At 46.8% G+C, this 72089-nt stretch overlaps 3 protein-coding genes across 3 annotated transcripts; all 3 read left to right on the top strand.

The window, feature by feature from the left end:
* Positions 1–39384: 39384 nt before the first annotated feature.
* Positions 39385–40960, top strand: LOC125556401 (ornithine decarboxylase-like). Its single transcript, XM_048719144.1, has one exon. It carries the CDS (start codon positions 39584–39586, stop codon positions 40814–40816), a length of 1233 nt encoding a protein of 410 aa, XP_048575101.1. The 5' UTR covers positions 39385–39583; the 3' UTR covers positions 40817–40960.
* Positions 40961–46051: 5091 nt separating this feature from the next.
* On the top strand, positions 46052–49000 carry LOC125507206. The gene is made up of 4 exons (XM_048671860.1): positions 46052–46163; positions 46879–47753; positions 47807–47960; positions 48611–49000. The coding sequence occupies exons 1-4, from the start codon at positions 46137–46139 to the stop codon at positions 48998–49000; spliced, it is 1446 nt and encodes a 481-aa protein (XP_048527817.1). The 5' UTR covers positions 46052–46136.
* A 2531-nt stretch (positions 49001–51531) lies between these two features.
* Positions 51532–54300, top strand: LOC125507205. The gene is made up of 4 exons (XM_048671859.1): positions 51532–51604; positions 53123–53463; positions 53564–53707; positions 53820–54300. The coding sequence occupies exons 1-4, from the start codon at positions 51532–51534 to the stop codon at positions 54201–54203; spliced, it is 942 nt and encodes a 313-aa protein (XP_048527816.1). The 3' UTR covers positions 54204–54300.
* The last annotated feature ends 17789 nt before the right edge of the window (positions 54301–72089 follow it).

Genomic DNA, 72089 nt, shown 5'->3' with positions numbered 1-72089 from the left:
TCCATTACAATATGGTTCATTTTGTCAGACACAATGCGAGTTTACAATATGGTATATAAAATGCATCTCCAACGATTCAGTCACCATTACACAAAATATCCCATTTACACAAACCACCAGCTTCATGTTTCCTCATCCTCTTGCCTGTCTTTCCTACATAATGTAAAGAAGTTGTGATTACATTCATAAAGACAATGGCACCATAAAAATTTGTATAAAGCATAGCATTGAGAACAACTATTACTTCATAAGGCAAGCTAGTACCGACACACCTACTAAGAAAGGCACTCCATTCAAGTTTAGGTAACCATGTAAAGGGGCATACTAAGCACTAGTTAAAGTGTCCTTATTTCTAGACACTATATTCATTGATAACAAGAAGGCTTCTGTTAATATCAACAAGTTAAATTATACAAGGAGCTGCCCATTAGATGACTTTACTGTGACCGCATTAAAATTTAGAAAGTAGTTGGCAACATAACGAATAGTTTTAAACTAAAACTGAGAGCGACCTTCTCCGACATTAGCTCATTTTATGGAGCGTAATTGTATTTCTCACCAAATATTAAACATAATGGGCCAAAAATATGTAGGCGTTTACAGAATACTTCAGACTTTATTTACCGCGGTAACTTCTATAGCTCAGACCTCTAAAAGCAGCCAAGCTAGATACTACAATTACACTATACAAAATTTATCCATGTTCTGGTTCTTTTATCATATGATTAATAGATGCATCAAAATACCTGATAATGAGCTAGCAGGTCGACATATCTTCGAGTATGAGAGGTGAACTGTACATAGCCAGGAATTCCCAGGACACCATGTGCTAGAGGTTTTTGAAAATCCATTTCTGCAGCACAAAGCACATTGATCGGTGTTGGCAACGCTCCTGCATACCCTTTAGGTGGATAGGCAAATGCTTGCACACCATGTGTCGATTGAACCCTGCAAACTTCAGAGTGTCAATGGTGTCAAGTAGAAGTAACAAATGCATCTATAATATTCAATTGGTTAGGTACACACTTAAAACTTCAGAAAATCTCCAGAGATAGACTTGTTCTATCTTCTAAGTGGTATCAGGACTGATGCAAAATGTCCAACCAACTGTTCGACATTCAATTGTAACCTACCTTAGTATCTGAAAATGTAATCCGCTGAGCGTAAAATTTCCATCCCAGCATGAAAATTTATTGTTCAAATCAGTAGAGAAGTTATTTGCAACAGAAATGGACCACGAGATAGTAGTATGATTGTACATCAGTCTGATGGTGTATTTCTTTTCTTCATTCTAAGAAAAATACAATCATGCTTGTGCTTTCATCCGCTAATCACAAATGACTAATGAAAGGATGATGTATAGACGAGCGACCAGAAAAGATCTATGTACCTCTTACCTGACTGCGACGCCATTGTGCACGAATAGAAGCAACTTCTTGAAGAATCCTCGGTTCTTCCTCTTGTTCCAGATTCATGTACAACTATTCGGTTGCACCCTCACATGTTAACATGTACGTAGGTTTGATTGCTGAGTTCTCTATCGAATATTCTGCAATGTTATTGCACATAAATGGATGTATTCATTACACTTATTACAAAGAAAAATATAGTATCTCCCAAAGAAAATAATCATGGATTCATGTACAGCAATCATGTTTTCATTACACTTACCATCAAAGCATTAATCATGTATAATGCTGAAATAACAAAATAGGTACTTACCCGGGAAAATCATGTATCCTGGATTTTAGTGGTTCCAGGATAAATACCTATTTTATCACCAATCCTCAAACTTAACAAAGTAAGCAGCCTCACTTATTAATCATGGAGCTGGTCATCTTTAATGGCTAATATCTATTATGCAAAATTTATTTTAGCTAGTCACCTACCACAAAGATAAAACAATAATCAAATCTAGGTCAGAGGTGGAGGCAGGGGGTGCGAGCAGGGGTCAGACACCCCCCATCACCTCGCCCCCTGTGAGTTTTCGTTACCTGGTACTGATATGAACTGTACGTATACATAAAGTGCAAACCTGTTTTTTTAGTGTTTGACACTAATGGCCTAGCATGAATTTTCCAGCCCAAACGCCCAGCGTGAGAAAGCATCGCTTGATGCCCTGATCGCTTGTTGTACGCATCAGAAAAAAAACTACATGCATCCGTGAGATCAGGTAGTCTGTTTCCTATCCCCTACGTCGTCGTCTCCTCTGCCCGCCCGTAGCTGCGGCACAAGGCGGAGGCCACTCCACTCATGTGGAGATTGAATCCATGATGAAGACCATGCCAGCTTGTGTGCTGCACCGGCATCATGCATCACAAGATCAGCTTCAAAGAATCTAGGTACATCACTGGTAAATAATATTTGTGAATTAATACAACTTCGTTGAAGACAGTGGCGGTAAAATTACAATATAGGATTCTAGTTTTACTCCTCGTTTAACGTTTGAAACAGTATGTATGAAGAGAAAGGATACAACAGAAACATATTCGTTTTTTCCCAGCCTAACATATGGTTTTCAAGCCCATTGCTTCTAGTTCAAACGTTACAGAAAATGCAAATCCACCTGACAAGCAACCGTTGTAGATGATAATTCCAACCCCAATCCTGTTGATATGCAACTGGTAGAAATGTAGCTTTTTTATATATTACCAGACATATGTTGCAATACAATCATATCAGTTCTACTTTAGGGACTATATTCTTGTGTTGTGTCTCTCAAACGATTATTATCTTCCTCGCCCCCCTCATGTCTAAATCCTGACTTCGCCCCTGATCAAGGTTCCATCAGTTGCATGCTCAAAGAATAAGATTTGGCATATCATTCATGACAAAATGGCCAGATAAGAAAAAACAAGCAACCTGACATAATCTCAATTACACATCGGAAGTGAGAATAAGCAAAAATAATGCAAGAAACCAGCAAATAGTATAGCAAAACTCAAGATGTGAAAAAAATACTCACCTATCCAAATCCACTTGATGTGATGCAGGTATAAAAATCATCCAGTGGCCTTTTGTTAGTAGTTGAGTAATTGCCTAAATATCCACCAAACCTATGAAAGTTTGTTTGACCCTGCAAAAAATCATTATCCAATTCAGTCTGCTAACAATCACATGATAGTAATCGATGGCTAGGGTTTGAACTTTAGTGCTTCAAAATCATTTTTATTCCATGTATCAAAGCAGCATAGATTTGTTTTGAAAGAGATCAATATGCAGAGAGGTGTGGGCACTGGCCATTGGGGCTATTGAGACACACACACACACACATTTTTTTTCGAAAAGGAGGAATACCCCCGGCCTCTGCATCTGGACGATGCATACGGGCACTTTATTGATTATAACACAAGACCTTACAAATTCGTACAACAGTAAGACCAAAGCCACCATCTTCGCAACCTCTGTCGCTACTCCTATCTAACTGATGAAGGGGCGCTGATGGTCTAGGCCTAATACCAAATAGACCTCGCAGCCAAACCTAACATCTGAGACCTGAGGTCCCAACCAGGACTCCTTCCGGGTATGGGCACCCACCAGTCCGGCGTGCTCTTCAACCAGGCCCCCTGCCGGGTATGAGGTCGCCGCAGCCACGTACCATCAATCCATCTTCAGAGCTGTACTGTTGCATGAACCGTGCCAGGCCTCTCTGCCATCAACGCCACCACGACGCCAGACAGCGCCACCATCCTGCGCTCGTCCATCATCACACGCCCACCGACGATACCCCTACTGCTCCATGCCGCCGAGACTCGCCGTTGTCGATGTACCAGATGCCACGCCGCTCCTCCGACGCGAACACGAAAAACAGGAAACGCCCTCAAGATACAAGGGGCACTCTGCACAACCTGAAAGGCGCCGCGAGCAGCTGCAGAAATCCAGCCGGCAGCCAAAGCCCCCACCTTCATGAGCCCACACCCGAATCCTAGCTCCCCAGGCAACGCCTCCAAGGAGGGGATGACGCCCATGGCGCCACCGCTGCCCAATCCAGACCGGATTTTGGGTTTTCACCCAGGAGAGGACCGGAGGTGACAAGAATAAGGACCACGACACCGCCTTCAGGAAGGATGCGTCGCCCGAAGTCGACGCCGCTGTCAAGCCGAACCAGCCGGCCTAGGGTTTCCCCCGGTCCCAATCTGTACCACCATCCCCAGAAGCACCGGAACCAGCAGCATCCACCGGCCACAAGCGCAAAGGGGAAGGAGCGGGAAGGATGGAGTAGCAGGCCTCCAGATCTGGCGAGGACGAAGGCCCCCGAACTGCCGCCGCCAAGCGCCGACTCCCCACCACCCGAGCGGTCGAGGACGTCGGGCAGAGTCCCCGCGCACACCGTCCAGAGCGCGAATGGCGGCGCCGAACCAGCAGGGGCCGCCGCCCCGTGGATCCAGATCTCCGCGAAGGGACGATGAAGGCCTCGCCGCCACCTTCCTCGGCAGCCGCGCGACGCATCGGCGGCTCCTCTAGTGGCGACGAGGAGGAGAAGAAGGGGGAGGGGGACCACCGGCGGCGGCTAGGGTTAGCCGCCCGTGTCGCCCCTGTTGGAGCGACGCGGGGGCACACACACACACACATAGAGAGAGAGAGAGAACTTACTGATGATGTTGCGCCGTGGATGGCTAAGAGAGATGGGGGCACCAGCCACCGCGCCCCTAGTCTCCAGAAGTTAAGGGAGCAGAGGCCGCACGCCTCGTTCCGAAACACCAGGGTCGAAGGGACCTTGTCCCGCTCAGATCTGCAACCATGGGAGTGGGGAAGAGGGAGCTGCGTATGGGTTGGGGCGGTGGCGCCATAGGAGGGAGGTGAGAGGTGACCTCACCGAGCGCTTGGGCAGGAACAAAAAGTGCCGCCACCGGCAGCTGGGTGAGGACATCGGCGCCGCAGGACCACCTCCAAATGGGAAATCAGCAGCGTTGTGGGGATGGTGATGGAGTGGTGGGAGGAAGAGATGGATGGAGTGGTGGAACCGTCGCCAGATGCGAGCATCGCCGCCGCCGCTCAGATCGGAAGAGAAAGAGATAAGGGAGAGAGGACAGAGATAGCGGTGTTGTGTTTTTTTTCTTGAGCGGATGATGTTTTAGGAGGTGGGCTGTTGTGGCGCGGCATGAAAATTTTGGATGGGCTTCGCGCTAAGTTTCGCAGGCGCGCGCACTGATATTTTGGGTGGCCAGTTGGCGGCCCGCGGTCGGTCAGGAACATTTGCCGACCGATTGTGTGACACGAGTGCAACTATTACCATCCAACGGTTTGACGCTATACATTTCAGCATTCCGGACCGACAGTTGGTTGTTATATGTGAGTAATACCAACCAACGGTCTGATAGAAGTTTTACAAACAAACAGTCGGTTGGCAAAACTGACTTTTCCCAACACACGTCTGTAGGGAATGCAGTGTCGTGGTGTAGTGATGCATTAAAAATAATCAACACCGAATGCAAGCATGAGTAGGATATAATGCACCATGAACATAAATATCGTAGAGGATATGTTGATTTTGTTTCAACTACATGCGTGAACATGTGCCAAGTCAAGCCACTCGAATCGTTCAAAGGAGGATACCACCCTATCATACCACATCACAACCATTTTAATAGCATGTTGGCACGCAAGGTAAACCATTATAAACTCCTAGCTAATTAAGCATGGCATAAGAAACTACAATCTCTAATTGTCATTGCAAACATGTTTCTTTCATAATAGGCTGAATCAGAAACGATGAACCAATCATATTTACGAAAACAAGAGAGGTCGAGTTCATACCAGCTTTTCTCATCTCAATCAGTTCATCATATATCGTCATTATTGCCTTTCACTTGCACAACCGAATAGTGTGGAAAATAATAATAGTGCACGTGCATTGGACTAAGCTGGAATCTGCAAGTATTCAATTCAACAGATAAGACAAGGTAATATGGGCTCTTTGTTAGATCAACAATAATGCATATGAGAGCCACTCAACATTTTCATTATGGTCTTCTCCTCTCGACCCCCAAAAGAAAGAAAGAAAACAAACTATTTACACGGGAAAGCTCTCAACAAGCAAAAGAAGAACGGGAAATCTTTTTTGGTTTTATTTTTAATTACTACTACTACAGGCATGGAAAGTAAACTAGCTAAAAGATACAACTATTTTTTTTAGTTTTTCTTAAGGTTTTTCAAACACACAAGAAGAAAGCTCAAAAGAAAATAAACTAGCATGGATGATACAATGAAAAAGTATGAGCACCGACAACTTGCATGAGTGTGTGAACATGAATATAATATCGGTGAGAGATACGTACTCCCCAAGCTTAGGCTTTTGGCCTAAGTTGGTCTATGCCCATGGATCAAAGTTGTAGCTGGGGCCGTACTGAGATGCAGCGGCAATTTCCTGATGAGCTGCAGCTTGGAGGCGAGCTGCCTCCGCCCTCCTCTCGTACTCGGTCGCCTCCTCCCTAGTTATAACATATCTCTCTTTGGCCTGAGAGTCAAAGAAAGCAAGAGCAGGGAGAGCGACGTGATAGGTGTGTTGTCTGTCGAAGATTAGTCGGTACTGGAGGAACTGATTGTTCCTCTCAACAAACTGATGACGAACCATTGCATTATAATATAAATAAGCAGGAGGCAACTCAATATCACCTCCACGTATGGGTATCTCAAGAAAATCAACTAAACGGGTTGCATAAATTCCACCAAAGAAATCTCCATCAATACTATTATTATGCAACCTACGTGCAACAATGGCCCCCAAGTTATATTTCCTATCTCCTAATACAGCACTCTTGAGAACACTAAGACTAAGATCAGGAACACACATGTGACATGCCTCATCCTTACCATTTATGCATCTACCTATGAAGAGAGCAAAATAATGTATGCAGGAAAATGAATGCTCCCTATGGTAGCTTGCGTGATTTCCCTAGATTCCCCCCACAGTTATACTAGCAAGAAAGTCTTTATATTCAGATTTGCGAGGTTCACTAACATTACCCCACTGTGGGAGTTTACAAGCAGTGTATTAAAATCTTCTAAGTCCATGGTATAAGATTTATCATAAAGATCAAATAGGACAGTTTGAGAATTGCGTGATGATGTAAATTTAAACCTTCTCACAAATGAATCAGTTAAATAGAGGTACTGACGGCACTTATCTGCCACGAAGCTCTCAAGATCACGTTACGCACATATGCTTCAAATTCCTCCTTATCCCTGCCGAACCATGAAGTCCTCTGACGGCCATTCACAAGGCCGCACTTGAGCATCTCTTGGTAGTTCATTGTCCGGCTCGCGTATTGCGGGCCTTGGGCCTTGCTTCCTTGAGGAACCACCTTGGTACATTTTCCTAAACATATTTCTTCCTCTGAAAAATTTCTGAAATTTTTAGTAACTAATAAAAGTGAACCAAACTCAACAAATTGATAGCAACTACTCCTACAAGTGCCTAGAGGCTATATCATGCATTAAAACTACTTTTGACCATATAAATTTGACATGCAAGCTCAAGAACAGGGTCACCTAAGCAGCAAAAATTGCAATGAATAAAGCACTAGAACAAAAACTAATTGGACCATTGGAGGAGTCACATACCAAAGAACAATCCCCCAAAGCAGTTTTGTGAGAGGAGCTTTGAGCAAGGAGATCGAAAATGGCAGCAAGATGAGAGATGAGCAAGAACTCGGGTTTGACCTGGCTAGTGATTTTTTTGGGAGGAAGGAGTGTGTGATGGCTGGAATAAGTGGAGGGGACCCACGTGAGGTCCATGAGGCAGGGGGCGCGCCCTCCACCCTCGTGGGCACGTGGTTGCTCCCCCTGTTGTGTTTTCAATGCCAGATATTCTCAAATATTCTAGAAAAAATCATATTTAATTTTTCAGGGCATTTGGAGAACTTTTATTTTCGGGGTATTTTTTTATTGCATGGATAATTCAGAAAACAGATGTAAAAATACTTTTTTTTTCTTTATTTAATATAAATAGTATAAAGTAAAAAGAGGGTACAGAGAGTTGTGTTTTCTAACTTCATCCATCTCATGCTCATCAAAAGGAATCCACTAACAAGGTTGATCAGGTCTTGTTAACAAACTCATTTCGAATAACATCAAACCGGAGAAATTTCGAATAACACTAGGTTACCTCAACCGGGATATGCACATCCCCAACAATAAGAATATCATATTTCTTCTTGACAGTAGGAAGAGGAAATTCAAAACCTCCAATAGTAATTGTTGAAAAGTTTCCAATAGAATTGATACTGTGGACTTGAGGTTGTTTTCTCAAAAAGTGTACCGTATGCTTATTACCATTAACATAAAAAGTGACATTGCCTTTATTGCAATCAATAACAGCCCCTGCAGTATTCAAAAAGGGTCTTCCAATAATAATAGACATACTATCGTCCTCGGAAATATTAAGAATAATAAAGTCCGTTAGAATAGTAATGTTTGCAACCATAACAGGCACATCCTCACAAATACCGACAGGTATAGCAGTTGATTTATCAGCCATTTGCAAAGATATTTCAGTAGGTGTCAACTTATTCAAATCAAGTCTACGATATAAAGAGAGAGAGGCATAACACTAACACCGGCTCCAAGATCACATAAATCAGTTTTAACATAGATTCTCTTAATGGAGCATGGTATAGTTGGTACTCCGAAATCTCCTAGTTTCTTTGGTATTCCACCCTTAAAAGTATAATTAGCAAGCATGATGGAAATTTCAGCTTCCCGTATCTTTCTTTTATTAGTAACAATATATTTCATGTACTTCGCATAAGGATTCATTTTAAGCATATCTGTCAAACACATACACAAAAGGATATGTCTAATCATTTCAGCAAAGCGCTCAAAATCCTCATCATCCTTTTTCTTGGATGGTTTAGGAGGAAAAGGCATGGGTTTCTGAACCTATGGTTCTCTTTCTTTACCATGCTTCCTAGCAACAAAGTCTCTCTTATTATAACATTGATTCTTTGATTGTGGGTTATCAAGATCAACAGCAGGTTCAATTTCTACATCATTATCATTGCTAGGTTGAGCATCAACATGAACATCATCATTAACATTATCACTAGGTTCATGTTCATTACCAGATTGTGTTTCAGCATCAGAAATAGAAATACCATTGGGATTCTCAGGTATGTCAACAACAGGTTCACTAGAAGCATGCAAAGTCCTATCATTTTTCTTTTTCTTCCTCTTAGAAGGACTAGGTGCATCAACATTAGTTATTTGAGAATCTTGCTCAATTCTCTTAGGATGGCCTTCAGGATACAAAGGTTCCTGAGTCATTTTACCACCTCTAGTCATAACTCTAACAACATTATCATTTTTCTTATTATTTAATTCATTGAGAAAATCATTCTGAGCTTTAAGCACTTGTTCTACTTGAGTGGTAACCGTAGAAGCATGCTTACTAATAAGTTTAAGTTCACCTTTAACACTAGCCATATAATCACTCAAGTGTTCAAGCATATCAACATTGTGTTTCAATTGTCTACCAACATAAGCATTGAAATTTTCTTGTTTAACCATAAAGTCATCAAACTCATCCAAGCATTGGCTAGCAAGCTTAGTAAATGGAATTTCACATTTATCAAATCTATAGAGAGAATTTACCTTTACTACCTGTGTCGGGTTATCAAGACCATGTATTTCTTCAATGGGTGGTAAATTCTTAACATCTTCAGCTTTAATACCTTTTTCTTTCATAGATTTCTTTGCCTCCTGCATATCTTCAGGACTGAGAAATAGAATACCCCTTTTCTTCGGAGTTGTCTTAGGAGTTGGCTCAGGAAGTGCCAATTATTTTCATTTGTCAACATATTATTTAATAGCAATTTAGCTTGATTAACAGTTCTTTCCCTGAAAACACAACCAGCACAACTATCCAGGTGGTCTCTGGAAGCATCAGTTAGTCCATTATAAAAGATATCAAGTATTTCATTCTTCTTGAGAGGATGATCAGGCAAAGAATTAAGTAATCGTAGAAGCCTACCCCAAACTTGTGGGAGACTTTCTTCAAAATTATATATTTCCCTTAAGGCAGCTTGTTTCTTATGAGCGAGGAAATATTTAGCAGAGAAGTAATAAATCATGTCCTGGGGACTATGCACACAACCAGGATCAAGAGAATTAAATCATATTTTAGCATCACCCTTTAATGAGAATAGAAATAACTTAAGGATAAAGTAATAACGAGTTCTCTCATCGTGAGTAAATAGGGTGGCTATATCATTTAATTTAGTAAGATGTGCCACAACAGTTTCAGATTCATAACCATAGAAAGGATCAGATTTAACCAAAGTAATTAACTCAGGATCGACGGAGAAATCATAATCCTTATCAGTAATAAAGATAGGTGAAGTAGTAAAAGCAGGGTCATGTCTCATTCTAGCATTTAAAGACTTTTCTTTAAGCTTAGCTAATAATTTCTTAAGATCGGATCTATCATTGCAAGCAAGAAAGTCTTTAGCAGTTTCTTCATCTATAACATAACCCTCAGAAACAATAGGCAATTCATATCTAGGGGGAGAATCTTCATCATCACTTTCATCAATATTAGCAGTTTCAATAATTTCATTCTCTCTAGCCCTAGCAAGTTGTTCATCAAGAAATTCATCTAGTGGCACAGTAGTATCAAACATAGAAATAGTTTCATCATAAGCATCATGCAAAGCAGAAGTGGCATCATCAATAACATGCGACCTATCGGAATCAATAACATGTGTAGGTGTCGCAAGTTACTCAAAACAGAAGGTGAATCAAGTGTAGAGCTAGATGGCAGTTCCTTACATCCCCTCGTAGTTGAGGGAAAAATCTTGGTTTTTGATCTTTCAAGTTCTTTATAGTGATAAGAAGATATAAATCCCAAGTGACTCAAAGAATAGAGCTATGCTCCCCGATAACGTCGCCAGAAAATAGTCTTGATAACCCACAAGTATAGGGGATCGCAACCGTTTTCGAGGGTAGAGTATTCAACCCAAATTTATTGATTCGACACAAGGGGAGCGAAATAATATTATCAAGTATTAGCAGCTGAGTTGTCAATTCAACCACACCTGGAAACTTAATATCTGCAGCAAAATGTTTAGTAGCAAAGTAATATGATAGTAGTGGTAACCGTAGCAAAAGTAATATTTTTGGTTTTATAGTGATTGTAACAGTAGCAACGGAAAAGTAAATAAGCGAAGAACAATATAGGAAAAGCTCGTAGGCAATGGATCAATGATGGATAATTATGTCGGATGTGATCAATCATGCACCAGTTATAACATAGGGTGACACAGAACTAGCTCCAGTTCATCAATGTAATGTAGGCATTTATTCCGAATATAGTCATACGTGCTTATGGAAAATAACTTGCATGACATCTTTTGTCCTACCCTCCCGTGGCAGCGGGGTCCTATTGGAAACTAAGGGATATTAAGGCCTATTTTTAATATAGTACCGGACCAAAGCATTAACACATAGTGATTACATGAACTCCTCAAACTATGGTCATCACCGGTAAGTATCCCGATTATTGTCACTTCGGGGTTAACGGATCATAACACATAATAGGTGACTATAGACTTGCAAGATAGGATCAAGAACTCACATATATTCATGAAAACATAGTAGGTTCATATCTGAAATCATGGCACTCGGGCCCTAGTGACAAGCATTAAGCATAGCAAAGTCATAGCAACATCAACTCTCAAAACATAGTGGATACTAGGGATCAAACCCTAACAAAACTAACTCGATTACATGATAAATCTCATCTAACCCATCACCGTCCAGCAAGCCTGCGATGAAATTACTCACGCACGGCGGTGAGCATCATGAAATTGGTGATGGAGGACGGTTGATGATGACGGATTTCCCTCTCCGGAGCCCCGAACGGACTCCAGATCAGCCCTCCCGAGAGAGTTTAGGGCTTGGCGGCGGCTCCGTATCATAAAACGCGATGAATCCTTCTCTCTGATTTTTTTCTCTCCCCGAACATGAATATATGGAGTTGGAGTTGAGATCGGTGAAGCGTCAGGGGGCCCACGAGGTAGGGGGCGCGCCCATGGGTGTAGGCACGCCCCCACCCTTGTGGACAGGGTGTGGGCCCCTTGACGTGGATTCTTCTTCCAGTATTTTTTATATATTTCAAAAATAATCTCCGTTGATTTTCAGGTCATTCCGAGAACTTTTATTTCTGCACAAAAATAACACCATGGCAATTCTGCTGAAAACAGCGTCAGTCCGGGTTAGTTCCATTCAAATCATGCAAGTTAGAGTCCAAAACAAGGGAAAAACTATTTGGAAAAGTAGATACGACGGAGACGTGTCAGGTGTCGACACAACCACTAGGGAATCAAACTCGGCCATGCCACCAGAAAGTCAGGCTCGACCATGGGGAGTCAAGACTCGGACATGCCAACCAGATTATCGACCCAAGCTGCATGTATAAGAGACCCAAGCTTCAACCAAGGCTTCGGTAGTACTCCTTCTGTCTCAAAATAAGTGTCACTGATTTAGTACAACTTTATACTACTTAGTACTAAATCAATGACACATATTTTCAAACGGAGGTAGTACCTTACCAAGGTATGCCCAAGCTTCAGAGAGATGCATATCCAAAAAATCCTTATAAGAGAATGCCACTAACCTGAACACTTGACACTAACCCAATGTAATACACAAATCCTTATTAACGGACAAAATCAAAACCACATTGAAGCTCACCTGTGTCATAAAAATAGAGAAAAGTACTTTTCGTCCTTCAACTCTTGACAAAGTCTAGATTTAGTTCTTCAACTCCAAAACTAGACAACTTCCACCCGTAACTCATAAAACCGGACAAGTTTAGTCTCTGAGGTAGTTTCCATGCTAACTCGGTTTTGATCAGGCGTAAGTCAAACACAACCTCCACCTCATCATCATCTTTGGGTGTGTTTGGTTGGGGTACGAAGTAGAATGAAATGTCATGATTTCATTCATATGTTCGGTTTGGGAAAATAGGTGAAATGAAAGATCCAGCGTTGCTGGCATATCATTGATTTAGTAGAAGAGAGTTGAAAAAATACAATTGAGAATGCTCTACCACTAAGAGCGCGCCCGAAGGCAAGAACTAAGCTATTCTCATCCAATCGGGGCCCCCAAGGGTTACCCTAAAGGTTTTGGCCCTGCAACATTCCAGAGCTCTAAATTTTTTGTTACACATCTGAGAACATCTTCTGAAGACGCAACCTTTCCCCTAAAGATAGAAGAATTCCTCTCCCTCCAGATCTCCCAGCAGATGAGCATGATGATCGAGTCCATGGCCTTCCGGACCATTACATCGGCAATTTTCTGCAAACAGTGCTGCACTCGTTGGGTGGAACTGCCACTGTTGCTCTAGCACGCAGGATTCAGAGAGCCGCAACTGCTCCATGTTGCCGCCTTCCTCCAGATCTCCAAAGCCAGAGGGCATTCCCAGAACAGATGCACCGATGATTCCAGCTGGCAGATACACAGGGGCAAAAATAGTCATTGATACAGCCTCGACGTTCTAACCTATCGTTGCACCACAAGCGATCGAGATGCAGCATCCAAGAAAAAATCTTCATCTTCCTCGGCGCCCATGGTTTCCAGATGATGGAGCACATGTCTTCTCTTGTGGGTGCCTGGAACTGCAGTTTGTAGGCCGAGCTCGCAGAGTACTGACCCGAGCTTCCCACCGTCCAGGCAATCGTGTCGTTGACTCCCGGCGTTAAAGAGACATCTTGCGCAGCCAGCAGCCGCCAGAGAGACATGAACTCTCTGACGGTCACTGCCCTATCACCATGGCAAAGATCTTTTACCCAGGTGTGATTGGTGAGTACAACAGCCATTGTCCTGTTCTTTCGGCGAGAGTGCGCGGACAGAGCCAGGAACGCATGCCGAAGCGCCCCGACCTCCAGCCAGCAACAGTTCCAGAAGGATGCCGTGGCTCCATCCCTGATTGTGACTCTCGTTGCTCCGTTGAACAATTCATGATCCGCTGCATCACAGGGCACTGGGGAGCCCACCCACGGGCAGCGAGGCTGCTGCCAGGCCAGCCAAAGCCACCGTAACTGGAGAGCACGGCTAAACTTCAGCAGGTTCAGAATGCCCAAGCCCCGTGCTGCTCTGGCGAGCACACCTGAGCCCATTTCACCTTGCATTTCCCCCGGCTAGCTCCTGATCTACTGCCCAAAGAAAATGCCGGCAGACCTTGTCTACATCTTTGAAGAACTTGATTGGCGCCCTGAGAACGGTGATCGCATATGTTGGCAAGGCTGTCAAGACACATCGAACCAGAACCCTCCGGCCGGCAGTGAATAGCAGGCGGCCCTTCCAGCCAGCAAGGCGCGCACGGATCCGGTCCAGGATGAACTGAAGATGGACTAGCCGCGGTCTAGAGATGGTGATAAGTAAGCCTAAGTAAGTCATGGGGAAGCATACGATTCTTCCTCTAAAATGGAACGGTTCCATTTTAGTGTTTGGTTGGAGAGGTGGAATGGAATGCATTTTGGTTCATCTCACCTCTTGCATAAAAATAATGATGTTTCTTCTCACATATATATCCACAATCGTTGCTAGTCTTTGTATCTATAACACATAATAAAGAATTGAAAGGAAATACTACTTATTCACTCATATACATGTTCAAATTGATGAAAAAAATACAAGTCATTTACTCAAAATTGAGCTTGCCGTGATTAGAAAATGCAAGCTAGCAAGGTTCAACATAATTGTCTTCCCAATTCGAGCTTGATGTGATTGCCAGAAGCTACCAAGTAAAATGTCCGTTGCTGCCGCTGCTTGCCCAGCTGTAGCACGTAGCCCAGGGACGGGCACTGCAGCCGGAGCTCGCAGTCGCTGGCCGATGAAACAACGAGTGGACGAAGGTAGCGAGCCTCGGCAGTGGCCCGACATGGAGCATGTGCAAGGAGGCCGGAAGGGCCAAGCAGAGCTGATGGGCGACGGTGGCCAACGTGGAGGCGGCGTCGGGAGGTCGCGCAGAGGAGGAGGTGGTGGGATACGATGACGCGGTACGGCCGGGCGGACGGGATGGGGACGTCTATCTCCTACCCGTCGCGGGCGTTGCTCTGGCTCCCAAATCGACTGCCTCCGCCGCCGCTCCGCCTCTTCCCGGTCCGACCCGAGGATCTCGCCAGAGCCCAGAGCTCACCTCCTTCTGCTACATCTTGTCAAACCCTTGGTCGAGGTGGAGAGGCGAGCGACAGGAGTATGCCAGCGGTGAGAGATGAACGGAGGCAGCCGGTGCCTATCATGCTGGCCTGCACGACATGGATACGGCGGTGGAACGGCGCACCGGCTTATATAGTAGCCTGAGCCATGCCGCCGTCGCGCTCCCGCGCACAGCCAAATCGGCCATAGAAGCTTCCCGAGCAACGTGTTGGATCATTTCGACGCCCGGGTGCTCAAGGATCGGAGGCATCGAGTTGAGGTGCACCAACCCGACCATAGAAGCCTCCTGCACTTCGAGTCCGCGGCCTCGCCCTTGCCCCAACGTTGTGCACACTAACGCGGCCCCGGACGTGAGCACTGCGAGCTCAAGGGCAAGCACCACCGGCAGCGAGGAATATGTGGCTGCACGTCGGAAGCAGCGGGAGCACCTTGTCCAAGCCCTCGGCGAGCATTTCGCGGACAACGTTGAGGTAGTGCACCACTGGTCCATCAGCACACGCACGCCGCCGAGCTCGACGCGTCCGGAGCTTGAGTATCTCGTGGGCGATCAGGCGGCGCTGGTTTTCAAAAGGGGAGCTCCAGAACGACACAAATGTCAGCTTGGTCGCCTGTATTGCGGGCGAGCTGGTGTCTCATGCTGGTGCGTCTCGCGGCAGTGCACGCAGAGGCTGGCAGGCAGACGGGGGGCTGCGCCATGGCGAGGTGCACCAGGGGGCTGGAGCGGGGGTGTTGCACGCGGCCAGCGGTGAGAAGGCAGCGGGGGATTGGAGCGGCCAGTAGGCAGCCCACGATGCGGCCACGGCAGCCTATGGTAGCTAGCAGGATCACCAATGGTAGGCGCGCATCATGTGTTTGATGAAATGCCCAAACAGAGATAGGAAGAACACCAACCCAAAGGCTAACCCTTGTTGGCTTTTTTATAGGAGAACCTCCGCGAGCACCCACGTCAAAGCAGAGGCTTGAACTCGGGTGGGCCAACAGGTCAACGCCCCGTCCTCGAAGAAGGAAGAAGAGATAGAGCCAGGTGGGAGAGAGAAATACTGCCACGTGGGCGAAAACCAGTCAAAACCATACTGAGTCAGCAGCAATATCGGGTCAGCTAAGACAAGGGACTAAACTTGTCCGGTTTTAAGAATTAGAGGTGCAAGTTGTCTAGTTTTCAAATTGAAGGACTAAATTTAGACTCCGCCAGAAATCGAAGGACGAAAATTATACTTTTCTCTAAAAGAAATATCCCAAAAAGAAGCCACGTTATATTTTCTCATCGCGTCTTTACATTTCCAATAACTAAATCAATGAGCACCAACATGTGACGAAAAGCGCCTGAGGGAAAGTTGTGGGGTGGAAATGGCAAAAGCTTTCTATGGCTAACAAAGACGTGCAAATAAAATCTGTCTTGCAAGCCACACCAACCTATACCATGAATTGCTTCCGGTAACCGAATAATATGTGCGGGAGCCTTAATTCCATTTCTTCAAAATTCTAGTGAGGAGCGAACAATGATGATTGGAAGGTGCATTGGGATTGCACGGGACAAATTGTGTAGAAGCAAGAGAGAGGGCGGCGTGGGGTTCAGAGACCTTGGAAGTTTTTAATCAAATGCTGCTAGCTAAACAGCCGTGGTGAATCCTCCAAGTGCTTGACTCGATGTGTGCAAGGGTCCTCAAAGCGTGATGCTTTCGAGATGGTGACATCTTGACGATAACCTGTCCAAATGAGGGATTCCATACATGGCAGAGATTTGCTATGTTCGGTGCTTATATGGCGGACCGGGAATGGTGTGAATGTTAGAGCATTTTCAGCCGCGTCCTCAACAGGCTTTTTCAGATCATTTTTTCGGCGCCGGCGTCGGAAAAATGGTCCAGTCACGTCTTCAGGAGCCCGTTTTTCGTCGGATTGGGCCGAAATTGACGCCGGCGTACCCAACTCGAACCCGGCGCGCTGGGGTCGCCTGGGGGCGCCGGACGAACCGTTTTTGGCGCGAACTGTGATGGGCCCGCCCTGTCAGCAACGCGCCGCTTCATCGTCCGCATCGCCTCGTTTCCCGCGGAAATCAATGCCAAAGCTGCCGCGCTGCCGCGTCGTCGCCTCCATTGATGCCGCGCCTGCCGCGATGCAGCGCGCCGATCAGCATGCCCTTTGATGCCGCGCAGTGAAGCGTCGCGTCGCCCGGCGCCACGGCCGCCCGCCACGCGTCGCCTGGCATGCGCCTCCCGCCGCCCGAGCTCCGGCTATAAAAGCCGCCCACCTCGCCGGTGAACGCCACACCGCAGCATATCGCCTCCCCCCCCCCCCCCCCCCCCCTCCACTCCCCCCGCCGACGAGCAATGGCAGCGCGGTACCCAGGCGATTCCGCGGCGAAGAACTGCTTCGGCCGCCGCCACCTCCACGAGTGGGAGGCGCGCCTCCTTTTTGAGGCCGACTACCAGGCTCCCCCGGACATGAGGGTGTCGGGCGCGTGGCGTTTGAGCGCCGGCGGCGTGCCGGTGCCACCCACTCCCATCGGGGCGGATCGGCGGGCAGAGATCGCCCGCATTAGGTCGTCGCTGGTGGAGGAGCAGCGGTGAACGCCGGCGTACTCCCCGACAACATCGCGTTCTGAACGATCTACTTCGACTACCGCCGTGACGGCCTGATCGCCTCCAACAACGGCGACGTGCCTCGCGGCCGCCACAACGCCGAAGGGCGGCGTGAGTGGTGGGGGTGCCCGGCCGCACCCTCGAGCATGTCCTCGACTACATCGAGGCTGGCAACACGCCGCGCCTCGAGTACCCCGTCCCCGCACCCCCGTCCTTATCTCACCGCCGTGGCAGCTCGTGGATGCCGCGGCGGTTGTCGGACGCGACGACCTCCTCCTCCTCGGGCGGCTCGCCGGCGGCCTTCGCCATCAAGCCCGAGCCACAGGACACGGCGGGGGAGTCCCCACTAGGGCGCCTCACCCGCAGCGGCGCCCTAACCATCCCCGAGGAAGGCCGCGGCGGTCGCATGCGCCTCGTCCGGCCGAAAAACGAGCCGGAGCCTCCCCTACTCCGGGTAAAGCCGGAGCACCTCGCGATGGCCGCCGCCGACAAGACGGCCATGAGGTGGGCGAGGGAGGACTACGTCTGTGAGCAGGTGGCTTGCCAGCGCCGCTCCCTCGAGGAACTCAAGGCGCGCCGGACGGCGTCCTCTACCTCGACAGCGACGAGGAGGAGGCCGGGCCATCCCGCGTCGGCGAGCCTAGACAGGGCTGCAGCAGGGACGGCGGCGGGTGGCAGGGCGAGGACAAGGACGATGACAACGACGGCGGCGGAGACTACACCGACTTCTACAAGCGCCTAGGCATGTAGAAGTCGGACGGCGGCGAGGCGCGGCCCGGACGGCGTACCTAGGCCGTGTTTGTTTTTTTATTTGTTTTTTGTACAAATTTGAATGAATGTCGCCGAGTTTGGATGAAGTTCGACGAGTTTGTGCCAAAAAAAAAACGCCGAATTCGTTTTGCCCTGGGGCCGACCTAGGAGCGACGACTGGGAACGCAGTCGCCCCCACGCCGAAAATCTCGCCGGCTCGCCCCCAGGACGCGTTTTTTCGGCGTCCTGGGGGGCCGAACGGCTGAAGATGCTCTTAGTATCGAGGGAGATAATTGGATCGCTAGAAAGGGTTGCCTCAATTCACACCCACATCCACGCGTTCTGGAGGGCCGAACGGTTGAAGATGCTCTTAGTATCGAGGGAGATAATTGGATCGCTAGAAAGGGTTGCCTCAGTTCACACCCACGTCCAAGATATGTTGAACGGTTATAGAATAGGTTGGAACAAGACAATCATATACTCCATCGGTCCGAAAATTCTTGTCTTAAATTTAAGTGATACCTGCAAAAATCTTCACCGAGTCAGACATCAAGCAAATCGTTATTGAGGGCCTGACAAGGAAGATTTCCTTACATGCATGGAACTATACGCACAATGGTGCCTTATCAGTACGATCGGGCATGGGCTGGAGGAGTGGGGTCATTGGCGGTGGCAGAGTCACACTCAAGACTCAACATAGCTTGCTCTATGGGCGGCTGATGTTCTGGGCAGAGTAAAGATTCTGTTGGAATTTTGAGCCCAACTAAAATTTTGAAATTATTTTGGCCTATTATGCACACATGTGATTGAAGTGAGTGAGGCTAAAGTTTAGTCCCACACCGGAAGTTGAGAGAGAGTTCCACCTCTATAAGATGAGCTCTTCATCGGGAGAAGGGACAGCAGGCCTCCGGAACCCCGCCTCTCGTAATCCTGTACGGGAGAGGGGCGATCAAATTTTTGGGGAGCGCACTCGCGCGACTGCTGGCAGCAACGACTTCGCAAACGACGACTTCTTCCCCGACCTCGGCAACCTCATCCTCGACGACATGGGCGACAACGTCAACGCCGACGGTGCTGCTCCCGCTGCACCGTATGTGATTCTATCCTTCCTGTTCGAGATCGTGGTAAAATTCATGTTTCTAGTATGTGCCCTAGATGTGATATGTTCATCTGCTATGCTAGTTCGCATGATTAGTTTAATCTCTGCTACTGTAGTCATAATTTATCTTTTATTTATTCGGATTAAATCTCATATTAATTTGCTCATATTTTCATCAGATTCATGCATGAAGAGCACTGAAAAATAGGCTGGCCGTTGGGGCCGAACTCGAGCACAGATGCATAAAGGAGTGGTCTGCGAAGTGTGTACTAGGGTGGATCAGTTTTACACATGTTTTGGAGATGCCCCCATGGACGTATGGTTTGGAAGCTTCTGCAGTCGATGTGCAGTACTACCTCTATTCTGGTTTATTGGTCCTAATCGTATTTTCTGCTAAAATTTGATCATAAATTTAATTAACAAAATATTAATACATGTCATAAAAAATATAATTTTTTATGATATGCATTAATATTTTATTAATTACATTCATAATCAAATTTTGACACAAAATACTAAGGAGACCAATAAAGCAGGATAGAGGTAATACACCTATAGTTTAGCCGTCGAGTTAGGTGTAAACCCAACGCGAGCTGAGCAACTGATTGTTACTTGTTAGACTGGTTGGGTAAAGCGAGAGATGCAAAAAAAAACTTGGTGATGCTTCAAGCTATGTACTTTCTTTCTCAAAATAAGCATCTTAACTTTGTATTAATTTTAGAAACTGAAGGCACTTATTTTAGGACGGATGGGAGTATGACTATTAGATGTGGCTCGCCAGAAATGAGGTGAGGGACGACAGCAGGATCAGCGAGCGGAGACTGTGGCTATGGGGGTTTGGTATTTCCTCGAGGAATGCCAAGCAACTAAAGAACAAAGGCCGGCATTGGCTCCCGCCGAACAAGGGATGCCAAGTTGGTGGAGCTGTTGGCGTGCCGTAGAGTGGTAGTTGTAGCAATTGAGATGGGAGTACAAAAGCTGGTTCTTGAATCCGACTCAAGTCGTGGTGAACAAATTCAAGGCAAAAGAACATGATCTCTCTGTTTATGGACTATTTTGTCGAGGAGGTGAAAGGTTTGCTTCTTACAATAGAGGAGCACAGGGTCTCATGGGTGAGACACTCGACTAACGGCGTTGCTCACTTGTTAGCCAAGGAAGGTTGCAGGAATGAACTATACAAGACATGGTTTCATATCCCCTCGATCTGTATTATGGATGTGCTAAACTTGAAGTTTGCTGAGGACTCTCAGTAAATGCAACACTTACAACTAAAAGAACTGCCTAACCCATGCAAAACAAGGGGTACAAGGGCCAATGCGAAGCAACCAGTGGACTAGGACCGAGCCTTGCAAGCTGTACCAATGCCTTGCATGGTGCGCAATAGAATAGGAATTTTTATGTGTGTTTGCATGGCCAGATGGGTCTTTTCTTATTCATTTTGCATGTTAAGAGAAATATGTTAGTGAGGTTAGTTATGTATGTAGATATAGAAAATACACCAATGCCTTGCATGGTGCTTTTGGACCTAACACTTGTAGGGCTCCCGCGAGGGATACCCTTTGATTAGTTGCTCTCGCAGTAAAGGAGCAATGACAATGATGCGGCTTGTTCTGAAGGCGGTACTATTGTTTAGTCTGTGGCCTGAAACCTCAATGTAAAATTTGATTATATTTAGGATACTTTATACTTTACAAACTTGGACTAACTGTATAGAGAAAATTGTTTATAACTATAATCCCAAATATATATATATATATATAATATAAAAATACATCTTGTATTGTATCTAATGATATATATTTTGGTATTCTAGATATATGTTGTTCTTTACAAATTTGGTCAAAGATTGTAAAGTGGTCGGAGCTACTAGTTACCGATTTCCTCAACAATGGTCGCAGTCTTACGTGGGTGCTGTCCGGACTCCAGCAAAGCCCCCCCCCCCCCCCCCCCCCCCCCCGAACTTTACTTCCATTTTACCGGGGGAAATGCGTCCGGGCCGCTCGGTGGACCGATACAGGCCTGCATTGGATGGCAGAATACGTCCGGCTTGAGGGTCGGCGTTGAAGATGTCCTAAATATAAGTCGAATGGCTAACTCTTGAGAGAATTGCCCAGAATGAATGGATTAAGGGAACTGTATATATCCTCACGAAATTTAGACCTTAAAGAAAGAAGTTGCAGAATCAAACAGAAACTGATAAAGTACCAGCCAAAAAGAAAACTGATATACAAGTAAACACCGATTTGTGGCTTTATATTTTCGGCAGGCCTCCAAAGTAGCGTGCCAAGGAAGGAGGAGACACCGGTGGGGCGTTTTTTCCTTTCTTGAAAATAGACACCGGTGGGGCATAGCCGAACACCGTTGCAATTGCAGGGCCCTGTTCTGGTGGGGCTCGTCTTACCCTGGCTGCCGTCTCCTCCTCCAACGGGACCGGTACAAACAGCCATCGCGCATTATCGCATCGGGGTGTCCCGTCAGCTCCCGGTCAGTCCTTTGGCATGTCAAGCAGCAGCTTCCCCGCGCCCAGATCATTGCTCGCCGGCGTAATCGGATGAGCGTACACGCCACGCCGCGACTCCCAGTCAAAGTCCTGCAGCAGCAGGTGCCCCCGTTGCAGGGGATGCGGCCACACCGGAAACCGCATGCGAGGCGCCCTCACGGCGCTGCTGTGCTGCGCCCAGCGGCCGCACTCCCCCATGAACAGCACCTCCATCCCCGCGCGGCGCCAGTAAACCACGTACACCCGCGCGTCGGACCCCGTCGTCATCTCGGGCGAAGCTGCACCCGAGTCGGCGCTCCTCCTCCGTCGCCAGATCGAAGCGGACGACCTTCGCTAGCTGATGCTGATCCGTGCCAACGGACCACACCGATCCCGCCTCCTCCGATCGTGTACACGTATAGATCTTTCACCGTAGCGTCACCCTTATGTAAGTCGCAGCCCTGGTGCAAGATCTTGTATCTCCTCGAACTGGGGTCGAAGCCAAAACAGTAGGCGGTAGGCTCGCACCGCCTCTGCGTCTCCGGCGGCGGTAGGACGAGCGATTCGCCGGTGAAGGGCTCTACCACCCTGATGTCCGCCTGGTGAAAGTCGAGGAAGCAGAGCAGGCCGTTGCACGTGCCCACCATGTTTTCTGACTCGCCGGCCGTGAACCTGGCCAGGAATCGCCAGTGTTCGTCGAATAGGTACCCGTCGCCGCTTCGCGGCTCTATGGCCTCGTCGGCTTCGCCTCCCTTGCGTCCAAGAAAAAACACGATGGTGTGCGTCAGGGGTATTAGATTGGCGAAAGGCGTTCCTACTCCCTCATAAAGCAGCCGCGGCTGTTTATTTATTGGAGCAAAACCTTGCCGTGGAGTACAGGAAAAGGATTAGGAATCCTGCTATTACAAGGAGATAGAAAAGGATACGACAGGGAGAGGGAGAGAGATAGTTCAGATTACATGTATACTACTCAAACTCTAACACCCTTCCTTAATCTAAACTATCCTATGTTAAGATTCCTTTTGAATTCTTTAAAAAACTTGACCGGCAAGGCTTTAGTAAACCCATCTGCCACTTGATCCTTGGATGGAATGAATCTTATGTCCAACTTCTTCTCTGCCACTCTTTCCCGCATAAAATGAAAATCAATTTCAATATATTTAGTCCTTCCATGAAAAACTGGATTAGCAGAGAGGTAGGTGGCTCCCAAATTATCACACCATAAACATTGAACACGACGTTGCTTAACTCCCAATTCATCAAGCAACGATTCCACCCAAATGATTTCAGCAGTGGCATTTGCTAATGATTTGTACTCAGTCTCTGTACTTGACCTTGATACTGTAGCTTGTTTTCTAGCACTCCAAGAAACAAGGTTCGACCCAAAGAATACCGCAAATCCTCCAGTTGACTTTCTGTCATCGATACATCCTGCCCAGTCAGCATCAGAGAAAGCACTAACAAGTGAAGAACTAGAACGTCTGAACTGAAGTCCCAAACTCACAGTGTGCTTAATATATCGTACAATCCTATTGACAACTGACCAATGAGTAGAAGTAGGTGCATGTAGGTATTGGCAAACCTTGTTTACAGCAAATGATATGTCTGGTCTTGTCAAAGTCAAGTATTGTAGAGCTCCAACAGTGCTTCTATATTTTGTGCTTTCCTCTTCCTTAAGAGGTTCACCTTCATGTGCTGAAAGTTGTTCTGAAGAAGACAATGGTGTGGGTGACGGCTTGCAATCCTTTATTCCCATACGAGTTAGAAGTTCAGTGGCATATTTTTCTTGACTCAACATTATACCATCTTGAACTTTCTTAACTTCAATGCCTAGAAAGAAGTGTAAATCACCAAGATCCTTCAAGGCAAATTCTGAACTTAAATCATGCAAGAGAGCATTAGTGGCATTTTGTGAGGAGCTTGCAACTATGATATCATCAACATAAATTAGCACAAACATGACAGTATTTGCTTTGCTATAAATGAAGAGGGACGTGTCAGCCTTGGATGCAACAAAACCAAGACTCTTCAATTGCAGGCTCAGCCTTGAGAACCATGCTCTAGGAGATTGTTTCAGACCATAAAGAGCTTTGTCAAGTTTGCAAACATAGTGTGGTGCTTGTTGATTTTCATACCCTGGTGGTTGCCTCATATAGACCTCCACTTCCAGAACAGCATGCAAAAACACGTTCTAAACATCTAGCTGTCTAAGGCTCCATCCCCTGGAAACAGCAATGGCTAGCACGAGTCTTATGGTAGCAGCTTTCATAACAGGACTAAAAGTATCCTCATAATCAATACCATACCGTTGCTTAAATCCTTTTGCAACTAGACGTGCCTTGTACCTATCAATAGAGCCATCTGCTTTTCTCTTAATTCTATAAACCCACTTGCAATCAATAATATTTTTACCTCTTTGGCCCGGCACCAAATGCCATGTTTTATTCTTCATGAGAGCGCCATATTCTTCATCCATAGCTTTTTTCCACTTAGGATCTCCAAGTGCATCACTCAATTTTGCTGGTTCACCTGAAATACACAACATGCCATATGGTATAGTGCCATCCTTCCTTATTTTTGGATTTCTAATACCTTTTTGCAAACGGGTCATAACCCTTGAAGTAGTGGCAGGTTGTTGTTGTGGCTGCACAGAAAACGGCACAATCTGACTATCCACAGAAGATCCAGGAGATCCTTCCACATGTGCAGACTGGGTGGACGCAGCAGATCCTGTGGTCATCGGTGTGGCGGACCCTGAGATGAAGCTATCCTGGGCCTCAATATTTCTATCCGCAAAAGATCCTCCTGCTGTTGTCGGGTGAATGCGTGCAGGGACGCCCATTGGCTGCATGCGCTTTGTTGCTGTCAAGCCCGTCGCTATCCTTGGCTGCACGCGCGTGGCCCGCGTACTCCCGCCAACGGAGTGGCCCGCTGCTGTCGCTGTCGCCTGGTCAGCCCGTCTGCCGCTGCTATTGGGCGAGTGATCCGAAGCAGATCCGCGCGAGCGATCCAAGGCGATCAGGCGCACAGGTGTAGCAGGTGCCACCAGATCTTCCTCGTTGTCTGCGCCAGCTTCTTCTTCCTCATTCACATGAAATAACGCCCGATTTTCATGATTTTGATCATTTTGAACCAAATTTTCTTCAGGTACCCGCACAGGCATAACAGTAGGAGTAGAGGCAGGAATATTTTCATCAATTTGGTTAGCACATTTGTTATCACACCCTTGATCAAAATCCGGTAGAAGCAATATTTCTTTTCGAAGGAGAGCGCCGGAATTTGGATGGAGAGACTCGAAAGGGAAAATAGATTCATCAAAGATGACATCTCTCGAGATATAGACCCTACCAGTAGAGACATCAAGACACTTAACCCCTTTGTGCATGGGACTGTATCCTAAAAAGACACATTTTTTTGAACGAAACGCAAGTTTGCTTGTATTATAGGGTCTAAGATTTGGCCAACAAGCGCAATCAAAAATACGCAGAGATGTGTAATCTAGAGTGACACCAAAAAGATGCGTGATAGGGTTCTCAGATTTGATGACTTTGCTGGGACGAATATTAATAAGATATGTGGCAGTAAGAAAGGCTTCATCCCAAAATTTAAGAGGCATGGACGCATGAGCTAACAAAGCAAGTCCTACTTCAACAACATGACGGTGTTTCCGTTCAGCAGAGCCGTTCTGTTGGTGAGCATGCGGACAGGAGACATGATGTGAAATTCCAATTTTTTGAAAAAAGGAATTGAGTTTTTCATACTCACCACCCCAATCCGTTTGCATAGCAAGGATTTTGGAGTTTAATTGGCGTTCAACAAGATTTTGGAAATTTGTAAAGACTTGGAATACATCAGATCTTATCTTTAGCAAATAAATCCAAGTAAATTTACTATAATCATCAATAAAGCTTACATAGTATGAGAATCTACCAACTGATGTAGGGGCTGGTCCCCACACATCTGAAAAAATAAGTTGCAAAGGAGCAGTAGATACACTAGTAGAGATAGGATATGGTAACTGATGACTATTAGCTTGTTGACACGCATCACAAACTGACTCAACACTAGACTCATAAGGAAGTTTATTTCTACTAAGAACATGCTCAACGATGGTTGAAGAGGGATGACCCAAGCGACGATGCCACTTTGCTGAAGATGGTTTGGTAACACTCCATGCTTGTTTATTGGAGCATGATGAAGAAACAGATGATATGAGTGGGTAGAGGTCTCCCTCACACTTTCCTCTAAGAATGACTCTCCTCGTTGCCAAGTCCTTAACAACAAAAGAATAAGGATAGAATATTATGAGAACTTGGTTATCAAGAGTAAACCGATGAACTGAAACAAGATTTTTTGATGCATGAGGGACATGTAAGACATTATTAAGATGTAGATTTTTCTTGGGGTTTTAACAATTGAGTTACCAATATGAGAAATTTCCATACCCGATCCACTTGCCGTATGAATTTGGTCACCTCCGTGGTACCTTTCTCTCATTGTCAATTTGTCGAGTTCCTCTGTTATGTGCTCGGTAGCTCCGGAATCTGCGTACCAATTTGTGTTGATCCCGTAGGAGTTGGTGATGAGGTTGGCCTTCTTCTTCTCTTCAGGATCATCATCATACCGGTGCCAGCAGGCCCTTGCACCTCCGGGATGAAATTTATAACAAATCTGGCACTCTGGATAGTCCCCTTCATGTTGCTGCTGCTGCTGTTGTGGAGGTTGTTGCTGGCGTTGCTGGTAGCCCTTTTTGGGGAACGTAGTAATTTCAAAAAAATTCCTACGCACACGCAAGATCATGGTGATGCATAGCAACGAGAGAGGAGAGTGTTGTCTACGTGCCCTTGTAGACCGAAAACGAAAGCGTTAGCACAACGCGGTTGATGTAGTCGTACGTCTTCACGGCCCAACCGATCAAGCACCGAAACTACGGCACCTCCGAGTTCTAGCACACGTTCAGCTCGATGACGATCCCCGGACTCCGATCCAGCAGAATGTTGGGGAAGAGTTCTGTCAGCACGACGGCGTGATGACGATCTTAATGTTCTACCGTCGCAGGGCTTCGCCTAAGCACCGCTACAATATTATCGAGGATTATGGTGGAGGGGGGCACCGCACACGGCTAAGAGATCAATGATCAATTGTTGTGTCTATGTGGTGCCCCCTGCCCCCGTATATAAAGGAGCAAGGGGGGAGGCGGCCGGCCTAGGAGGAGGGCGCGCCAAGGGGGGAGTCCGGGAGTAGGACTCCTCCTTCCCTTGTTGGAGTAAGAGAGAAGGAAAGAGGGGGAGAGGAACAAGGAAAAGGGGGCTGCACCCCTTGTCCAATTCGGACCAGAGGGGGGGCGCACGTCTCCTTCCTTTTGGCATCTCTCCTCTATTCCCGTATGGCCCAATAAGGCTCATATACTCCCCGGCGAATTCCCGTAACTCTCCTGTACTCCGAAAAATACCCGAATCACTCGGAACCTTTTCGATGTTCGAATATAGTCGTCCAATATATTGATCTTTACGTCTCGACCATTTCGAGACTCCTCGTCATGTCCCCGATCTTATCCGGGACTCCGAACTCCTTCGGTACATCAAAACTCATAAACTCATAAAATAACTGTCATCGAAACCTTAAGCATGCGGACCCTACGGGTTCGAGAACAATGTAGACATGATCGGGACACGTCTCCGGTCAATAACCAATAGCGGAACCTGGATGCTCATATTGGCTCCCACATATTCTACGAAGATCTTTATTGGTCAAACCGCATAACAACATACGTTGTTCCCTTTGTCATCGGTATGTTACTTGCCCGAGATTCGATCGTCGGTATCTCAATACCTAGTTCAATCTCGTTACCGGCAAGTCTCTTTACTCATTACGTAATACATCATATCGCAACTAACTCATTAGATGCAATGCTTGCAAGGCTTTAGGTGATGTGCATTACCGAGAGGGCCCAGAGATACCTCTCCGACAATTGGAGTGAGAAATCCTAATCTCGAAATACGCCAACCCAACAAGTACCTTCGGAGACACCTGTAGAGCACCTTTATAATCACCCAGTTACATTGTGACGTTTGGTAGCACACAAAATGTTCCTCTGGTAAACGGGAGTTGCATAATTTCATAGTCATAGGAACATGTATAAGTCATGAAGAAAGCAATAGCAACAAACTAAACGATCAAGTGCTATGCTAACAGAATGGGTCAAGTCAATCACATCATTCTCCTAATGATGTGATCCCGTTAATCAAATGACAACTCATGTCTATGGTTAGGAAACTTAACCATCTTTGATTCAACGAGCTAGTCAAGTAGAGGCATATTAGTGACATACTGTTTGTCTATGTATTCACACATGTATTATGTTTCCAGTTAATACAATTCTAGCATGAATAATAAACATTTATCATGATATAAGGAAATAAATAATAACTTTATTATTGCCTCTAGGGCATATTTCCTTCAGTCTCCCACTTGCACCAGAGTCAATAATTTAGTTCACATCGCCATGTGATTTAACATCAATAGTTCACATCACCATGTGATTAACACCCATAGTTCATGTCGACATGTGACCAACACCCAAAGGGTTTACTAGAGTCAATAATCTAGTTCACATCTCTATGTGATTAACACCCAAAGAGTACTGAGGTGTGATCATGTTTTGCTTGTGAGAGAATTTTAGTCAACGGGTCTGCCACATTCAGATCCGTAAGTATTTTGCAAATTTCTATGTCAACAATGCTCTGCACAGAGCTACTCTAACTAATTGCTCCTACTTTCAATATGTATCCAGATTGAGATTTAGAGTCATCTGGATCAATGTCAAAATTTGCATCGACGTAACCCTTTACGACGAACCTTTTGTCACTTCCATAATTGAGAAACATGTCCTTATTCCACTAAGAATAATTTTGACCAATGTCCAGTTATCTACTCCTAGATCACTATTGTACTCCTTTGCCAAACTCAGGACAGAGTATACAATAGGTCTAGTACACAGCATGACATACTTTATAGAACCTATGGCTGAGGCATAGGGAATGACTTTCATTCTCTCTCTATCTTCTGCCGTGGTCGGGTTTTGAGTCTTACTCAACTTCACACCTTGTAACACAGGAAAGAACTCCTTCTTTGACTGTTCCATTTTGAACTACTTCAAAATCTTGTCAAGGTATGTACTCATTGAAAAACTTATCAAGCGTCTTGATCTATCTCTATAGATCTTGATGCTCAATATGTAAGCAGCTTCACTGAGGTCTTTATTTGAAAAAACTCCTTTCAAACATTCCTTTATGCTTTGCAGAATAATTCTACATCATCTCCGATCATCAATATGTCATACATATACTTATCAGAAATGATGTAGTGCTCCCACTCACTTTCTTGTAAATACAGGTTTCACCGCAAGTCTGTATAAAACTATATGCTTTGATCAACTTATCAAAGCGTATATTCCAACTCTGAGATGCTTGCACCAGTCCATAGATGGATCGCTGGAGCTTGCATATTTTGTTAGTACCTTTAGGATTGACAAAACCTTCTGGTTGCATCATATACAACTCTTCTTTAATAAATCCATTAAGGAATGCAGTTTTGTTTATCCATTTTCCAGATTTCATAAAATGCGGCAATTGCTAACATGATTCGGACAGACTTAAGCATAGATACGAGTGAGAAACTCTCATCGTAGTCAACACCTTGAACTTGACGAAAACCTTTTTGCGACAATTCTAGCTTTGTAGATAGTAACACTACTATCAGCGTCCGTCTTTCTCTTGAAGATCCATTTAATCTCAATGGCTCACCGATCAATGGGCAAGTCAATCAAAGTCCATACTTTGTTCTCATACATGGATCTCATCTCAGATTTCATGGCCTCAAGCCATTTCACGGAATCTGGGCTCATCATCGCTTCCTCATAGTTCGTAGGCTCGTCATGGTCAAGTAACATGACTTCCAGAACAGGATTACCGTACCACTCTGGTGCAGATCTCACTCTGGTTTACCTACGAGGTTCGGTAGCAACTTGATCTGAAGTTACATGATCATCATCATTAGCTTCCTCACTAATTGGTGTAGTAGTCACAGGAACTTATTTCTGTGATGAACTACTTTCCAATAAGGGAGCAGTTACAGTTACCTCATCAAGTTCTACTTTCCTCCCACTCACTTCTTTCGAGAGAAACTCCTTCTCTAGAAAGGATCCATTCTCAGCAACGAATATCTTGCCTTCGGATCTGTGATAGAAGGTGTACCCAACATTTTCTTTTGGGTATCCTATGAAGACGCACTTCTCCGATTTGGGTTTGAGCTTATCAGGTTGAAACTTTTTCACATAAGCATTGCAACCTCAAACTTTAAGAAACGACAGCTTAGTTTTCTTGCCAAACCATAGTTCATACGGTGGCGTCTCAACAAATTTAGATGATTCCCTATTTAACGTGAATGTAGCTGTCTCTAATGCATAACCCCAAAACAATAGCGGTAAATCAGTAAGAGACGTCATAGATCGCACCATATCTAATAAAGCACGGTTACGACGTTCGGACACACCATTACATTGTGGTGTTCTAGGTGGCGTGAGTAGTGAAACTATTTCACATTGTTTTAACTGAAGGCCAAACTCGTAACTCAAATATTTTACTTCTGCGATCATATCGTAGAAACTTTTATTTTGTTATGATGATTCTCCACTTCACTCTGAAATTCTTTGAACTTGTCAAATATTTCAGACTTGTGTTTCATCAAGTAGATATACTCATATCTGCTCAAATCATCTATGAAGATCAGAAAATAATGATACCTACCGCGAGCTTCAATATTCATCGGATCACATGCATCAGTATGCATGATTTCCAATAAATCTATTGCTTGCTGCATTGTTCCGGAGAACGGAGTCTTAGTCATCTTGCCCATGAGGCATGGTTCGCAAGCATCAACTGATTCCAAAAGCCCATCAGCATGGTTTTTCTTCATGCGCTTTACACCAATATGACATAAACGGCAGTGCCACAAATAAGTTGCACTATCATTATTAACTTTGCATTTTTTGGTTTCAATATTATGAATATGTGTATCACTACGATCGAGATCCAACGAACCATTTTCATTGGGTGTGTAACCATATATGTAAACAGAACAACAATTTATTCTCTTACTTAAATGAATAACCGTATTGCAATAAACATGATCAAATCATATTCATGCTCAATGCAAACACTAAATAACACTTATTTAGGTTCAACACTAATCCCAAAAGTATAGGGAGTGTGCGATGATGATCATATCAATCTTGGAACCACTTCCAACACACATCGTCACTTCACCCTTAACTAGTCTCTGTTCATTCTGCAACTCCCGTTTCGAGCTACTATTCTTAGCAACTGAACCAGTATCAAATACCGAGGGGTTGCTACGAACACTAGTAAAATACACATCAATAATCTGTATATCAAATATACCTTTGTTCACTTTGCCATCCTTCTTATCCACCAAAATTTGGGGCAGTTCCGCTTCCAGTGACCAATCCTTTGTAGTAGAAGCACTTAGTCTCAGGCTTAGGACCAGACTTGGGCTTCTTTACTTGAGCAGCAACTTGCTTGTCGTTCTTCTTGAAGTTCCCCTTCTTCCCTTTGCCCTTTTATTGAAACTAGTGGTCTTGTCTACCATCAACACTTGATGCTCTTTCTTGACTTCTACATTCATCGATTTCATCATAATGAAAAGCTCGGGAATCGTTTTCGTCATCCCTTGCATACTATAGTTCATCACGAAGTTCTACTAACTTTGTGATTATGACTAGAGAATTCTGTCAATCACTATCTTATCTGGAAGATTAACTCCCACTTGATTCAAGTGATTGTAGTACCCAGACAATCTGAGCACATGCTCACTGCTTGAGCTATTCTCCTCCATCTTTTAGCTATAGAATTTGTTGGAGACTTCATATCTCTCAACTCGGGTATTTGCTTGAAATATTAACTTCAACTCCTGGAACATGTCATATGGTCCATGATGTTCAAAACGTCTTTGAAATCCCGATTCTAAGCTGTTAAGCATGGTGCACTAAACTATCAAGTAGTCATCATACCGAGCTTTTGTCAAACATTCATAACGTCTGCATCTGCTCCTACAATAGGTCTGTCACCTAGCGGTGCATCAAGGACATAATACTTCTGTGCATCAATAAGGTTAATCCTCAGATCACGGATCCAACCCGCATCATTGCTACTAAGATTTTTCAACATAGTTTTCTCTAGGAATATATAAAAATTAAACGGGGAGCAACATCGCGAGCTATTGATCTACAACATAGATATGCTAATACTACCAGGACTAAATTCATGATAAATTAAAGTTCAACTAATCATATTACTTAAGAACTCCCACTTAGACAGATATCCCTCTAATCTTCTAAGTGATCACGTGATCCATATCAACTAAACCATGTCTGATCATCACGTGAGATGGATTAGTTTCAATGGTGAACATCACTATGTTGATCATATCTACTATATGATTCACGCTCAACCTTTCGGTCTCCATGTTCCGAGGCCATATCTGTTATAAGCTAGGCTCGTCAAGTTTAACCTGAATATTCCGCGTGTGCAACTATTTTGCACCTGTTGTATTTGAACGTAGAGCCTATTACACCCGATCATCACGTGGTGTCTCAGCACGAAGAACTTTCGCAACGGTGCATACTCAGGGAGAACACTTATACTTTGATAATTTAGTGAGGGATCATCTTATAATGCTACCGCCGAACTAAGCAAAATAAGATATATAAAAGATAAACATCACATGCAATCAAAATATATGACATGATATGGCCATCATCATCTTGTGCCTTTGATCTCCATCTCCAAAGCATCGTCATGATCTCCATCATCACCGGCATGACACTATGATCTCCATCATCTTGATCTATATCAATGTGTAGTCACATGGTTGTCTCGCCAACAATTGCTCTTGCAACTATTGCTATCGCATAGCGATAAAGTAAAGCAATTATTTGGCGCTTGCATCTTATGCAATAGAGACATAACCATAAGGCTTTTGCCTGTTGCCGATAACTTCAACAAAACATGATCATCTCATACAACAACTTATATCTCATCACGTCTTGACCATATCACATCACAACATGCCCTGCAAAAACAAGTTAGACGTCCTCTACTTTGTTGTTGCGAGTTTTACGTGGCTGCTACGGGCTGAGCAAGAACCGTTCTTACCTACGCATCAAAACCACAACGATAGTTTGTCAAGTTGGTGCTGTTTTAACCTTCGCAAGGACCGGGCGTAGCCACACTCGGTTCAACTAAAGTTGGAGAAACTGACACCCGCTTGTCACCTGTGTGCATAGCACGACGGTAAAACCAGTCTCGCATAAGCGTATGCGTAATGTCGGTCCGGACCGCTTCATCCAACAATACCGCCGAACCAAAATATGACATGCTGGTAAGCAGTATGACTTATATCGCCCACAACTCAATTGTGTTCTACTCGTGCATATTACATCAACGCATAAAACCTAGGCTCTGATACCACTGTTGGGAAACGTAGTAATTTCAAAAAAAATTCCTACGCACAAGCAAGATCATGGTGATGCATAGCAACAAAAGAGGAGAGTGTTGTCTACGTACCCTCGTAGATCGAAAGCGAAAACGTTAGCACAACGCGGTTGATGTAGTCATACGTCTTCACGGCCCGACCGATCAAGCACCGAAACTACGGCACCTCCGAGTTCTAGCACACGTTCCGCTCGATGACGATCCCCGGACTCCGATCCAGCAAAATGTCGGGGAAGAGTTCCGTCAGCACGACAGCGTGGTGACGATCTTGATGTTCTACCGTCGCAGGGCTTTGCCTAAGCACTGCTACAATATTATCGAGGATTATGGTGGAGGGGGGCACCGCACACGGCTAATAGATCAATGATCAATTGTTGTGTCTATGGGGTGCCCCCTGCCCCCATATATAAAGGAGTAAGGGGGGAGGCGGTCGGCCTAGGAGGAGGGCGCGCCAAGGGGGGAGTCCTACTCCCACCGGGAGTAGGACTCCTCCTTTCCTTGTTGGAGTAGGAGAGAAGGAAAGAGGGGGAGAGGAACAAGGAAAAGGGGGCTGCACCCCTTGTCCAATTCGGACCAGAGGGGGGGGCGCACGTCTCTTTCCTTTTGGCCTCTCTCCTCTATTTTCGTATGGCCCAATAAGGCCCATATACTCCCCGACGAATTCCCGTAACTCTCCTGTACTTCGAAAAATACCCGAATCACTCGGAACCTTTCCGATGTCCGAATATAGTCGTCCAATATATCAATCTTTACGTCTAAACCATTTTGAGACTCCTCGTCATGTCCCCGATCTCATCCGGGACTCCGAACTCCTTCGGTACATCAAAACTCATAAACTCATAATATAACTGTCATCGAAACCTTATGCTTGCGGACCCTACGGGTTCGAGAACAATGTAGACATGACCGAGACACGTCTCCGGTCAATAACCAATAGCGGAACCTGGATGCTCATATTGGCTCCCACATATTCTACGAAGATCTTTATCGGTCAAACCGCATAACAACATACGTTGTTCCCTTTGTCATCGGTATGTTACTTGCCCGGGATTCGATCGTCAGTATCTCAATACCTAGTTCAATCTCGTTACCGGCAAGTCTCTTTACTCGTTCCGCAATACATCATCTCGCAACTAACTCATTAGTTGCAATGCTTGCAAGGCTTTAGGTGATGTGCATTACTGAGAGGGTCCAGAGATACCTCTCCGACAATCGGATTGACAAATCCTAATCTCGAAATACGCCAACCCAACAAGTACCTTCGGAGACACATGTAGAGCACCTTTATAATCACCCAGTTAAGTTGTGACGTTTGGTAGCACACAAAGTGTTCCTCTGGTAAACGGGAGTTGCATAATCTCATAGTCATAGGAACATGTATAAGTCATGAAGAAAGCAATAGCAACAAACTAAACGATCAAGTGCTATGCTAACAGAATGGGTCAAATCAATCACATCATTCTCCTAATGATGTGATTCCGTTAATCAAATGACAACTCATGTCTATAGCTAGGAAACTTAACCATCTTTGATTCAACGAGCTAGTCAAGTAGAGGCATACTAGTGACATACTGTTTGTCTATGTATTCACACTTGTATTATGTTTCCAGTTAATACAATTCTAGCATGAATAATAAACATTTATCATGATATAAGGAAATAAATAATAACTTTATTATTGCCTCTAGGGCATATTTCCTTCAGCCCTGGCGTTGCTGGTAGCCGCCGCCTCCACCACCGTGAGAAGGAGAAGAAGAGGTGCGATCGCAACGGCCGCGCCCTCTGTTCCCTCGTCCGCGGCCTCCTCTGTTGCGGTACTGGCCACGCCCTCTGTATATGGCGTTTGCAGACGAACGGAAACTTGATGGTCCATCGCCCAACATCTCCATCCTCTGATCGAAGGCTGAAATCTGTGAGAAAAGATCATCAACGGTGATTGAGTTTTTGATTGTGCCGACCGCTGCAACGATAGGATCGTAGTCCCGGTCAAGGCCAGCGAGGATGTAGTCGACCATCTCGCCGTCGGTTACTGGACGACCGGCGACTGCGAGCTCATCTCCGAGACTCTTCATCTTGGCGATGAAGGAGTTGCTTGACATATTTCCCTTCTTAGTGTTGGAGATGGCAATTCTCAGATTTGTTATTCTGGATTGGGACTGCGCAGCAAATAATGTGGTGAGAGCAATCCATAGATCATGTGTACTCTCCTTACCAATGACCTGCGCCAGGATTTCAGGGGTTAGCGAGTTCAACAGGTAGCTCAGAACCTGTTGATCTTTTGCCAGCCACGGTCCATATAAAGGATTTGGCTCAATGTCTGTGGTTTTGTCTGCCTTCGCGACCTCCACCGTTCTTGGCGGTGCGGCATCTGAGCCGTCGAGGAGGCCGGTTACTTGTGCGCCTCGCAACGCTGGCATTACCTGCGCTTTTCAGAGAAGGAAATTTCCCCTCGTGAGCTTTTCTGTTGGTGGCGCTCCGAGGTTGAGGGCGACGCTGCTGGAACCTGCCATGGCGATTGGATTTCTGACGATAACTTGGTTTCTGTTTCGCTAGATGAGGGGATCGCTAGATGTGGGAAGAGACTAAGCTCTGTATACCATATTAGATTGGCGAAAGCGTTCCTACTCCCTCGTAAGGGAGCCGCGGCTGTTTATTTATTGGGGCAAAACCTTGCCGTGGAGTACAGGAAAAGGATTAGGAATCCTGCTATTACAAGGAGATAGAAAAGGATACAACAGGGAGAAGGAGAGAGATAGTTCAGATTACATGTATACTACTCAAACTCTTCTAACAAGGGGCTGCGGTCCGTGGATCATGTGCGCATCGATGAAGGCAGGGTCGGAGATGACCTCGCACCACTCCTTGCAGACGTGGCGAAAGTGCCGGAGGTCGCTCGCCGGGAAGCGAAGCAGGACGCTGGCCAGGACGTCTCGCGGGATAGCATCGTTGGAATCGCCGGCCATCGCCTGGTTTTGGACGAGAGTGCTTGGTTGATTCAGGATTGATTTACGTGAGAATACATATAGCCGGTGACCTTATGATTGTAGGAATTTGGTAAGCGATTTGTATCTCCTTGGGGAGGCCGCGTGGTTTCTAGTTTCTAGATAGATAGGTGCCGAACAAGGCAGAGATGACAGGTTGCACGTTCCAACAAGATCGATCGACTTGCGTGTCAACAAGATCTAATTTAAACTAGAGGCATAACTCCTAATTCTATCTCTAAAGTGCTTTTTTCCGGGAACTTAGAGCTTTATATCTTCTAATAACACTGTGCTTCCTAGTTTCGAAGATCCCACGTTAGATTCAGATCTCCAATTAAAATCGGGGTCACCTGATTTTAATCGGGTCAACAATTTCTCAAAACTTCCGCATTCAATTATTTTATACTATTGACTCACATCATGTTTTTTATTTTTTTAAGACCTCACAATTAATTAAGGCCTCACAATTAATTGAGGTGTCTAATTTAGAATTGAGTCACACAATTTTGATCAGGTCAGCAATTTCTCAAGGAGATCTCTCATTCAATTCTTTAAATTTCCTAGGTTCCCTAATTGTTGACTGGGTCAACGCTTTCTCAAGGAGCTCTCTTATTCAATTCTTTCATGCAATTAAGGTATTCAATTTTATATTTAATATGCGATTTTGACCGGGCCAACAATTTTTTAAATCAATCAACAACAACTGGCTTATAAAAACACATCAATTTCACGCACCCTCTCACCACCTAAAAAAGTGCCACCATGTGATACTACAACACCAATATAGTATATGCAACCATCGACTCAAAAAATTCCCCACATAAATATACGGTGGTTAGCTGATAACACAGAAGCAGACCACCAAAGGCTCATCAAATCATTGTATTATAAATAATAAATAAAACACCCTCCATCATCTCCTCCAGCCAAACTAAATATTCCATCAGTACCTAAATATAAGGTGTATTATTTTGTTGGAAGGTCAATTTTTTTAATTTTGACCAAGTTCAGAGCAAAAAATATCGACATCCACAATATTAAAAAAAGTATGAAGAATCATTTCATGATGAATCTAATTGTACTGATTTGATATTATGGATTTTGATATATTTCTCTACAAATTTGATCAAACCTAAAAGTTTTGACTTTTCAAAAAAGTAACACGCCTTATATTTTCAAACAAAGTGAGTAATTTTTTAAGAAACCAACGACACCAACGGCGCAGCAAAACACACACAGCCCTTCTAGTATATATAATAATCAAAGGGTATGGCTACGTCTTAGTTGACTGAGACTTAACTAAGTCTCAGTCAAGTGACATAGTATATAAAAAGAAAAAATAGAAATATTATTTTTGTACGAATCTCCGTGTAAGATCAAAGGAATAGAGCATCGACTGAGACTTAGCAAAATTGATATTCAAATAAGAGTGTTCGCTGAACTATCAGCCAAGAGACTGTTGTCTGCTGATCAGAAAACTTGGAGCTTCAGTAAGCCAGCTCTAGGTGACACACAGTTCTAGCACGCTTAGCACACATTTGCTGGGCACTCCATGCTTACCTTTTCCAGCACCAAGTGTGCATGGCATATGCCATTCCGTGGAAATTGTGACACTTGGGTGATACCGTTTTAGATTTTGTAATGAAAGGAAGAGTTATGAGTACATAAGGGAGTAGCTAGTAGATTTATCAAAGCTTTTACCCGCAAAAAAAACAAAGCTTTTGAACTCGGCAATTTTTGTTACTTGAGAAGAGTTCCTAAACCCAAAATTCAAAATGACAAGTTCCTCCATGCCCAAAAAGAAACCCTCCCTCGCAAAAAAAAAAAGAAACCCAACACCTATGATACCAACAAGTGGGCCTGACCCATGCAAAGCAACGGGTGCAAGGCCCAACACGAAGCAACCAGTGGACTGAGCCAGCCAGAGTTCAGTTGGAGGCCCAAAACCACCATGCATGGCATTGGCATATAGTACAACTATAGCTTTTAAACGTAGGTGGCGTGCTAAGTGCACTAAAAGACTTAGCAACTTATCTCCCCAATTTATATGTGCTTAGCTTTGAGCAACTATACTCATTCATGCAATTGTTGGTAGGCATTTTGTATAGATCGGCGCACTTGACATTGTTTTTTCTCGGAGTCACCAAAGTGGTCTCTCTTCTTCTTAATTGTTTTGCCACATCAATTATTTTTTGATAAAGTGGCATTTTAAGCACTTTTTTTTTCAAAAGGGAGAAGTACACCAAGGTCTCTGCATCACATGATCCACACAACCATTTATTAATGCGAACCGAGTATCCAAGTTCCAAATAAAGATCCGGAAAACTACAAGTAAAAAAACACCTACACACCAAGGAGCACTGGGAATGGCCTCAGAAATCATTTTAAACGTGCCAATGGTATTAAAGAATTATTTCTTGTTCAAAAACGAAAGGAACAGCAGTGGAAAAGACGAGATGCTAGCTCATGTGTTTTTATAGTGGTTGGAATGGGGTGCATGTACCTACTCCCGCTTCCGTTTGAAGTAGGAAAAGGACCCGACTGTAGCAAGAACAATGACCGGGCTGACCGAAGCCGAACGCCCGCGCTCTCTCTGTTCTCTACCTCCCGTAGGTACGTGCGTGCTGGAACTGCCCCAGCCGCAGCGTCGCATGGCTTGTCTATATGGTCCATTTGACCGCGGCGCCGTCAGCTAACCCCGGCCGCGCACGCTATATATAAGCCACACCCACCCAGTTCATCTCAGCCAGGCAACAGAATTAAGCATTCGACCAAGCCATCCATCGACCTCCTCGATCTGCATTGGCATCGGTACTCAACTTGCATTGCTCGATCGCGTCGACGTCTAGCTCGAGCAACCTTAGGTTAGCAAGCTTGCTAGGTTGACAAATCTTCTAGGGCTATAGTACACACACTTTGCACTACGTACTCACGTGTGGTGTGATCACATCGTCGTCGTCGACATGGTCGGAAGCAGCCCCATGCAGGCGGTGCTGGTGGCGCCGGGGGTGAAGGACAAGCAGGTGCTCCCCTACAACTGGGACGCGCTCAAGGAGAAGCACGCCGTCGCCGGCCTCATGCGCTCCATCGCCGGCGGCTCCGGCGTGCGCGGCGCCTTCTACGTCCTCGACCTCGCCAGGGTCATCAACCTGTACATGCGCTGGCACCGCGCGCTCCCCGACGTGCGGCCGTACTACGCCGTCGAGTGCAACCCGGAGCCGGCGCTGCTCGGCGCGCTGGCGGCCCTCGGCGCCGGGTTCGACTGCGCCAGCCGCCGGGAGATCGAGGCCGTGCTCGCGCTCGGGGTCGAGCCGGGGAGCATCGTGTACGCCAACCCGTGCAAGCCCGAGGCGCACATCGAGTACGCGGCGCGGGTGGGCGTCAACCTCACCACGTACGACTCCGAGGAGGAGGTGGCCAAGGTGAAGCGCTGCCACCCGAACTGCGAGCTCGTCCTCCGCATCAAGGGCCCCGACAACGGCGACGCCAAGGTCGACCTCGGCACCAAGTACGGCGCGCGCACCGACGAGGTGGTGCCGCTGCTCCGCGCCGCGCAGCGCGCGGGCCTCGGCGTGGCCGGCGTGTCCTTCCACATCGGCAGCGGCGGGACACGCACGGACGTGTACCGCGGGGCCATCGAGGCCGCGCGAGCGGCGTTCGACGCGGCGGCCGCCCTCGGCATGCCGCCCATGCGCGTGCTCGACGTCGGCGGCGGCTTCATGGCAGGAGGCACCGCGTTCGAAGAGGCGGCGGCGGTCATCCGCGACGCGTTGGCAGAGCACTTCGGCGACCTCCCGTGCGTGGAGGTCATCGGCGAGCCGGGACGGTACTTCGCCGAGAAGGCCTTCACGCTGGCGGCGCGCGTCATCGGGAAGCGCACGCGCGGCGAGGTGCGGGAGTACTGGATCGACGACGGACTCTACGGCTCCCTCAACTGCGTCCTCATGGACGACTACGTGCCGCGCCCGAGGCCGCTCGCCACCCCACGCGCCGGCGAGGAGGCGTACACGTCGACGGTGTTCGGGCCGACCTGCGACTCGCTCGACACGGTGGTCACCGGCTACCGGCTGCCGGAGATGAGCGTGGGGGACTGGCTCGTGTTCGACGACATGGGCGCCTACTCCATCGGCTCCGGCTCCCATTTCAACGGCTTCTCCATGTCCGACCTTACCACATTCTTGGCCTACTCTAGCTAGGTCAGAAACAACTAAAATATGGACAAGGCGCCACACATGTTTTTTTTCTTTTCCTTTTTTGGCGAATGAACGTGCCACACATGTTAATAAGTTTCATGTATTTTTGTAATTTATTCGTATAAAAAGAGTTCGCTTGTAATTAAGCTCGTGTCCCCTCCAAGCTTTAAGGGCTCACATTCGTTTGACAGCCGACGGATTACGGATAATATATAACTTCCCATAAAGGAGGAAATGGCATGATCTAAATAGAACTAACCAAGACCTAAAAACACTGACCGAGCTCAGCGTCACACACAAGTAGAGTATATTTATCTTTCCCTCCCATTCATCCGCAAGCCCATTAAAAGTTAAATTAAAGATAAAAAATAAACCGTCAACTTGTACATTATTAACCACCGACCAGGCTCATTTTCAATAATACAAAAATCCATCCTCTCACAATATGGCAAGTTGGCAACTGCACATAATATGTAACTTTGAATAATTAAGTTGGAAATGGCATGATTCGGATAAAACTAGCATCTAAGAGCTGGAGCAAGCTCATAGGCCAATAGGTCGTACATAAAACTAGCTAAGAACATCACAAAAGTGGAAAGAGCACATAATATATATAACTTCCCAAGTTAGCAAATGTTTAGTCGGCATGAAGCACGCTTGCGTTAAAGGTGTGGTTGTTAGGTTAGCTGATATGTTGGGTTGGGTCGAGTCTACCAGGGCCGACGAGTTTGGATTTAGGGAATAATTGTTGGTGTATAGTAGTCTAAACGATTACCTTCTCTATTAGTTTCAGTAGTATGGTTAGCAGGGCCATCCAGACCATGGCAGCGCAAACACCTTCTTTTCTTGCCTTCTTAATGTGGCTTTTCCTTCCCTTGGTCTACTTGATGTTGTAGGGGAGGTGGGGTAACTATTGATATCATATGTACCCTGCGCCACACTCTAAGTTTCACTTGCATGCCACCTTGCGGTAGATCACAACCGATCTGCCACGTGGGGTAAATGTGGCGACCAAACTCCCCATTGTTTTCTTGAAGAAAGGGATTGCTCCTCGGTTTCGTCATTGAAATCATCAACATAAACATCAGGCATCAACTAAGCATCAAAATAAAGTAAAGCTCGAAATAGCAAGGTGGAGGGAAACACCTACATACAAAACAACTTCCCATATGATGAAACTACATAGTTTTCAAACATACTAAAGAAGCATTTTGTTTCACAGGCGGCTGAAGTAATTGTACCGCCAGAGTTTTTCCACCGATGTGCTCCATCAGGTGTTTGTGACGCGTCGCTCCAGACATGCCTATCCTCTTGCACGATCAAACACCTCGATTGCCACATCTGTGTGTTTTGTCAATCCTTGCCGGAGAGCCACCACTACTGTTTCCTTTTGTAAATCAACAAAATCAAATGAATAGTAGAGTATAGGTCACGTGAGATTTCTCTCTAGATGCACACTTTGTTGCGTTTTCGACAAAGGGTGGATTTTATTTAATCAAAATGAAGTATCAAGCGGATACAAACACAATGAGCACACACTCGGCCTCTGCATAAGTAGGGTGCACACAACCAACACTTACGCACACACATAAAAAATACACCGACAAGAGCAAAGTCATACAAGACCAAAGCTATGCATGAGCGAGAAAAAAAAACCCCAAAAGCGATCAAAACAACGATCAACAAACTACTACACGATGAATGCTTTGTTGTGTATCTTCGAGATAACCCATATCACTGTGGCTAACCCAATAGCCATTGTTTCCTCTGTCCTGGATGGAGGCGTGCAAGCAATGTAACATATTGATTTAAGTTAGATGGAAGCATATGAATTTGAAAACCTCACTGGATAACACTTCAAATGAACTTTGCCAACGATATCCAAAGAAGAGGTGAGCAATTGATTCATCACGAGTGACGGTGTCCTGAACTAGGGGGTACTAACCTAGTAGGCCCATGCTCCTCGAATTGGGCTGATGGGCCCTCATTCTTCTCGAGGTGGACTACGGAAGCTGCATGACGGGGCGCAATCAGGACTGGATCCGTTGAAGACTTGTCGTATACTCCAAGACTTCTCCTACCGTCTCCACGCTAAGATACCAACCTTGTAACCCAAGATACCCTACCTAGCGTGTATATAAGTCAAAGGGTTTAGCCCGTAGAGGGGACATCAACGCAATATCATTCACCTAACCCTAGAGTTAGACCACATCTAAAGATCTCGAGGTAGATCAACTCTGTACTCGATACATCTATCTCAAATATAAACAAGAGTAGGGTTTTACCTCCATCGAGAGGGCCCGAACCTGGGTAAACATCGTCTCCTTGTTTCTGTTACCATATGTTCGAGATCCACAGCTCGGGACCCCCTACCCTGAGGTCTACCGGTTTTCACACCGACAACGAGCACAACAAATATATTTATTTTCACCCACCCACGATGCAAAAGTACGTCTCTGATTTAATACTATGTTTTAGCAGCAACCAAGAGAAAGCATCAAAGGGAAGATGAGAATACAATTGTTGATATAAGGATTTAACCATAAAACCTTTGGCAGGATTGGGAACCTATATGAAAACATCCCTATTTATAGAAAGTTAATCATTTTAGTTAAGACACCTCAGTGCAAGCATCTGCTCCAGATATCTGATACATCTTAAACGTATCGATGGTTTTTATAAGATTCATGATGTATTGTTATCAATTACATACACTATGAGCATATTTATTTATTAATTTTCATTGGACTAACATATTAATCAAGTGCCAAGTATTTGTTATTTTTTTAGTTTGCAGTTTTTGTAATTTAGAAAAATCCCGAGAAATCCAAGAAAAGAAGAACAAAAATAGTTCAGGAAGTTTCACACCAGAAGAGACCGGGGGCCAAAGTTTAGCACCTGAGGGCCTCCCAGGTTCCTAGGCGCTGGTGTAGATGCCCCTCGGCCCTAGGTGTCTACATGGGGCCTCTTTGGCATGTGGGACCCCATGGCTCACCTCCAGTGCCCAATGGTCCACATATACCCGCAAAACTTCACCCTAATTATGAGCATTTTTTGCCACTGCTACATCGCATTTCAGAGGTGATCTTCGTTCCCAGCTTTGATCCGGAACTCTGCCAGTGGGGGAAGCCGTCTCCATCATCATCAACAATATCCTCACACTCCAAGATGAGTTGTGAGTAGTCCTCCCCCTGGACTACAGGTTCATGACAGTTGCCAAAATTGTATTGTCTTCATCTTGATATTTTAAATGTTCAATACAATAGACATATAAGGTGCCCTACATGATTATTGTTTATCTGATGTATTCCTAGCGGTGATGTTTATCTTGTGATGAATTATTTCTTTATCTGTAGATTTGTGCATACCACTTTGTTTGATCTTTTTTTTTCTGGTTGCTTGTCTACTCGTATGTTTTAGGAGGACCCACTTGTGTATATCTTAAGATGATGTGTCGACTGAGTCTCTCAGAGGTGTTCATATGGATAGTTGTGGAGTGTATGTGCGTATATACGAGCCTGTGTCTGTATTTTGTCAATTTTTGTTTACTGTTCAAAAAAATCTTTCGATTCAACGATTTATCGCTACTCATGCGGTGACCGATAAGATTATGTCTTATCTTCGTTGTTTATCATCTGGGTCGATTTATCACTCTAACAAGCGATTTATCAGGAAATGCATTGATAAATCAGGCCTATTCCTAATATTATGTTTACAAAAACTATGTTTATTTGTGTTTTGTGGACCTTGCTATGCAATATGTACTATTTTCACATTTTGTTTGTCATTATACGAGGGTTCAAAGGGTAGGAATCAAGGAAACATTTCTGTCGAATATTATTTTGATGTTTAATATAGCATATTTTAGTGTCGGGAACCCGAGATTTGCAAAAAATGATCGATTAATAGGCGACCGATAAAATCGATTAACTGGCCGATTTCTGATTAATTTATAATCCCCAACAGACCGAGACACTAATGATAAACGATATCCTTAACATTAGTTTAACCTAGATTAGCCAAGATCTCGTAATTCAAGGATCAAACTAAATCCATACCATAATTTTCTGTAACAGCCCATGCATTTACCGGAAAAGAATTCTATGAGACCAGGTCTCACGCGAGACCCATCCTGATGAATGACACGTGGAATTCACAAATCACAAAGCATCCCCCACCCCCCACTTAAAATCAGGGGGAAGAGATTAGATGCTTTGTGATTTGTAAATGTCACGTGTCATCCATCAGGACGGGTCTCACCTGCTAACCGTGAGACCTGATCTCATATAATTTTTTTTCCATTTTACCCACAGGGAGAAGTCAAAATATTGCCCACTCACATGTTTTAGGAGGACCCACTTGTGAGTGACCAAACTCGTGCCGCCGCGATTTCGTCCGCCTCCCGCTTCCTGCATTCAACTCGAGGTTCAGATTCGTCCGCTTTTTTTATTTTGTTTCTGGTGAAAAAGCAAATCGCGCGATCGACACAGGAAGGGGAGAGGGGAAAACGGATTCCGTGCCCCAGCCAAGGGCGGCGTCGGCGTCGGCGTCGAATCGATCATGGGGCTTCCGGCGCCGGAGCGGATCATCTCCATGCAGCGGGAGCAGCGCCGCCGGCAAGCGCAAGCCCGTGGTAAGCCGCCGCCGCCGCTTCTCTCTGCCGAATGATATGCTGTATGCGCGTGTCCTGTGAGGCTCTCCCCCGCCCGAGAAGAGTATGCAATGTTTCTCCACGGCTGGCATGCCAGATTCTGTTCGTTTGGGCGTGAAGTCTTGCTTTGTTTTGGTGGATAGCAAGATTATCCTCTCGTTTCGTTGATTATACGGTACTACTAGCAACTTTTGGTTCCAAAATGCCCACCTGTTTCTTCTTAAAAGAAGAATAGTGTGGAGGAGATTGCTAGGAAAATAAAATACCAAGTCCGACGAACTAGATCTGTTTGGACAGCATCGACAAGATCTCTAGGGATATGTATGGTCAACTGAATGCTTCCCCTTTGGGGTTTCTTGCTCTCGAGTTCTTACTTGTTCAGTACACCTGCTTATTTTTTAGCAAATAAAATTCGGATCCTCGACAACAGCAAAATGAAATCTCTGAATTCATTTGTACTGTTGAGCATAATTAAGTTGGATGAGAGAAACAAATTGGATTTCTGCACGTGCCTCAGTTTGTTTGAGCTTGCTGTTTTTCTTATGTCAATGCGCGTGCTGTCTATGGGGGTATGACTATGTGTCGTGTGTTGCAGATGGATCGATCGCTTCAGTTCCTAAAACAAGGTCACCAGCCCTCCAACAAGATGGTAATTCTAAAGGTGGCAAAAGAATGAAATATCTGCCAGATCTTCCGGAGGTACGTGATAAGATGCTAATGACGGAAGACCTATATATGCTGCACATGAATTATCATTTATGAATAAAAAATATCTCGGGCTGAGTAAGGCTCTCTATCTAGCCTTTTCTTTTTTGTATGGCTAATTTATAAACATGAAACTTAAATTTGCTGCCTTGTAACATGATCAAAACATCCCTTTTCTTTGGGCATACTCTTCTCTTGTAGAAAAAGGTGAAAACTGCATAGACATTGGGGCATTCTATACAATCATTTGAATTTAGCTAAAACACATGATCATAGCCACAGATGAGTGAACATAGAGTCATGACATCTATCCATGTCTAGAGTAGCATAACTGGGAAAACGATCATTTTTCACGAAAGGGCATAAACGTGGGATACTTCTGGTACACTATTGAAGTACTTTGCTGTAAACAAGTCTCTACATGATTTTCCTTTTATATGTCAATTCTACTATAGGGCAATAGTTTCACTCATAGTAAATAAGTACGGACCGCTACAGTCCACTATCTTTGTTGTGTTAATTGGACTTTTAGCAGAGTAACTTCTATATCGTTTAAACAATGCACTTCATACACGTGGTTGCACAACGTGCAATGCAATACAAAGGTAGATAGGGCATTGGAATTGAAGTGTCTAATTATGTTTTCTTTGCCCGATTGAAATAACCATTTCCCTAAGTTCTATTTTTGTCCCCGCGTGTGTGCATGCAGGACATCTGGTGGCATATACATTCACTAATGCCAATGCGAGATGCTGCCCGAGCTGCCTGCGTTTCTCGTACCTTTATGTGTTCCTGGAGACTCCATACCAGCCTCACCTTCAGTAGAAAAACACTAGGCATGGATGATAGTGTGTGTGAAATGGATGGAAAAGCAAAAGATCTCACCGGCAAAGTTGACAAAATTTGGATAGAACACCCAGGCATTGGTGTGAAGAAAGTCAAAATTAAGTTCTATGATTACAGGACCAGGGCCTATTATCTTGATCGTTGGCTTCAGATTTCCGTCACACCTGGGATTGAAGAACTCACTGTTATTCCTTCTGTGAGCAAACAAAAGTTCAACTTCCCATGTTCACTTCTATCTGAAGGAGGTGAAAACTCGATTCGGTGTCTGAATCTTTACCAGTGTGTGTTCTGTCCTACAGTCAGACTTGGTTTGAGAAGTTTGACTCAACTTGAGCTGTTTGATGTCCGTATTACAGGAAATGAGTTAGCCTGCCTTCTAGACAATTCTGTTGCTTTGCAGCATTTGGCAGTCATGTATTGCAGTAAGATTATTAGACTGAAGATACCTTCCCTGCTGCAGCGACTCATCACCCTTGAGGTGTCTAACTGTAAGAGGCTGCAATCAATAGAGATCGAAGCTCAATGTCTCTCCAATTTTCGGTTTATCAGTGACCACCTAGCACATCTCTCGTTTGGAGAAGCATTACAGTTGAAGACCCTAGTCATGCAGTGTCGTGGTGCTCTCTGTTATGCTCGTGCCAATCTTCCATCCAGCTTGTCAAATCTTGAAACTCTTTCTATATGTTCACATTGTGAGGTATACTGCGAATTTTCTGGTGACTATAGACTACTAAAATTGTGTATCATGATATTACAACAGTAGCCATGCACTTGCATAATTTTAATCCAAGCTTTATGCAGATGGTCACTACACCAATGATTGGTAGCAAATTTTCATTCCTCAAGCACTTGACTGTTGTTCTTGCTGCGCCCCCAGCCTATGATTATTGTTCTCTCATATCATTTTTTGATGCTTCTCCTTCATTGGAGACATTCATCCTGAATGTAAGTCTCTTCGCCCTGTAAAGATATCTCCCTTTTCAGATCCCACCCTTCGAATATATCACTTAACTATACCGAAAAAGGCTTTCGCCCCGCTTTATAAATAAAGCAAACTGCCAGGAGCACATACAAGACTAGTTCAACACACACACACAAGTCGCACAAATAAGGTCCAGAGGTTCTGCTGAGGGCACAGCTCAACAAGCCCAAAAACGCAACACAACATAGAAAGACAGCTCAGCCAGGGCCAAGGCCGTAGCCGGAGCTGGATAGCAACACACGACTAATCAGGCTCAGGAGGAGGCGGCGGAGGGGGCGGCGACAGACGGATGGCCATCGAGCGGAGGTCGGCGATGAAGGCGGAGATGGCGTCCCGGTCCCGAGGGCGGCTAAGCGGCCGCCAGAGCTGCAAGTAACCAGACGGGCGTCAGTAGAGCGTCGGAGAGGGGAGCGCTGAATCACAAGTTTATTGCAAATGGTCCAAAGCGTCCACGCGAGAACCCCAATCTCAAGCCACCTAATGTGGCGAGATGGAAGCGGGGAGGCCTGTAGTTCGGCGAAGAGGTCGGGAAAGTTGGAGTGGCACTGTTAATTCCACATCACTTAACTATGGCGGAACTGTTAATTCATACATCTTCGCCTCTCATATTTAGGTGGTGTGGAACAGCATGCGGCATCCCTCCATTTTTACAGACCCTTCAGGTACGAGGCAGATGCCGGAGCACCGCCATGACAAGCTCAAGAGTGTGACTATTACTGGTTTCTCCTCTGCAAAGTGCTTGGTTGAGCTAACATGTCACATTCTTGAGAGTGCAAAGTCACTTGAGTATCTTACATTGGACACCACCGATGGAAATCGTGTCTTTATGTGTTCTGTCAACGGATCTGACAAATGCTATTGTAGCCCGATGGGCAGGGATGCCATCGTGGAAGCTCGTCGAGGGCTCTTGGCCATCAGGACGTACATCGAGGGAATTGTTCCTTCTAAAGTGAAGTTCACTCTTGTGGAGCCTTGCAGCCGGTGCCATGCTGTTGAGCTCTAGATGCAAGGGCTTGAGCTGAACGTGAAACCTATAGACTCACTTTTATGAAGGGCCTGATGAGGGCCAGGGATTCCTTTCTCAAATCTGGGTGTTTTCAAATGGGAAGTGAGACTTAAGTGTGGTATTGGGAGAACAACTGGTTAGTGTGTGACGCGCTATGAGCGTGATTACTCTATTTAGTTTGATATCGTCTGTTGTAAACATGTTCCGGATGTGACTGTTTTAGGATTGGTTTCCTTGAATCCCATCTCGTAGCTTGTCACATCTTTTTGAACTGAATATTTTTGTTTTTTTGTTACGGCGAGTACTCTTAACTCTTTTTGTTCTCTTTATTATGCCCTTCACCATTTTGAACTGTTATGCCATTCGCTGGTGCTGACGCTCCGCAGCTCACCGTTGCAATATCTTGCCTTGTCGATTACAACAAAATCGACTGGTTCCATAAAAGTCGTCTTGCTGCTGAGCCAACGCAGCTCGCGATGCTGCCTGTTCCAGCCCGCCTTTTACCGGTTGTAGCAATTCATTCAGCTCGCAATGCTGCCTGTTGCAGCTCGCCGTGTTACCGGTTGTAACAATTCATTTGAAGGCGTGAAGCGGATTGTAGCAAGAATGGCGATGCCGCAGATTGAGTGTCCCGAAACACCCGTCCCCCGCGTCGCCTCCATGGCAGCATGGGCAGATCCAGATCGAGCGCCGCCTCCCTACCTTCCCTCGCCACCGTCGGGCTATGCCCGGCCGGCGGCGGACAGCAGCGATAGGATCTCGTGGTGGCGGAGGCTCACCTCCTTGTGGCGCGGCACTGCGGCTATGGGGTGTGGCGACCACAAGGTTGCATCTCTGGCGGGTGGCGGCCGTGGAGACGTCGTCGGTAGGCTCCAGGGCTGGGGGCCTGCAGATCCTTCCCAGTGAATAGGGGCGAGGGTGGTGGCCCGTTTCCCTGTTTGCCTTCTAGTCGTTCTTCTTCGATCTAGTTCATGCTGGTGGTCATGGTGCTGCGTCAAGGGGCGCCAGGTCCGGTTGCTCTTTGGCTGGATCCGGTTCGTCCGCGTCTGCCGGAGGGTTGGTCATCCTGGTGCCTCAGCTACGACAGCTAGGGGGAAGTGTGTTGTGGTGGACCTTGTGTGGCGATGGCGTCGTGGCTATGCAGGGATGTGCGGGTCAGCAGAAGTTCAGGCCGGTTTCTGCCGGCTGCGCGAGGGTGTTCATCGGGTCTGCTCTGAGCACAAGCTTTGCCCGGCTATGGCTGGCCGGCGGTGGCGGCGCCTTTAGGCGTCATTCCCCTTCTTCAAGGCACTATCGTTGAGTTCTTCGACCCACTCCATCCTCGGATCTTATTCTTCAGGCGAAAGCCTAGACCCATTTGAGTCGGGCAACGACGTCGTCTCAACGGTGTTTCCCTCTTTAGGGCACTGCTTTGAAGACCGGTGATTCTTCCCTGCCCTTTCAATTGGGCTGGACGTGCACGGCTCACAGTTGGCAGGTGCCCAACCGGTGATGCGAGTGGTTGGCGTTGCGATGCGTGTGGAGACGACGATGATGGAGTGTGGAGCTGGGTCATGGCTTGTCCTTCTAATAACGACGACCCGGTTGACCAACGAGTGTGTCTATGCTAGTTTCTTACTGTGATAGAGAAGTCGGAGCTGCGTGCAGCGGGGCCCCTGCGACAAGGATGACTCCATGAGGGTGGTTTGAGTAGACAATGCTCTTCGGAGGTTGTGCTGGGCTAGGTCAGTGCGAGGCGTGCAACTTTCTCCAGTGAAGCGCATCAGCAAAATCGGAGCTGCCGGTCCTCGACGTCTGCGGTCGATTGTTTGGCTATGGTTGACAAGGTCGTCGTGTGTCGTTCTTTCGAAGGGGTCTTGACGGGTCGTCTGCGGCAAAGTCGAAGTCGCTTGCTCGGGGAGAGGTGATGACGATAACAATGCATGCAGACTCAACGGTGCCCTCTTCTCGACGGTGTGTGTGGTCTTGTTGGTTCCAGGTTAGCCGGGCGTGTTGTAATGGTTTTTGTCCGGGTTTCCGTTAATTAACCTGACAACACTATCCTTTTTTAATGAATCGGACCCTAAGGAACCGCATTTAAGAAAAGATGCCAGTTTCGGTCGGTCGGCCGAAACAAATTATTAACCTTTTGTTGTCACACAACATGTGGTAAAAAATATTAACCTTTTGTTATAAAACCTAGTTTAGCCATAATACAGCGATCAAACTAAATCCATATCTCAATTTTCAGTGACAGCCCATGTGTTTTACCCATAGGGAGAAGCCAAACTATTGCCTGCTCACATGTTTTGGGAGGACCCACTTGTGCAGCGGCCAAAAGCCTCGCGTAGTCGCGTTCCTCCTGGACTTTTGGGCGCCGGCGCGATTTCATCCACCTCGCGCTTTCTGGATTCAAACTCGAGGTTTAGATTCGGGCTCTTCTTTTTCCGGTGAAAAACAAATCGCGCCATCGACACAGGCGGCGGGGGAGAGAGGGAAACGGATTTCGTGCCTCGGCCAAGGGCGGCATCGTCGGCGTCGAATCGCCCATGGGGCTTCCGGCGCTGCAGCGGATCATCTCCATGCAGCGGGAGCGGCGCCGCCGGCAAACGCGAGCCCATGGTAAGCCGCCGCCGCCGCCTCTCTCTCAGCTCCCTCGCCCCCCTCCGCCGATATTCTGTACATGCGTGCCCTCGTATGCTGTCCCCCTTCCGAGAAGGGGATAGTCTTATTCGATATTGCTCCACGGCTGGCATGCCAGATCCCGTTCGCGTTTGGGCGTGAATTCTTGCTTTGGTGGATAGCAAGATTATTCTCTCCTTTTGCTCGTATACCTGTTTACTTTCGAACAAATAATATTTGAGCTCTCACCAGCAATAAATTAAAGGATATTACTGAGATTGTTAGTACTCCCTCCATTCCTTTATACAAGGTCACAAAGTCAAATTACAGGTATCTAGATAAAAATTTAATGACTACTTTGCAAGCCAACTTTTCTTTTTGTTAACTGGGATCATTAATACGTCTGCATGCATGCAAGGAAAGAATGAGAAGGAAGTAGCACGGTGCCATTATGACTACATGCATGCAAGTATTAAATAAGTTGCTAGTACGAGAAAATATCATTAAAGCCTCGGTTACTGTTAGTGGCCTTGTATAGATGCAAAATGTATTTTTTATAGTGGCCTTGTATAAGGGAATGAAGGGAGTATTTGTTGACCAAAATTGAATGGGAGAAACATAGTGGATTTCACCGTGTGCCTCCGTGTGTTTGAGTTTGCTGGTTTCTTCTGTCAATACGCAGGCTGTCTATGACTATGCATCGTGTGTTGCAGGTGGATCGATCGCTTCGGTGTCTAAAAGAAAGTCACCAGCCCTCCAGCAAGATGGTAGTTCTGAAGGTGGCAAAAGAATGAAATATCTGCCGATTCTTCCGGAGGTATGTGATAAGATGCTGATGACAGAAGAACTGTGCTGCAAGTAAATTATCTATGTTGAACCTTTTGATTTTTTTTGTACGTTTAATTTATAGTGATGAAGATGACATGTTCTATTTCTCTCTCCGCATGTTTATGTTTTATTTCTAATTTATAGTGATCATTTGCTTATGTTCTATTTCTCTCTCCGCATGTGTGCATGGCATGTAGGACATCTGGTGGCATATACATTCACTAATGCCGATGCGAGGTGCTGCTCGAGCTGCCTGCGTTTAGCATACCTTTATGCATTCCTGGAGACGCCGTACCAGCCTCACCTTCAGTAAAAAGACACTAGGCATGGATGAAGATGTGTGTGAAAAGGATGGTAAATCAAGAGATCTCACCTACAAAGTTGACAGAATTTGGATAGAACACCCAGGCATTGGTGTGAAGGAAGTCAGAATTGAGTTCTATGATAACAAGACCAGGGCATGTTTTCTTGATCGCTGGCTTCAGATTGCCGTCACACCTGGGATTGAAGAACTCACTGTTATTCCTTCTATGGGCCATAAAAGGTACAACTTCCCATGGTCACTTTTATCTGAAGGAAGTGGAAACTCGATTCGGTGTCTGTTCCTTTCCAGGTGTGTGTTCTGTCCAACAGTCGGACTTGGCTTGAGAAGTTTGACTCAAATTAGGCTGTGTTATGTCCATATTACAGGAAATGAGCTAGCCTGCCTTCTAGCCAATTCTTTTGCTTTGCAGCAGTTGGGACTCAGCCATTGCAGCAAGATAATTAGACTGAAGATACCTTCCCTGCTGCAGCGGCTCATCACCCTTGAAGTGTCTGCATGTAAGAGGCTGCAGACAATAGAGATTGAAGCTCAATGTTTATCCAAATTTTGGTTTACTGGTGAGTGGCTAGTACAACTCTCGTTTGGAGAAGCATTGCAATTGAAGACCCTAGACATGCACTGTCATGGTGCTGTCTGTGAGGCTCGTGCCAATCTTCCGTCCACCTTTCCAAATCTTGAAACACTTTCTGTATTTTCATATTTTGAGGTATACTACGAACTTTCTGGTGACAATGGACTACTGAAATGGGTATTATGATATTACAGTAGCCATGCACTTGCATTTTTAATCTGAGTTATTTATGCAGATGGTCAATACACCGATGGTCGGTAGCAAATTTCCATTCCTCAAGCACTTGACTGTTAAACTTGCTGCAGCCCCAGCCTATGATTATTGTTCTCTTATATCGTTTTTTGATGCTTCTCCTTCCTTGGAGACGTTCTTCTTGAATGTAAGTTTGTTCACCCTGCAAAGATATCTTCCTTTCCAGATCCTGCCCTTAAAATAGATCACGTAACTATGGTGGAACCTTCAATTCATATGTCTTTGCTTTACATCTTTAGGGGTTCCAGGCAAGCATGCAACATCCATCCATTTTGGCAGATCCTTCAGGTCGGAGGCGGATGCCGAAGCAGTGCCATGACAAGCTCAGGAATGTGACTATTGCTGGTTTCTCCTCTGCAAAGAGCTTGGTTGAGCTAACATGTCATATTCTTGAGAGTTCAGAGTCACTTGAGTGTCTTACATTGGACGCCACAGAAGGATATGATTACCTTAGGTGTTCTGTCAATAGATCTGGCAAATGCTTCTGCATGCGCAGGGATGCCATCTTGGAGGCTCGTCGTGGGCTCTTGGCTATCAAGACATACATCGAGGGAATTGTTCCACCGAAAGTGAAGTTCACTGTTGTGGAGCCTTGCAGCCAGTGCCATGTTGTTGAGCTTTAGATGACAGGTTATCCGACAATATACTCATACAGTGTCCTAGTATATGTTAATTTCTATGTTAAACGCTTTAGGTGAAGGTGAAACCGATAGACTCCCACTTTTTGAAGGGCTTGATGAGGGTCAAGGATTGCTTTCTCGAATCTGCTGGGTGTTTTCAAATATGAAGTGAGACACAAGTGCTGTTTTGGGAGAAAAACTAGTATGAGCATGATTACTCTGTTTAGTTTGATATCGTCTGTTGTAAACATGGTATGGTTGTGACTGTTCTAGGATTGCTTTCCTTGAATCCCTTCTCATAGCTTGTCACATTTTTTATTTTTTACTGCATATTTTTTTGTTACAGTGGCCAGTGGGTACTCTTAAGTCTTGTTGTTCTCTTATTATGCACATTATGTTGGTGCCACTGTTGTTCTCAAGTCTGTTTGGCTGTGTAGAAACAATATTAGTTCCAAGTTCACAGTCTTGTGATGATATCTTACTCATGTATCAGTTGGCCACGATGGAAGGTTGATGCTTGATTCGTAGACCTACATGGCATTTTTGTCTTTGTGCATATGTAGTAAAAGACATTTGTACATGTATCCTCTCTGGTAACATAGAGAAATTACACTACCTGCCTCTCTGCCTTACCAAAATATGCATCTTGTGTTCAAAGCTATGAAACATACATGGTGTGTGCCACAACGTCATGCACATAGGCTACAAGTCGCATGCTTTTAGAATAAAATTTTTGAAACTGCACACTAAACAAAGATAGAAGGGGCGTATGTCGTTATAGGCCGATGAACGCGCGCGATGATACTGAACAAAACAGGACTGGCCGCTGATAGACATAAATTTCACGGCGATTAAGACACCCGAAAACTGATTGACATGAAAATCTCACTGCAACTTTGTATATATCTTCGCATATCATCTCTCTCTCCAATGGATTAACATGTGCAAAATTAAAACTAAAAGTTACAAGATCAATACACAAGTCACAGACCCTCGTCATCATCTCGTGCTTACTGTCTACTTACATCACCATCGCCAAAACAGAAGCTTAATTTCACTCGCCATTGAAACCACCAAGGTGATCCCAACTTTCCACTTAAACTTTACCGATCCATAACCTGATGCAGAGGTACAGTAGGGTGGTACAAACTAACATCAGAAGGGGGAGCGAAGGCAAGAATCCGATAGGCGCTCCCATGCATACCCGACGGCGGCCTCCTCCTTCCCCATGTCGTCGAGGTCGTTGTGCTTCGGCGCGGATGCGCTTCTGGGTGTTGCAGGCGCGGCGCAGGCGGCCAAGCTGCGAATCGGGGGAGGCGGTGCCGAGGATTAATACCGGCTTGAACTGGTTCATCCCGGCGTTGGCGAACAAGATCGCGGGGTCGTAGACGGGCACCTCGAGGCTCGACGGCCATGGCGTGTGCGACTGCGACTGCGACTTGGACTCGAAGTAGTTGATGAAATCCTCCTGGACCCGGGCGGCTGTCCAAACCGGCGGCACCTCCATCGGAGGGCTGGCGGTGGCGGCGACGGCGACCGTAGATGCTCGGAAGGAGGAGAGGTGGATGGCGGCGGTAGGCAAAACCCTAGGTTTTCTTTTTCTTTTTTGACCCTATATAAAAATAACTAGTAGTGGTTGAAAACGGAAGCCGAGGAAACGCATACGGTTTCGGATTCTGGAGACGGCGGGACGTACGCATCTTCTTCATTTTTTCTTCTTGGTGAAAACTGTGAGCCAGCAAGAGAAGCAGGGCAGAGAGAGGGGAGAAGAAAGCAGATTCATGGGGCTCATGTCCACGCAGCGGGATCGACGTCGCCATCGCCGGCGAATTCAACACCACGGTGCAGTAGCCCGCCCGCGCCCCTCCGCTTCTGCCCTACCACCTACGTCCATTTTATTTGGGCGTCAAACTACTTTGTGGTTAGCAAAAACGGAAAAATCTTTTTCATGGAGATTTCTGAAGATAAATATGACGCTCAGTGGCCAAATAGTCGAATACTGTTGTACTGCTACTTTGTTCTGGAGGCCGATCCCCGGCCTGTTAAGCTGGTGTGTAGTCGATTATGGATTAGCGTGCCATGCTCTGTCTATTCGAGACAAGTCGCGGTTATGGACTTCTCACTCGATCGAGTGTCTAATGGAGAGTCACCACCCATCCTGCCATGTCTTGCACAGGCCAAGATCTCTGTAGAAATGTCCAACAATACAATATAAGTAGTAACAAAACGTAGATCTTATCTCTCGTTTGTTTAAGGACCAAGCCGAAAGATATCTTGCTAATGTAAATGATAAATTTCGCAACTGATGAATCACTGGGATCCTCTCCGACTCCGTAACCTGGTGTTATACGCACATAACAAGTATACAGAGTCAGAATAGCAGAACTAGGAAAGGAATCAATTTCCACCAAGTGCCACTGTCTGCTACGCTGTTGAAGTACTCGCCATAAACAGGTTTCTGCAAGTTTTTTTTGCATGTCACTTCGACAAGGGAACGATAGTATTTATACTCATAAGTGCATATAGGTTTCACTTTTTTTTTGCGGGAAAAACACTTGCATTACTCAATTATACAGTTCTTACAATCCTCTTGGACAATCGACACTACCTCATCCGGGCCTGACCCAACCCACGTAATTGTCCGACCCTCGGCTCTAGCAAAACTAGCTAGTTTATCGCTTGCCTTATTCTGACACCGAGGGACAAAAGTAATACAAGAAATCCGAAGACTAAGTAAGTACTTTATTTTTGCCACCAGAGAAGCATAGATCGACCGGTCCGTCTCCACTCCTGTGATCATAGCCACTGCAGTACTTGAGTCCATCTCGACTTCTATCGGAAGGTCCGACCTTTGGGTCGCAAAAGATAATCCTTCCATACATGCGCATAGCTCCGATTCCAATGCATCCCTGCAAGAGAACAGGGATCTGCAGGCTGAAAAAATTATACTGCCTGCACTATCACGTAAGATCATCCCAGTACCTGCTCCATCGACCAACGAGAAAGCACCATCAGTATTCAGCTTAACCCATCCAGGGCGCGGCGGGATCCAGGCTGACTCCTGTACAGGAGCCTTTCCTTTAAGATTAACTAGGTCATAAGAAATACTTAGTTTTCCTTTTACTGGATCACACTGGGCATTAGTTCTAACGCCAATTAACTCGTCCAAATACCTCTGAAGAAAGCTGACGGATACTGCCAACGGTGGAGCAGGCTTCGCATGTGTTACCTCATTACGAACGAACCAACTCCTCCAAAAAATCAACAGCAACATGCATCTCTGAACCTCATCCAGCGGGGCTAAAACATGAAGAATCCATTCCTTCCCAACGTTCTGTATAGACTCCAGTGCAGGGATGCGCCAACTCGCGGCCATTGAAACATATAGATCATGTCCAAACTGACAACGAATAAAAGGATGGAAGTTGTCCTCCTCCTCCATGCCGCATACAGGACATGTACCGTGAAACTCCAAACCAATTTTATGCTTATTCTTCCACGTCGGTAAAGAATCAACCGCCAATCTCCAAGCAAAGTTACGCACTGTAGGGGGTACCTTTGTAACACCCCGGACACATCCGCTGGTGGTTGTTACTCCTGGCGGGATCTAGACTGGCCCCACAGATTAATACTAGTCTTTTCTGCGCACTTTGTCCTCACTCGTGCGCACCCGGGAGCAACTTCCTGGTCGGTTACCCATCCTGACACTACTCCAAGCTGAGCACGCTTAACTTTGGAGTTCTGTCTGAATGGGCTCCCGGAAAAGAAGGAATTCCTTATTGATATGAGTAGTCTATCATCCCTAATAAGCCAGGCTATCACATACACCCCCACTCAGAGGAACCGACGTCCTCGTCAGGCCACAGGAACGTTCCCTCTTGGCACATTCGTCTGTGCATCCAGTCCGGTACATGTGCCATGCCGGGTGCCACGACGGGTCACAAACGTCATGAACAACATGACCGTGCACCTTTCCGCAACCATCCGTGTAACCGTGAGGCTCGGCTCTGATACCAAATTGTAACACCCCGGACACACCCGCCGGTGGTTGTTACTCCTGGCGGGATCTAGACTGGCCCCACAGATTAATACTAGTCTTTTCTGCGCACTTTGTCCTCACTCGTGCGCACCCGGGAGCAACTTCCCGGTCGGTCACCCATCCTGACACTACTCCAAGCTGAGCACGCTTAACTTTGGAGTTCTGTCTGAATGGGCTCCCGGAAAAGAAGGAATTCCTTATTGATATGAGTAGTCTATCATCCCTAATAAGCCAGGCTATCACAACCTTGCACTTCCAAATGAATTGCCAGCATTGTCTACTACCGTCCGGTGATGAACTGGACGTCTCTGCCCTATCTCTGTTAGCTTCATCAAAGGCCAAAGAATAAGCTGATTTGACCGTGAAAATTCCGTGGTTTCCAGGGCCCCATGAAATCACGTCCTCTCCGAGCCTGGGCGACGCCCTTATCTTTAAGATTTCTTCCACATCAGCTGGAACAAAATACCGTCGCAGTATCTCCAAATTCCAAGAACCATTGTCATTAAGCAAGCCGGACACAAACCGGATGCGACATCGGCCCTGTTGCGACACTGGTTTGTAAGAGTACGGTCTTGGGATCCAATTGTCTCTCCACACCCTTATACTGTGCCCATTACCAACCCTCCAAATTAATCCTTTCTTCAGAAGATCCAGCCCATGACTTATTGCTTGCCACGAAGACGAAGCATTACCTGAGAAAACCGTGTCCTCAAGGTTGCCATGGGGGTAATATCTAGCCTTTAGAACCTGGGCACACAAGCTGTCCGGTCTAGTCAATAAACGCCATGCCTGACGGGCTAGCAATGCCTGATTGAACATACGGAAATCACGAAAGCCGACACCGCCTTTGTTTTTAGGCTGTAGCAAGTAGTCCCACCCTCTTCAGTGGACCTTTCTTTTTCCTTTGCTAGAGCCCCAATAGAAATTCCTCACCATCCTAGTGAGATCATCACATACAGAGTACGGTAATTTGAATACGCCCATAATATATGTTGGCAATGCTTGTGCAACAGATTTGATCAACACTTCTCTTCCTGGTTGTGCGAGGAGACCGTCACCCCATTGAACCAAGCGTTTGGTGAGACTGGTTTGAAGGTTTTGAAAACGCCCCTTGGACATGTGACCCTCTGGGGTTGGGAGACCCAAATACTTTTCCTCAAACATTGTACTGGTCACTCCCAAAACATCCCTAACTTGCTCCTGTACCAGAACCGGGCAAGATTGACCAAAAAATATCGAACACTTACTAAAATTAAGGCTCTGTCCCGTGGCCCTACCATATAGGTTTCACTTGTACAAGGTTTCCAACTAGAGTACATAAGTACTGAGAATACGTAAGTTTTTTTATGTAGTAAAAATCTACATAAATTCCAATGCCCTGTCTATCTATATATTGCATTGCACTTTATGCCATCACTTTGCAAGCACCTGGAGGCTGGGGTAAAATGTTACTCCTAAATCCCCCACAAAAAAAATGTTACTCCTAAAGGAAGGTTTACTGTTGTGGAGCCCTGAAGCCAGTGCCATCTGCCATGTCGTTTGAGCTCTAGATGGCTTGTTATCATAAATTATCAGATGTTCTATGTGTAATTTCAAGTTAAGGACTCCTTTTATTCAAAGGAATTTCATAGGGCTTCTAAAGAATTAGAATCTGTTGGATTTTTTCTACATTGGTCATTTGATTCATAGGATTGGACACTATAGGATTCTTTCCTAAGGAATTGTTTGTACTACATTGCATAGGAAATCTAGCATCCACTCTCACTACCAGAAAAACTGGGGTTGCCGACGGCCAAATATATGCCGACGGCCCCCGTCGGCATCGCCGGACATATGCCGACGGCCAAGGATAGGCCGTAGGCATAGAAAAGCCGTCGGCATACATCCATCTATGCCGACGGGGCCGTCAGCATAGACGAGGCCGTCGGGACCGCCCGAGATACGCCTACGGGGCCCGTCGGCATAGGTCAGGCCGTCGGCATAGCACGGGTCCACCTGCCCGGTCAGCGCTGACCATTTGACGACGTTGAACCTACGCCGGCGGGTGGTAACGGCGGCCGTCGGCATATCTGTGGCAGAGGTATGCCTACGGCATAGCCGTCGGCATAGGCCCCTCTGCCACGTCAACGATCCGTGTGCCACGTCACGTAATCGATCCGTGTGTGCGTAGGTATGCCGACGGCCTTGCCGTCGGCATATGTTTACTTTACTTAATTTTTAAATTTATCTATGGCAGAGGTATGCCGACGGCTGTCATATGTTTACTTTACTTAATTTTTAAATTTATCTATGGCAGAGGTATGCCTACGGCACAGCCGTCGGCATAGGCCCCTTCGCCACGTCATCGATCGTTGTGCCGCGCCACGTCACCGATCCATGGGACAACCTCCGTGTGTGCACATATATGCTGACGGCCTTACGTGGGCATTACTTTATTTTTTTATTTTACTTTGTTTTGTTATTTTTACTTTATTTTAGTTTTTGCTTTTGCATAAGATAATTATGCCTTATCTAAAAAAACAAACCCGATGGTATATCGATTGCCCCCCGTTACGAACGTCGCTATCGCCGTGTCACGGAGGGGGGAAACGATCGACACGGAAGGAATTATGGTTGGTGGGGGGGGGTTCGGGGTGTAGCTATGTCACCGAAACATCGCACGGGTCCCGATGCATATGTGAAAGTGTTCATGCATGCGTGGACGCCCGTCTTGGGGCTCCGGGGTGTGCCCCCCTCACGGACGGCGCCGCCGCCGGCACCTGGAGGGGGGAAACGGACGCGTGGGGTCTACACGGAGGGGATCTTGCTGTGGGTCTGGACCGGATGTTGCTACAAAATGTTCCTATGGGCTGACCTAACACAACCGGGTAGGGAGGTCCACTGGTCAAAGCCCGTCCGTGCAAAGTCAAAGGGCTAGATCCCGTGGTCAAACGCTACAGGGTTAGGCGGGACAGGGGCATTGGGGGGGTAGCAATGCCACCGGAGCGTCGCACCGGGCCCTCATACATGCGGGGTGGTGTGGTGGCATGTCCGAAGAGGCGGGACGCGTCTCCGGGGCGTGGCCCCCCCTCACGGACGGCGATGACACGGTAGTAGATGTTCTGCGGTAACGATGCGGCGTCAATATTACTAAATACTCGGAGCGCGATAAAATCATGAGTTTTTTTGCACGACGCGGGCACATGTGCTATAGGAACGATGGTATTTTTTCATAATTTTTGGTGATGGAGAAGTATCCGAAAAATTCCCTCTATGCAGATTGCCCTTCGCGCGTCTACGGCTGTGACCGGCGGCCTCCGGGGGCTAGCATGCCGTCAAATCTTGCGTAGGCGGCCTCTCACAAGTCTGGAAGTGTTGTGGCGGTTGCAAACGCCCGGCACGCGTGTCCGGGGTGTGCCCCCCCTCACAGACGGCGCCGCCGCCGGCACCTGGAGGGGGAAACGGACGCGTGGGGTCTACACGGAGGGGATCTTGCTGTGGGTCTTACCCGGATGTTGCTCCAAAGTGTTCCTATGGGCTGACCTAACACAACCGGGTGGGGAGGTCCACTGGTCAAAGCCCGTCCGTGCAAAGTCAAAGGGCTAGATCCTGTGGTCAAACGCTACAGGGTTAGGCGGGACAGGGGCACTGGGGGGTAGCAATGCCACCGGAGCGTCGCACCGGGCCCTCATACATGCGGGGTGGTGTGGTGGCATGTCCGAAGAGGCGGGACGCGTCTCCGGGGCGTGGCCCCCCCCTCACGGACGGCGATGACACGGTAGTAGACGTTCTGCGGTAACGATGCGGCGTCAATATTACTAAATACTCGGAGCGCGATAAAATCATGAGTTTTTTTTGCACGACGCGGGCACATGTGCTATAGGAACGATGGTATTTTTTCATAATTTTTGGTGATGGAGAAGTATCCGAAAAATTCCCTCTACGCGGATTGCCCTTCGCGCGTCTACGGCTGTGGCCGGCGGCCTCCGAGGGCTAGCATGCCGCCAAATCTTGCGTAGGCGGCCTCTCACAAGTCTGGAAGTGTTGTGGCGGTTGCAAACGCCCGGCACGCGTGTCCGGGGTGTGCCCCCCCTCACGGACGGCGCCGCCGCCGGCACCTGGAGGGGGGAAACGGACGCGTGGGGTCTACACGGAGGGGATCTTGCTGTGGGTCTTCTGGCCCGGATGTTGCTCCAAAGTGTTCCTATGGGCTGACCTAACACAACCGGGTGGGGAGGTCCACTGGTCAAAGCCCGTCCGTGCAAAGTCAAAGGGCTAGATCCCGTGGTCAAACGCTACAGGGTTAGGCGGGACGGGGGCACTGGGGGGGTAGCAATGCCACCGGAGCGTCGCACCGGGACCTCATACATGCGGGGTGGTGTGGTGGCATGTCCGAAAAGGCGGGACGCGTCTCCGGGGCGTGGCCCCCCCTCACGGACGGCGATGACACGGTAGTAGACGTTCTTCGGTAACGATGCGGCGTCAATATTACTAAATACTCGGAGCGCGATAAAATCATGAGTTTTTTTTGCACGACGCGGGCGCATGTGCTATAGGAACGATGGTATTTTTTCATAATTTTTGGTGATGGAGAAGTATCCGAAAAATTCCCTCTACGCGGATTGCCCTTCGCGCGTCTACGGCTGTGGCCGGCGGCCTCCGGGGGCTAGCATGCCGCCAAATCTTGCGTAGGCGTCCTATCACGAGTCTGGGAGTGTTGTGGCGGTTGTAAACGCCCGACACGCGTGTCCGGGGTGTGCCCCTCCTCACGGACGGCGCTGCTGCGAGAACACCATGGACCAGCCGGACAGCAGCAGCCCATTATTTATATCTGGGCGATCGGTCCTGACAATGGGCAAACACCATACATTTACACTATTCTCGTAGCTGTATATGGGTCCGTATAAGGTGAAAAAGCCTGACATGAGTGAATCACGATGCATATTCCCACGAGGAGGATACCGAGCTACTTGACGCTCGGCCTCTGCAACGCCACTCTCGGGTAAACCCAAGGTACTTGCACGGAAGGGAGACCAGCTGCAACAGATAAAATATCACTCACATCGAGCCCATTGCAGCTAATAGGGTAAGCCACTGTTGGGAGTTATACTCTCCACTTTTTTTGGCAGGAGTTATATGAAGAGAATAGGTGTTGCGACGGTCAAACTAGTGTGCTTGGGAATATGAGAAGTCTAAAAATGCAACCCAGGCTTAAATGACAGCTGCCTTCATAACTTTTGGCCCGTGTGTGCCCTTCCAGTCCCTGGACGCTTTCTCTTCTCCATAAGTAAGACCACCGGACGAGCATTCCCTTGTACGTTCGTCCACAGCGCAGCAACCTCCAGCACCGCAGTGAGCTTCTTCTACCTAGTTGCTCACCGTTAGGGAGAAGTACCCTGGAAGGGACCGCATCCACACCGCCGACGGATCAGGTTTGCACATAGCTCATCGTGGTCATGCTCTCCTTCCTACTCCCTCTGCCAACCGGAGACGCGTCCCGCCTCTTCGGACATGCCACCACACCACCCCGCATGTATGAGGGCCCGGTGCGACGCTCCGGTGGCATTGCTACCCCCCAAGTGCCCCCGTCCCGCCTAACCCTGTAGCGTTTGACCACGCGATCTAGCCCTTTGACTTTGCACGGACGGGCTTTGACCAGTGGACCTCCCCACCCGGTTGTGTTAGGTCAGCCCATAGGAACACTCTGGAGCAACATCCGGGCCAGACCCACAGCAAGATCCCCTCCGTGTAGACCCGACGCGTCCGTTTCCCCCCTCCAGGTGCCGGCGGCGACGCCGTCCGTGAGGGGGGGCACACCCCGGAGACGCGTGCCGCCTCTTCGGACATGCCACCACACCACCCCGCATGTATGAGGGCCCGGTGCGACGCTCCGGTGGCATTACTACTCCCCCACGGCCCCGTCCTGCCGTGTAGACCTCACGGGCGTGGCTGCCGCCGTGTCCCGGAGGGGGGAAACAGCCACGTCGGGCCGACACGGAGGGTATCTTTGGGTGGTTTGGGCCGGAATGGTGTTGGGGGGTGCAGCACATGCCATAACAAAAAAATAAAAAATAAAAAATGCCGTAACAAAAAAATAAAAAAAATGCAAAGTATATATAGCAGCGCACATGTCCACGGATCGATGACGTGGCAAAGGGGCGGGCCTATGCCGACGGCCAGGCCGTCGGCATAGGGCCGACCTTATCCCCTTGCGGTTCGCCCCCACCACCCATTCGCCATCCATCTCCCCCTTCCTCCCCGACCCACACCCGCGCTGCCACCCACCACCTCCGCCGCCCGCCCTGAGCACGCCACCGCCGGCCCCGAGCCCGCCGCCCGCGCCGCACCAACCCCGGGCCACCCCGCCCCGCCCCGAACCCGCCATCGCCCGCGCCTCCCCCGTCTCCCCCACCCACCCGCGCGGCCGGCCCTCCCTCCCCCGACCTCCGTCCCCGCCCCGACCTCCATCGACCCCGCCCCGGCGGCCACTTCGTCCGTGCCTGCCCCTCCGCCGCCTGCTCTGGCCCATCGTCCGTGCCAGCCCCTCCCCCCGAGCCGGCCCTCCCCCACGGTGAGCTCCCTCCCACCCTCTCTGTAGATTTTTTTTGATAATTTTGTTGTTGTTCATAGTTATGTAACTAGATGGATGGATGCATAGTTAGTTGATAGATGATTTGATGATAGTTACAAATGTGAGAAATGCAAGAAAAGCAATTTTTTTAACAAGGGGCATGACGTTAGATGATGGATTTTTTTATGATAGTTGCAAATGTATGATGATTGTTACATGATAGATGATGATGTTAATGATGATAGATGATGATGTTGATGATAGATAATGATTTTTTTGCGGAAGAGATGATATAGGATGCTGATTTTTATGATTCGATGATTGTTAGATGATGATGATGGATATATTGTGATGTACTTAATTATTGTCACGATGCAGGTTCTGTGGTGTTCCATCTCGGTGGAGTGATCGTCGTAGGAGCTGTTGGTCCCCGGTTGTCCCTCCGGTGTTCGACTACTTCCTCTACAGCCGAGGGTGAGCTACGAATCATGTGACTAGATTTCATTCTCAAGTCAACTGACGTAACCTAGGCGTCTCCCGTCCGAAAGGGTTGCATGGATAAATATGCATTCAATTGCATATTTATCACCGCAGCTCTTTCGGATTGTCCAGCGTTTTCCACGGACAACCCGAGGATGTGTAGATTGGGTATGTTCTCCATGTTCTACCCCGTTCCGAGACAGGATTTCGGCGGCGCCTCCCCATTGTTCTCCGGAGCACATTCTCTCGGCTATTTGCCGAGACGTGTATCTGGAGAACAGCGGGGAGGTGCTGCCGAAATTCTGTCTCGGAACGGGCACTGGTAGAAAAAGGGCCTATAGTCCCGGTTCGTAAGGGCCTTTAGTCCCGGTTCCTGAACCGGGACTAAAGTGTCGGTACTAATGCCCTGACCCTTTAGTCCCGGTTCAATCCAGAACCGGGACTAAAGGGCGTGGCCACGTGGAGCTCCACCTTTAGTCCCGGTTGGTAACACCAACCGGGACTAAAGGAAATTTTATGATTTTTTTTTGAAATTTTTTTTTTGAATGTTTTTTTGAATTTTTTTTATTTTCAAACTTCTGAATTATTTTAACCTCTAGTCTGTAATCACCACCCCTCATCACTTCTCAATTTATCCTCTAATCACCCCTCATCATTCCAAATCATCTAACTTCCCGACCGGTCACCCATCCTCCCACTCCCCCAGCCTGAGCACGCTTAACTTCCGGGTTCTATTCTCCTTCGCTCCAAGTCTGCACTTGTTGTTTTCCTGACAATAGTAAGATGTCAATCCTATTAACCTTCAGGAATTTTGCTTGAGCATGAAGTGATACATTTCACTGTTTGAGTTTGAAACTATTGTTTTAAAAAACAATAATTATTTAGTAACACTAATATTTCTTGAATAATTAGTTTGACCATTGTTTGACCACAGTTTGACCACAGTTTGACCACAGTTTGACCAGATTTGACCAAAATTGAAATAACTAAAATAATTATTTAGTAACACTAATATTCTATAATAATTAGTTTGACCATTGTTTGACCACAGTTTGCCTACTGTTTGAATATTTTTCAATTTTTTCCACTCTAGATCTTAAAAGCCCCGTAACTTTTTTCTATTAGGTTTTTGAGGATTTTGAAAATGTTTAACGGGGTTTCCCCGGTTAAATTCGGATGTAACTTTTCGAGTAGATGATTTTTCATATAAAAAACTTTTTCATCCGAGTTAGTATGCAAAAGTTATGCCCATTTTTACAAATTTCACAGAGATTTTGCAAATAAAGTCAAAATTCACATTTGCAAATTTTTCCCAACAACTAGACCACATATCACATGAGAAACTTATTTTCTTTTATTTTTTTGACATTTCCATTATTTTCTTTTATTTTTTTAAAAACTGAAAAGGCGATCCACCGGGGGGGGGTAGAGTTTGAAAATGGGACCTTTAGTACCGGTTCGTGGAACGAACTGGGACTAAAGGTCTCAACCCCATTAGTCCCGGTTCGTGCCTGAAACCGGGACTAATGGTCTAATCTTTAGTCCCGGTTTGAGGCACGAACCGGGACTAAAGGTCATCGCACCCTTTAGTCCCGGTTCATGTCTTAAACCGGGACTAAAGGGCCCGAGTGAACCGGGACTAATGCCTTAGCCGCACGAACCGGGACCAATGCTCACATTAGTCCCGGTTCTAGACTGAACTGGGACTAATGGGCTGAGCCGGCCTGGACCATAGCCCTATTTTCTACTAGTGGGGGTAGAATGGAGAACGTACTCAATCTACACATCCTCGGGTGGGATTAGGACCCATCTTTACCTATTAGAGATGTAGGTGGATTAAACGCGGTAGAAACTGAAAATTTGATGCCATTAATTTAAGTGAATCCTTAATTATGTTGTGTGAGTTGCAAAAAAGCAGAGGATGGCAGATAATCAGTGGATGTATAGTGGTTTTATCCGTCGGAATCGAGTAACATCAGAGTGGATCGCGAAAACCGATGTGTATTTGAAGGAGATATTCCGTCGTCCAATGAGAATTATCCCACCATGCCCCTGTGCGAGATGTGCCAGACGTCACCGTAGAAATCAGACGGACATGAGTGAGCACCTTCGCACGCACGGATATATGCCAAACTTTGACATGCCGCCGATAAACATAGCCGAGCAGGACCGTGGTAGAGAGGAGGTGATGGGTTTCCATGGGTTTTGACCCTGCCGTCATGACATGTAAAAAGTATGATGTGAATGGGTATCGCTTCCATACAGAGGAGCACCAAAACAGCCGCCCCGATCCCAAAACTATAAATACTGGAGTGTACACCCTCGGTCAAAATTCAGTAGACTACTATGGAAGGGTACAAAATATATACAAGGTTAAATTCCGCCAAGGGCGTGAGACCCTAAGTCTGCCTGTGTTCAAATGCCGATGGTTCGATCCGCGGGAGGGGGTAAAACATACGCCTTCCATTGGTTTGGTCGAAGTTAAACCATCAACCGTCTATGCCGGAGCCGATCTCTTCATTGTGGCTACCCAAGCTACACAAGTATATTATCTGCCTTACCCATGCCAGAAAGTGTATCTAAAGGGTTGGGAAGTTGTGTTCAAGGTGTCGCCACATGGTAAGCTACCAGACCCAAATGAAGACGATTACTACAACATTAACCCCATGACATACGAGGGAGTGTTCTATCAAGAGCAACCTGATGATGATGATGATGTGGTTAGAAACGATGACGCTAGACCATTGGGTGATGATGATGTGGACCCAAACGTCGACGATGCACGGAATGATGGTGAGACCATTGTCAATGAAAATGACATACTTATGCTAGAAAAGTTAAACGAAGACGCTGACGACGAGGAAGAGCCTCCACCTTCGTCGGACAACGAAGATGATATGATTGATAGTGATGATGAGACGGACCGAGAAAGAGGTTACAACAGTGATGATTCATATGGGTTCTAGCAGATGTACGTTTCAAGTATTTTTTTCTATAGTTTAGGAATATGCCTTTTTATGCATTTTTATTAATGTGTTTATTATCATGCCTTTTCCTTCATTTCATTAATTTACTAATTGCTTTTTCTCTTTTCAATGCAGGTTCATGGAACATGGGCAAGGGGAAGGCCGACGGCGTGGGTTTCCTACGCAAGGTCGTCGGCCTGCCTAGTCGGAGTGGTCGAGCACGTAATCCTCCCCCTCGGCTACTTGACGATGACTCCTCACAGGGAGGTCGAGGGAGAGGTGCCCCTAGAGGAGGAGGGGGCAGGGGGAGAGCCTCTAGAGGACGAGGTGCTGGGGGGAGAGCCACTACAGGGGGGTCGCGGCCAGAAAGAGCGCACCCTCACCGACTTAGGGGTGTTGTCTTCGAGGCCCTCCTCTAGTGAGGTACCCTCCTCTAGTGAGGTACACTCTAGGGAGGAGGAGGAGGAGGAGGTGGTGGAGGAGGAGGAGGAGGAGGTGGAGGAGGAGGCAAGCGAGGAGGAGGAGGAGGAGGAGGAGGAGGTTGGGGAGGAGGTTGGGGAGGGGGAGGCAGGCGAGGAGGAGGGTGGTGGCGGGGATGATGGTGGTGACGGGAAGGGGGTTGACAAGAAGGGATGGCTGCGTGGCAACGCAAAGCTACCAAAGCAGGTTCCTGCTACTGAGGAGCAGAAGTGGCTCATTGAGCCCACGGGAAAAGAGTAAGTGGTCATTATTTTGCTTGTCACATGCTTATTCCGGTTGTTATTTATTTTGCTTGTCACATGCTAATAGTTCATTCTTTTGCAGCAACTGGATATATTCTAAAGGGGTCCGTATTCCCAACGGCCTCATCACCGTCTTGCTGAAGTTATATTGGCCGGGGTTGTACTGTCCTGATCCAGTCAGGCAGCTGGACCGTCGGGTTTTGGCCACGAGCTGGGACCACTGGGAAGCGGCCCGCCACGCGGACCATGAGACCCATGCCAAGGCCGTGATCACTACTTTTTGGGTGAGTTCTCTTCAGAAGCACAAGTCCATTCTAGTTTCATGAATGATTTAACTCATGGCTTCTTCCATTCTTGTTTCATGCATGATTGTAGACATTCTATCGAGTTCTTCCGGAGCACAGGGCTAGAGCGGACCAGACCGTGCTGCGCCAATGCAAGAAGAAGGCCCGCCAGATGCAGTACGAGGTGCGCTATGTGGCCATCTCCACATACTACCACGACTATCTTGGTGTGAAGATGACCAAGGAAGAAGCGCGGAGGATGGGCATTACCTTGGAGAGGCCCGAGTTCTTGGCGATAAGTATAAAAGATTTTTCATTATGCTTTCATATATTATGCTTTCATTATGCTTTCATTACCTTGTGGTACATTATGCTTTATGCTTTATGCTTTCATAACACCAATTTGGACACACCTACATGCTATGTAGGTGTGTCCAAATTGGTGTTATGGAAAAGACGAGTCCTGGGCGGCATTGGTGGATCTTTGGTGTGATGAGGCTGGAGCCTGGGCGGCTATGAGAACCAAAAATAAGGCTAACCGAGGGACGGAGGGAGTACATGCTCAGGGAAACCGAAACCACTATCTCCACAAGGCAGTTAATGTATGACTAACCCCATTAAACATTCTTCTTTTTCTATTTACCATCACTTTCTTATGTATGACTAACCTCTGTTTGGTGGTGCAGGAGGAGAAACTGAAGCGGCCGCTCTCAGACATGCAGGCGTGGGAGATCGCCCATACGCGGAAGGACTCCAAGCCTGGCGAGCCCCGGTACTACGGCAAGAAGACCGCGGGGAGGAAGCAGGCCTACTCCGAAGCGTATCTGAAGTTGCATCCTGACACACCTGACCCCATTGCGGCGCCTCTGGACGACAGGGCGGTGGTGAGCATGGGGCCCAAGGAGCACGGTCGGGAGGCGGTTCTCGATGCTGTGATCACTCCTAGTATCTCCTACACACAGCTTCGTCGGATCGACCCGAGCCTGAGCCAGCGCACGAGCCAGCCAGTGACCAGTACACAGTCCCTCTTTCAGGAGCAACAATCTGTAAGTATTTTCCCTCTTATCTTCATTGCTCACTTCATTTTCCGCATTTAGTAGTTTTATGAGTTCCATCATGTCATACCGTAGGCCTACATGGAGTACACACGCCAGGAGACCATGGCGTGGCATCAGAGGCTTTATGAACACCAAGTGCAGAGGGATAGCCAGATGCAGCAGGCTTTTCAGCATATGGCGGCTGGCAGGTGTCCTCAGTTTCCTACAGCACAATGCCCTCCGGCACAACCAGTGCTGATGAGCTTTGAGGAGTTTGTGGCACAGAATGCTGGCTCCTCGCCGGTTAGTTCATCCCCAATCTATTCATCCAAAGCATGTCATGCCTTTCAACACAGTCATATATCCCGTGCATATGTCTTTTCAACATCCAGGGAACATGTGGATCTACCGTTGGCGGTGGTCTTCGCAGCACTCCGGAGACACGGAGCCCGACCACTCCGATCCACGGAGGCGGAGGCGGAGATGGAGGCGGAGGCGGTCTTGGCGGTAGCGCTGCCGCTAGCAGTGACGACCTGGGCTTTGGCCGTCTTGGCGGTGACGACCTCCGCGGTGCTCGATGATCCTTGTGTGGTGATGATGCTTGAGATGACTTGTGTGTGGTGATGATCATTTAGATGACTTGTGTGCTTCTCTATATGCTTATGTTGGTTGTGATGATGTTCATTTAGAGACTTGTGTGTGATGATGCTTATGCATATATTGTTGTGGTGGTGCCGGATGATATCCCGTTGTGTTCTATATGTCTATCTCATCATATATATCTGCTGATATGTGCTGCTATTTGAATTGAATTGATCTGAAAACAAACAGAAAAAAGAAAAAAAAGCAAAAGCAAACTATGCCGACGGCTAGGCCGTCGGCATAGGGCTAGCGTGAGCTCCCAGTAGCTGACACGTGGCACCTATGCCGACGGCCTAGCCGTCGGCATAGGTGCCACGTGTCAGCTACTGGGAGCTCTGTATGAAGGACTATGCCGACGGCCTGGCCGTCGGCTTAGTTTCAAACTATGCCGACGGCCCGGCCGTCGGCATAGCCCTGGTCCACGAGCAGCGGCTGGTCGCCCCATGGCACCCCTATGCCGACGGTCTAGCCGTCGGCATAGGTTTTGACTAAGCCGACGGCTAGGCCGTCGGCATAGGGGTGCCACGTGGCGATCAGTCATTGGGCAGACTTGACGGCGGCCGCCGTTAGGCGTGATAGTTGCCGACGGCCGGGGCCGTCGGCATAGATGTACGGCCCCCGTCGGCGTATCATATATGCCGACGGCTTTTCTAAGCCGACGGCCTCCCTGGCTGTGCCGACGCATATGTTGCCGACGGGGGCCGTCGACATAGGTCTACCCCGACGGGACTCAGGCCTATGCCAACGGCCCTGGCCGTCGGCATAGGGGGCGATTCCGGTAGTGTCTAACCTCTTTGTACAGTTCTTTTGTTTTTGTGTGGCATCGAACACTCTCTACAAATTCCTGCAGTTTGCTCATCCTATAGAAATCAAGTAGGCATGTCATTCCAGTTCTGTATTTTTCCTGTTCCAAGTTTGGTCATTGATTTCTCTGTGAAGATTGGACTGTGCAGATGAAGCACTTGTGCTATTTTTGTAATTCAAATTTTGTGTGTGTTATAATGCATCACCTATACTGGCCCTTTGCTGGGCTGCGGCCAGAGTGCACGATGAGTACCATCAACTCGAAGCCCTTGTGGTGCTTTCTATTCTTTTTTAGAATTTCTAGTACCTCATCCCTAGTTATTGAGCAAATGTCCCACTATTTGCATACTGAACAAAACACAGAT

The sequence above is a fragment of the Triticum urartu genome, chromosome 5, assembly GCF_003073215.2.
Source record: "Triticum urartu cultivar G1812 chromosome 5, Tu2.1, whole genome shotgun sequence".
Taxonomy (NCBI): Eukaryota; Viridiplantae; Streptophyta; class Magnoliopsida; order Poales; family Poaceae; genus Triticum; species Triticum urartu.
Note: the sequence above shows the minus strand (reverse complement) of the source record. Positions and strands in the feature narration are given on the sequence as shown.

What these genes read in the sequence shown, in the direction of transcription:
- LOC125556401 (XM_048719144.1), top strand. Translation starts at nt 39,584, where the DNA reads ATGGTCGGAAGCAGCCCCATGCAGGCGGTGCTGGTGGCGCCGGGGGTG.
- LOC125507206 (XM_048671860.1), top strand. Translation starts at nt 46,137, where the DNA reads ATGAAATATCTGCCAGATCTTCCGGAG. An exon ending in GACTATAGACTACTAAAATT is followed by an intron (nt 47,754 to 47,806) that starts GTGTATCATGAT and finishes TTTTAATCCAAG; the next exon opens with CTTTATGCAGATGGTCACTA. An exon ending in TGGAGACATTCATCCTGAAT is followed by an intron (nt 47,961 to 48,610) that starts GTAAGTCTCTTC and finishes TCTCATATTTAG; the next exon opens with GTGGTGTGGAACAGCATGCG.
- LOC125507205 (XM_048671859.1), top strand. Translation starts at nt 51,532, where the DNA reads ATGGGGCTTCCGGCGCTGCAGCGGATCATCTCCATGCAGCGGGAGCGG. An exon ending in CCGGCAAACGCGAGCCCATG is followed by an intron (nt 51,605 to 53,122) that starts GTAAGCCGCCGC and finishes TCCATATTACAG; the next exon opens with GAAATGAGCTAGCCTGCCTT. An exon ending in TGGAGACGTTCTTCTTGAAT is followed by an intron (nt 53,708 to 53,819) that starts GTAAGTTTGTTC and finishes TTACATCTTTAG; the next exon opens with GGGTTCCAGGCAAGCATGCA.